A 72089-nucleotide genomic window follows, 5' to 3' on the forward strand; every position below is an offset into this window, starting at 1 on the left:
CTTGACCCTTATCACTATTCTGAGCCATATCTGAGCTTATGTTTCCATGGGTGAAAGGCAATGCCTCAGACCACCCCTTTAGTCCAGCACTCCATCTAGCTCCAGTACATATTAATGTTATTTTCGGGTCATTTAACTTACCCTCAGCAAAGGGTAGAGGGTGACACATGGCTGTAAATCATCTGACAGTGGAATGGATTGGTGCCACAACAGATTATCATGAGAATTCCTGTGTTGCTTGACCATGTACAACTGCCCCCTCCCGATTCACACACACACGTGCACACATACCCTCCATTAATATCAAAGTTAAGGTCAAGATGTGCATTTTGCTGCCCTGTGATTTTCAAACCAGTCACACAGTGGAGCATCATGATTAAGGAATATGCATGCTATTTTATACTCACCCTAATCATTTTTTAATGATACCTTTTCAGGTCTTTATAACTCTCACTCTTGACTGTCCTTAAAGTTTATTTACAAAACTTAACCTATTCATTTAAAAAATTACTTTAAAAAGGAATCATATTTCTATATTAAATTAGATGGAAAGGCTAATAGCTTTACAGAAATTTCGTTGAGAAGATATTCGGTTTTAGAGCATTTTATCTGAAAGGTGTTATTTCACAGATGGTTTATTTATATTTAAAAGTATTTCTATTGTAGATACATCATTCTGTATAAACTGGTTTGTTGCATTGCAAAATGTGTAAGTACTGAGTGAAGAAGAAAAATGTATCCAATTGACAGGAAAGAAAAACAGATTCCTGTTTTATTAACAACATTGTAACTGCAGAAGATAAGCAACAATTCACAATATTCTGTGCAAATGCCCCCTTTTTAGCTTAGGTTTTGGAAATGTGCAAAGAAACATGTTCATAAAGACAGATACATTGTTGTAACAATTGTATAGCCACAACACTGACAATCAGGGAGCAGAAATGTATAGTTAATTGTAAATATAACTGAATTAAATATGCATCTTACAAAATATGGTGTGGTACAGTTACAGTAGCCAAAGTTATTATCACATTATGAAATCTTCATCCAAATTATTTAAAGTAACTCTGTAGTAAGTCATTGAGTATACTGCTTATGTCTAAACTTAATTTTCCAATGCACAGATTGGAATCATTAATATTTCTCGTAAGACGCTCTAACAGAAATTGACATTGAATGTCCTAGTTTAGTGGATTAAGTGCGTCAGTTGTGTCTCATTTTTGTCCTGGATCTCAAACCTGAAAGAGTTGAATGCGTTGTGCTATCTCTCTGCCGTGCCTTGTCGAGAACAACAGCTGCACACCTTGTCTTGAAGGTGAACTTGGTTTGGGATCCATAAGTGTGTGAACTCTTTTAGCTTGAATCTGCCGCAAGCTGCTGTAACTGTGGCTTCAATCAATATGCCATTCCTTACCTTAACGCCAACATGACGTCGGGTCATCTTTAGTTTTCTTTCTTGTGTGGAATCTTTTGCAAACGAAGAGGAATCATGGCAAACTGCATGTGGGCATGTAGAAAGTGTGTGTTAGCCGTGTGAAATGAGGTGCCCGGATTGTAAAACTCTCCTGGTGTATTTCACTCTGTTTAGTGCTCAAAAGAGAGAGAGCGAGACTCTCTCTAAACTCTGTGCTTTGCAACAGAGCTGCAAGACTCTGACTGAAGAAATATGCAGCAAGTAGACTCATACTTAAAAAGACAGGTCCAGGTGGTGGTATTTGTATACTTTCTTTACATGGTCACAGTGTGAAAACATTTACCAGCCTGAAGAAGCCTGTTTCACAGATGTTAGCGTGAACTGTAATGATACGCACTGACATCACAAAATCTGTAGCTCACGTTTAATTATAGATTTCATCACTACTGCTTCCTTTAGTGGTTCTTTCTTTCAGTCAGCTAAGACCTCAAAGATTATCTGTATTTTAAAATGTCCTAGAACTTGATTGTGTGGTTTTGGCTCAACATGTTTCTGATTTTGTTGCTTTGTCTGTTCTGTGGTTCGTTTCTTGGATTTGGTGTCTCACGTTCTTTGTTAACAGACTGAGTTATATCAGGGTGGTTTGTAAAGCCCTTCATTTGCAGTTTTCCTAAAAGAGTTGTGTCCAATTATATGCACAATACTGATAACATCCTGCAAATAATTCTGTCCCTGTATTGGAGGTTTGCTTTAGTTTTACAGCCGTGTGTGTAAAAGCAGAAGATTTGTCAGTTGAGGTTGCCAGACACATGCATAGGGTGGTGAGCATGCAGGCAGAGGTGTAAACCCAAGTTATTGTCCACTGCTTAGGCACAAAGCAGGGTACAGGCAAAGCACTTAGATTCTATCATAGTTTCTTCACAAACACCAGCTTTAAACATCAGCGTTTGCTGATGAAGCTGTTTGTGCAGTGAAGTGTTCAGGCTCTGTGTTAGTGGGTGAGTAAACTATGCTATAGACTGGGAGCATATGAGAATGTGCATGTGGTGGTCTCCCTCTGTTTTTACAATGGTCACTAATATTTCCAATTCGCACTATGCTCTTAAAATGTATCTTTAGAATTGGATAAAGTTGTTAGAAAACGGATGGATGGACAAAAAAAAACATTTTATGCATTTTCCAGTTTTGCCAATAGCCAGATTCAAATGAAAAGACTTCTGTCCAGTTACAGACTAACACAAATTTATATTCAAATGTTCAAAAAGAGGTTAATTGCACTCTGAAATGTTAAAAGAAAGAAGAAAATGTTTTAACTGTGGTGCCTCCTTCAAATGTATAATACTAAAACATTGTTAGTTTATGATATCACAATTTCGTCAATCATAAGGTCATCTCTATGAAATACACATATACATTCAATAGCTCTGAAAGTATCTATAACTTACATACATAACTTATTGTATTTATCTCACCGCTGGCATATTTGTTTGCATTTTAGGATCATTTATACATCATACACATTATCCCCAATTACATTATATTAAACAAAGCAGATGTGTAGGACGTCTACTGTGTCATGTTTGATATAAAAAACCTACAAAACATGCTTACATCCAACAGCTCAACTAACGATTAAGTTTTTCTTTGACTATCTTAAACCGAGGAATTGAAAATAAAAGGAAAGGGTAAAATCAATCGTTTTTGTTCTGATGAGGATCCTTCTGAAATGTTGCACATTAAATTATTAAATTATTGTTATTCCTTATTATTTCCTTACCAAGTATTAATTTGATTTTTTTTTCTATTTTTTCTAACAGGGCTTCTATCACATGACATTAACTGTTCTTGTTCAGATTTATTTTTATTATTTTGATGTATTATTTTGTTATTTTAGTTGTAATATATAAGGGCTTATATAATATACATATACAGTATATTCATTAGAAAAGTTTTAAAAATATAACCAATATACTTCAAAACAAAAATCATTTTCTATTTTGTAGCAATGTAAAACTTAATGGAATTTTACTATTGTAGTAATAGGCTATATATTTTATACTTACTAATAAGCTATATATATTATACTTACTAACTTTTTATGTTAATTTTTTATTCTGTTAAAAGCAGTTGTTTTTTTCAAATACCAGAAGCATTTTATTTCTATATTCTGACAATATGAAGCAGATTATATGTTGTTACATGACTCTCATTTTAAATCACGCCCTCATTAATTAAAGATATCAAAACCCAAAACTATCCAACAGTTGCCTTAGCACGCACACTGTAGGATTTAGCTGTTCTGCAAATTATACCCTATGAAATGTGCTATAAATCATATTTATATTTAAATAAGCCTGAGAACAGGAATACTCTTGAAATAAGAGAAATGTTTTTAATGCAGATGTCACTTGTACAAACAATTTTTTGTAAGGCTCGTAACGGGAAAAATCTAAAGCCATTATTGTATCAGAACTTACAGAATAGCATTTCTATTGTTCCATCATTTGAGCCAGTGATACATAGTGCATGTATTCTGTATAGCTTTATATATACTTTATGAAGCTTTCAAGTTTCTGCAAGCCCAACCAACAGTAATGTGAAGTACACTTTATTTTTATACATTTCCATGACATTAACTTTAGTCAATATCTGTTTGTTGCAACTTTAAAATTGCTATTTGCTTTTTTGAAGTACGTTCAAATCCAGCACACAGCAAGCGAGTTGACAAGCTGGGCACCACATGCCTCTCTGCACTAATGTGTTTAAAACCATTTCTGCAGTTTGACTGGGAGAGCATGCCCGTATTTGATTTACAGAACAAACCAGTACCGCCAAATATATCCACTATGTAATTTGTACTTAACTCTGTGATATTTATGGCCATTTGCCTTATCCCATCCCACCATCAGCTGCGCTGTGGGAGGTTCATTCTCAATGCGACCTTTGTTATTTACCCCACAGAGTATGGCCATTGTCTAGCCCTAAAATGACATCAGTTGTCTTTGCATCTTGACAGTACGATATTCCAGGTAATACCTCTAAATCAATATATGCCGCATACGTGTTATTTAAATCATTGTTCAATGCATACTGTGCAAAGTGAAACATATTTAAGAAAATGCAAAGAACAAAAACTATGCATTAGACTTCAAGAAATAAAACTTTGCAAGACCCACCCCCTTCGTTAAACAATGCTGTAATTATTATTGGAGAACGATTCGTTCAAACAGTGGACATAACAGTATTTCAAGGGACTTACGAAGCCTGGGCTGGGGTCTGGGCACAGAGGGTATTAAATTGTTGCCTAGTGTTTCGCTAAGCTCTGCCTTCCCTTAAAAAAAAAAAAAATCCCTCATAATTCAAGCAACAGCTGGAAAGCCTACTCTAATGTCTGTACTTAAATGTGGGAAGGTCACAGGGCGCTGATCTAAAGAGCAGGGGAGGCTCGCTCACCCGAATGGCGATGCTCAGTAAACGAAGGAGGAGGGACCTCTGCGTGCATCTTAAAAAGTCTGACCCAGCCTTCGAGAGAAAAGGGAAGTGAGACCCCATGGAGGATTTGCAGGGGTTCTTTAGAATCAAGGAGTGAAAGGCAACGAGTCTCCTAACTGCCTACCCACTACCTTGTATTCTAACAGGATTAAAGTACATTTAGCTCCCGTATTAGCATACTTTAGCCCCATTCAGGCTTACTTGATGTTTCCGATGGCCTTTGATCAGCCTTGCATGCTGCTGGTCAGCACCATGGTCGAAGGAGTCAGAAAGCGAAACTGTGAAATGTCCCTGTTGTTGAGTCTCTCAGGAGATATCGCTGCCTGAAAAAACACCCCGCCTTAAAAGAACTCTTATTTCTCCTGCTTCAGAAGTGGGCTCAGACCAAACAAAAAAAGGGGGTCGGTGGGGGGGGGAGAATGGGGGATCACGCTATATAAGCCAATTGGCCAATAGGTACCTGAAAGTCATAAACGTACTGCGTTTTATTACCATCTCCTAAAATTGAGTAATTTCCAGAGAGTGTCTTCCTTTATTGCTTTAATTTGCATATAAATTAAAGCCATATTGTAGCTGTAAGGCAGGCTATGCAACGAACACACTGCATCCCAGGATTTCTTTGTTTTATATATACACCCTATGCACCAGTTAAATGACTAGGTGGGGAATGTGAAGTTAGTGTTGTTATTTTTAATTGCCTGATTGCTCTCCTCACGCTGGGATCCAGCCTTGAAGAGGAGCTGTCAATCTCTAACTTCCCAACTCAAGAGCCCTTACTTCTGAGATGGCTTGCATTCAATTTTAATAGTGAAGGATTTCATTTCTTTTTCTTTTTCTTTTTATTCGGATTTCAGACATAAACTGTCCTATTTAGCACATTTGTCAGAGAGGTACGATACGTGCCACTGATAACGTTTGTTGAGAACTGATTGAATGTCGAGCTAAACTGAAAATTAAGCCTTTGCATCAAAAGGAAAAACAAGCTCTGCTTGAGTCCACTTTGAAAATGAAAACATTTTATTAGTCTTGACACCATGCTCCATATTGAAAGGTTAAACTGAATACATATGGAGTAGTCTATGGTTCTGTTTAGAAAAGTATGCAACAGCAGCAGCCTCAAAAGCAACATTTTCATGAGAAGAGTGAGTCTGGATCACCTTTAGAAAAGGGCATATTGGCACCATTTATCCTAATTACCATTTGTCTGCTGTTCTGAAGAGTCTCAATCCAGCCTTTCTTTATGACTGATCAGGTCATAATCAGTACTTTGCATCTCACTATTGTTTTTGCTTGGGATGTATTTGGGATGTAAACTGACTCTTTCATTGTAATACTTTTACGATTGTGACTGTAATATTTCACAACACACAAAAAGAGTAGATGTAGAAAAATACAGTCTCGTGATGAGCGAGTGCCTCATAAAATTAAGTGAACAGCTAAAAGCAAATGGCGTCTGAAAGTCTCCATGAAAATGGAGTTTAATAAGATGCAGTGCATTTTTTGTAACTTCTTCTTGGGTTGTTGCCTAGTATGTACCAACCACTGGGCCACAATTTGGGAAATATCTAGATCAAACATCAGCAGATTATGGGAGTGAATGCAAAATTTAATGTCCCTGTCTATAGATACCTATAATTTACTATTGGATACATTTGTAGTGGGACACAGTGTTATAGAGATCTTAGAATTTATTCCATGTGTCAAAAACATTTAAGTATTAACAGATGATATTATGTTAATGCTCTAGTCAAACTTTAATGCAGAAATTGCCTAAAGAATCAGCATAAAATAAGAGGTAATTCTGTTCATTTAGAATAGAAGAACAAGCCTGGGAGAAATTTGACATCATCTTCATTTAGGACACATTTTGCTCTTACTCCCCCTAAAGCTTCTTTGTACAACCAGCATATCTGATCCAGCTGCTAAGATGAGTGTAATGCTTTATAAAACTAGACCCCCTGCACAATCATCACTGGTCAACAGGCTGCCCTTACACACTCATCAGATCACCTGATCGGTAATTAGACAGTAAGACAACTCGGGCGGCTGTTTTGGGGCAGATTAATACATTCCGTTTTCCATTGCTTGATATAGTGTTGGTTAATGGTCAAGAAAAGAATATAACGTCTACCTTCTATTAAAGAGCAACTCGCAACTCTGTTTACTCCGTGCACAATGAGTTATGATATAAAGTCGGCAAGCCTGCTTAAATTAGCAGTAAGGGCAGGGCTGCTGTGATTCTCCTGTCTCAGCCCCCAAACCAGACTTAATTGTGGAGAAAGCTCTACAACCCTTGCACGATTTGGAAGGTGGGGTTGTTTTTCAAAAACAGAACTTGGGGAGAGCGTGTTTAATTTCCTACAGTTTCAGTTTTCTTTTTTTTCCCGGTTTTCTTAAAGTGCCTCTCTCGCTATTGGCAGACGAAGCTCTTAAAACCTACAGTATGTGAGACAAGAATGGTTAGCAGACTGCAGTCTTGCCATAACCGAAAGCCTTCACTAACAGTGCGATTTTTTTTACCTTAATGAGACGAAGCATAGCGATTGGCATCTTCATTTATTTCATATGATAATGAATGGCTCTTTGGTAAAACTTTAAGTGTAAGTGTTCTGTTCCATGAGTTGAAAGACTTTGCCGGATCTTCCGAACATCTTTCAACGAGATCTAAAAAGCATATATTAAGGGTAATTTATAGATGCATTGATCATGTGATCATATGAAACAAAAAAGTTTAAATATAGGATGGAAGAGAAAAAATATCCCGAAAGAAACTTTTGATTTTAATGTATGATTAATTCCGCAACATTTCCAGAAAACTGATTCTGCCTCTTCTTCATCTATACGTAAATCTGTTGGGTGTTTAATACCTTAAAATTAATTTTAGATCATAAATTTTATATTAAATATCTTACAGTAATGCGAGTAAAATTAAATAAATAATGTAAATAGGTTAATTAAAATTAATTATTTATTTGTACTTTGTGTTTAATAAACCCATTTATTTAATTGAGCATCAGTACCCAAAGCAGTCTGAACAACTGTGGGAAATAATTAAAAACAACAAGAACGACAGCCTCTGGGCGTCAGCAATGGTTGGGGTCTCCTCTTGAGGAAACTATATTTAATTAAAATTGAGCTAATTTTTCTGAACCACTTAATAAGCATTTTCAAATACAAGTCATAATTCACGGACGTACACGGTTTGCGTTCAGGATCTGAAATTGCATTCAATATTTAACAAGATGAAGTTTTTTTTTCACTGCTTTTAAACTGGCTCAAGCGGATCACTAGGAAAGAACTTTGTGAGTAAAGTCTGTAAGGTCTGTAAATCTTTTGCTCTGTAAACACAAGTTCTTCTGCTTTTCCCTGGAAAACTGGCGAGACGGGGGAACATATTCCTCTATAATGCAGATAGTCCGCAGTCTGGAGGCGCACTTATAGGAAACATAACCCAGAAGATAAAATATAACCCAATGCTGTATATTTTTGCAGTGGACTTTTGGGGCATCGTTGTACTGTATAACCCCAGAAGCCCTGACCTTCACTGCCCAGATGAAGAACAAACTGTCGTGCTTCAGAGGGGTAGCTGGAGCAAGGAATTATGACAGATTCAGCATCTGAACATCGCTGTATTCTTCATGGATAAGGAAATTATTGTGTTTACAGATAGCATCATGATGAATTTTTAATACGCAACTAAAAATGTATATGTAGTAGTTCAGGTGGGTAGCTGCGTCAGCATGCGTAGGCTGCAAAGGAACAAGTAATAGGTTTATTCCATGCTGAAAAAAAGAAGAAAGAGAACACAACGTTTCGGCCGTGGAGCCTTCTTCAGGTGTGAAGAAGGCTCCTGAAGAAGGCTCCACGGCCGAAACGTTGTGTTCTCTTTCTTCTTTTTTTCAGCATGGAATAAACCTATTACTTGTTCCTAAAAATGTATCTGCTCAACAAGAAGAGAACAAATGTCCACTCACGTCGGCGCTACACAACAGAAACTGAAATGTGATACCGTTTTTGAAGCTAGCATTTTTCTGCCGAGAAGGAATTTCCCGATTTCGGTGTTTTCTTAACCACCACGTTTAAGTCTTAAAGATATTGTTTTTATCCTCACACGAGATTTTAACTCTTCTTGTGTTTGTATTATTACCGTTATCATAAAAGTAAAGCGGTGCATTATTAGAATTGCTTAAAACATTACTGAATGTGTATAAATATATACGTTTATTACTTTTGGAGGAAAACTTCCCTCATCTCTGAATCAGCGCGATGCACCGCGACCCCACCCTCATCTCCTCCCCCTCGTTACCAGAGCATCTGATACCCTGTCCTTCCTGCTGTAGACCCTTCATTTTTAAAAGTGATCCATGACAACAGTGGCAAACGAAGTGGTGTTCACCACTTAAGTAGTTATGGCAACACGTACCAGCGGTGGTTTCTGCGGGTTATAGTTAAAATGACAGATGATGAGCTTGTAGCGGTAATGGAAGAAGACATGGAGAAGGAATCTTGCTAGTCTAGTGTTCATCAAACTCCCCACTGGCTATTGAAAGAGCCGCAGACAGTTAAAAACACACATACAGCGAGACGGTGATCTGGATTTAACCCCTTGAACGAACAACACTGCGTGTTAAACGCAGTCAATCAGGAAAATTAAATAGTTTCTAATGTGGCCGGTAGTGCGGGCGGCTGAGACGACTTCGGTTAACCCTCTCGCGTGATTTGAAATATTTTGCGTGTGAAGAATTTAAAGATTTAATTCTTGTTGGTGGTGTTGTTGAGGATGCTGAAGTACGCGTTTTGATTCTGACAAAATCTATGGTCTCCGCTGGACAATTCACATGTCCGGGTTATAACACCATTTCTATCTAGTGAATGACCTCATTAACCCCCTACTCCGCCTACACCCCTGACACACACCTCCAGCCCTGTGCCGGCGCAGCACAAAGGAGAGAAAGATGGTTCTCTTTGTACATATCTGAATTTCTGCGAGGCCGGGATATCTCTGATTTATTTCATCACGCGTACGTCTACTGTCTGTTGACACTGTGTTCCATTGTATTGAAATTTAAAAAAAGGTTTCCTTTTTGGATTTATTACATATATAATGATACGAGGAAGCTATATTGTGAAATAATAAATAACGTGATAAATAGCCCTTACAGTGTTACTTTTGTTTACTTCTTAATCTTTTACATTTGCCTTTTACCTTGTATTTTAAAGGGACTTTGAAAACGACAGTTTCATACAAACCCTTGGGAATAAGGACGAGTCTGATGTGCCCTGCTACACATAAGAATGCCGTCTAACGCAGGAGTTTTCAAAACTGAAAACCATTTTTATGAATGCTGACATCCTGACTCAAAAACCGGCAGGACTGCTACAACAAAGTTTGCGACGAAAGGGGATGTACTGTACAGGACAGGGTGTCTTTTTATAGGCCTGCACTACTAAAATGAAAACTATTGAACATTTGCATCTAAAAGTTCATATTCATAAAGGGAAAACTTTGGTGCTGAGTGCCATAAATGTTTATTTCCAGCTATGCAGCTGCTGTCAGAACAAGTTTAAATTAATAATTCAGTTGCTTTTCAGTGAACATTTGCATATGTAAGGTGGTTAGAACAAGCGCAATTAGAGGTCTCACAAATTACAGGAATGTTACAAGTTCACGGTCAAAAGAAATATAAAATGCAAAATCTGTCCACAGCCATTTCAAATAGATTCAAAGGAGAGCAACGAGGTTGGTGCATTTGAAAGACACTGAAATTTCGGATTGAATTGGTGGTATTTGTGTATTGCGGAGCACTTGCGTTGTTTTTCATTCTTTTAAAACTAATACGTTAAGATTCTACCAGCCGAACGCCTTTGAAGATCGATTATTTTTAACACGTATGGTTTTGGTAACATTCCAAAGCCTCTTCTGTATAAAGTAACGAAGTCATATATTACACAATTATGACGAATGCCAGTTACACCTAATGTGGTTGAAAACAAAATGTGGAAATGACCATTCCTAAATAAAGGGGCTGTTAAGTTCAGTCTGCCCCAGGCGTCTATATTTTCAGATTTAATACTCTTAGTTTTCAGAAGAGTCTTGCTCTGCATAATATTTGCGTTATATTTCTGAGTGATTTATTAACAGAATTTTGTCAGCTGTAGCCTAAAGCTTTTTCACGTTTACAGTAACAGATTGACAGATGTTTACTGGTTAATTGTGAGAGCAGTATTATAACATAGCGTGTATTTTTTAAACTAGAGGCTAAGTGTTTTCCCCCATTTTCCCCAATTCAAACACATCTTGTTTCTTTTGTGTGTACCTGAAACTTTTAAAAGTTGTTCCGAGTTGTTAATCGTCGATGAATGATTGTATCCGTTAATAATTGTCTGAAAGTCGATGGTGGTATTTGTAATAAACTTGAATTTGATGATAATTTTTGTAGCCAGTGTCATATTTCTGTATAGAATTATTTTGAATGTATGATATATTGTTTTGTGATCTATTGTTGATTGTAACACAAAACTGTTTTCTCTAGATGAATCCATTCTTACGGTGTCAAGACGAATATTCCAGTTTGTGTTTGTTGGTCCACAAAGCAGTTTACTCCTCATTTTCAAAATATCTGTTTTCGGATATTTTAACCCATACACACACCACACATACACACGATTCGACATAACCCTATGAATTATTCCAAATGCACGTAAACCCGCTCTGTTGTAATGCAACAGTAAATATGACAACAATTCCATATTCAACTTAAGCCTTAATAGACTTTTATGAAGTACACAGAGAATGATCTTCCCATTTCAGAGGTTAGTCATTTCAACGTGTTTATTCTTGTACAGGTTTAAAACGTATGAGGTGATCTTAGCTTGTGCACAACTTCAAAGTGCGCAGCAACGTAGGACGTCTATACAAGTAGAGGGGTATCTTCAGTGAGCCGACTTCTAAATTTTTAAAAAACAAAATATTCAACGTCTTGTTCACCCAAAGTCTGTTTGCAGTGGTCGACAAAAATGTGTATGGGAATATCTAGTTGCGTTCTTTCTTCAAAAGGTCACTTTTATTGGAAAAACTTGGAAGCACAAGCTTCCTTAATAACGATGCCTAAACTGCGTTAGTTTTAGCAATAATATTAGTCTACCTGCCCCCCCCCCCCATCTTAATAAGAAGAAATAAGTATTTCAGATTTTGTCATTTTCGAGAAACTTTTTATTGTTGTTTTTTGTATTTACCGTAACTTATATTTACTCATTTGTTTCGCTTATATCAAGTTTCATAAAGTGCAAGGTTTAACATTTGTTCCAATACACATAAAACTGTCTGAGTGGAACATGGAAATCTTCCGCCGTCATTTACATTGTTTTACAACAATATTCATATTAATTCGGGGCTGTTAAATGTTATTTTACATTCTCGTTGTTGCTGAAAATAGTTTATTTTAGCAAAGTAACTTCAACTATCAGATAAGTTCAAATCACGTAATATGTGTATAAGTTTCGACTCTATGCAAAGGTATAATGCTTGGAATATTAGCTGTGCTTTTAATTTAAGAGGAATTGAAATATTGCAACGTTAGAAATAAGTTGTATTTTCTTTAAATTAAATTAACCCAGTGTTAATACGATTTAAACCTCGTTGCTTTTGTTTTCATATTTTAAACACTTCTGCGTCGATACTAATCTGTTATCCTTTTGAGGAAGGTTGTATGGTCATCAAAATGTTCAGCAGGTTTTAAGTCGAATTTCCTGCCACAAAAGGAATCATTTGAGATGCAGTCAGCGTGAATTTCTCAGATTTCGTTGCTAAAGAAGACGCCCTTAGAAAAGTGTGAATTACTATTAATATTTTAAAAGGCATTGTCAGCTGATCTTCTATCATTTAACAAATGTAACAAATTAATGTAGCCATCTTCAAGTACACTTCAAATTAATACACCCCAAACAACATTATTGGGCTATTGTCACTGACAGACAAGGAAACAGATGAGGAATGGGTGGTTGTATACGTCAATAAGTAGGTGTAAGTTCAAGCAATAGAAATAGTTTTGTAAGTCCCTTAATTCTGTACTTCAGTGCTTTGATGCATGAACGCCTGCATTTTGACAAAATCGTTGCAAACCTATACGCTTTGTAATACGCGTGCATTTTCAGACTACATTTTCAAAACCTTCTGCTTCAGTTTGAAACCTTTATTCGTTATTCACAGATACAAATAGATATTTCTGTTGATTGAAAAATGGCAGACCGTCTCAGCAGTGTGAACAATCTTGTGGATTTCTTATATGGTAGATGAGAACATGTTTGTTATCCGCGTATCGACAAGCCGATCACACACGTTTTTGCACGCTGTTCTGTAAATGTCTCGGCAAGAAACAGCCTTCTATTACTTTAAAAAAATGTTGCAAATGTAAGAAAAAATAATTATTGTTACTATCAAATCCCATGGGAAAAAAATTGTTGTATTATTCTTGGTGTTACTATGAAGTCCAAATCTAAGAAAAATAATTATTATTAATAGTTTTATAACCCATTAAAAATTACGATCAATCAAAACGTAATGGGTTTAAACAAAAGCTCCTATATAAATCTTCCTCTTTTGATTGAAGGATTTAGTGAAGAACATCATGAGCAAGGATTTAGTCTGTGGAAGGGAATAATTTAAACGATAATCAGACTACATCTACACACACTGCAAAAATACCTACAATCGGGTGCAATTTGCATATACTGTATCTCCGCATTCTAATGTTAACTATGGAAGCGTCAGGCGGTGTAACATAAAGGTTTTTCCAAATATATTTGTGATGTTCTCCATCCTGCTTCCTATCTCTAAATTATTGGTTCGGTAGCCTGTCTTTTGTGGCAACAGCAAGCTAATAATTCAACATAAACTCTGTCATGCAAAACCCGATCAGCAAGTTTCGCTCTAACTTCGGGCTGAATCAAGATGTCATTCCCAGATATATGGATCTTGAACATATATACGCACACTGGTTATAGATTTCAACGTCTGTTGCGTTATAGCCTATATTACAGCTATTCGAGCTTTCAAACAGACACGCTGTGGCTCATTTAGCACCAGCACGGTTTTTTTTTTTTTGTCTTCAAGCAATTTCACAACAACTCGTTTCGCCGTAGTTTTAACAATGAGATGCGGGCCCCGGGAAAGGTTAACAACTAAAGTGTTAAAAATCTTAAATCGTCAGTTTTGACGGCGATGCGTGACCTTTGACCCAGAGGGGTAGGTCTCCCTTTTAGGTCTGCTTTGATTCCGGGACAGAGGCACAAAAGAGCTCGCTGCCCCGACACAGGCCGTCGGGAAATATAGTCCAATGAGGTTTGCGTCATAGCCGTGCCAACGCGTGTCCCCGAGCAGAGAGAACGAGTCATTTAAGTCACGCAAGCCGGGGTCCGGACATAAACGTCGTGGAAGCGGCTTTCTGGCGTATTTTCTCTGGTTATTGCATTTCAGGAGCTGGGCGTTTTTAATATCCACCCGGCGTGTGAGACTCTCGGTTGAGCACAGACTCAAAGGGATTGGCGCAGGGAGTCCTATCTGGGTGTGCTCCTGGGAGAGAGGGAGGGAGGGAAGGAGGAGGTGTGAGAGGGACGGGGAGGGTAACAGTGAAGGCTCAGACTATACCCATAATTTACACCCTCGGAATTTCCTCACTTTTTTTCTTAACGTGGTTTTTTAAAAATGCCGTTTGATCTTGCTCTTGCTGACTATATTTTTGGCGTCCCTCCACGCTGTCTTCATAAATTTATCCTACAATCGTAACAAACGCTGAGGACATTAGAACATTAGAAAGTTCGCGCAGTATGGAAAAATGCCGCATGTAGTGATATTTTGATAACTCAATAAAAATAGTGATGCTAATTCAACTGTTCAATCATCAGAAATGTTTGGAGAGCTCCCAACACTGAAAGGGATAAACGGTTTACGCAATATGATCACAAAATGGGGGGGCGGGGGACGTCATGGAAAAAACAGTGATGTTTTAGCCTAGCGGCGCGGAACGCAGTTTGCATTTTGTATTTTGAAAAGGGAAATTTAATGTGGATCCACTAGGCCTACTCGGTCTAAAAAAAAGATTCAGGATTATGGCTTTGTGGGGGGGAAAAATCGATACAATTCAAAACGAAAATATACTATTATATTTTCTACCCTTATCCAAAGAACGTCAACAAGGCCTAACGTCGTGGAACATACGAGGCTACACACAATTGTGTATTAGTTTTCATGCAGAACTACATCACATAAGAATGCACATTTGGTAACCTTGCAAAGACTAGGCTGTAGACACGGGGAACGATCTCTCCTTCAGGCGCTGGTTTTACCTGTTAGAATATCGCCGATAAAAGTGCATCCCGGGGGATACTAAAGTCTTCAACAAACAATAATAAGTACAATTATTTATACGCAATGAATTAAAACATCAGAAAGCAAAAAATAGGTACTGAGGACATGAAACAGAGTCGACTTTAACGTGTACGGAGAGCACGAAACTGCCCGGAGTCTCCTCTACCGCCTGCAGTCGACCTCAACCCGCTACGAACCTGGAACTAGAAGGTTTCTCTACAGACCGCTTTCCAAACGTGGCATTTTATCGCTTTAACATATTTTATAGCATGACAAAACGTTGAATGACTAAAAAGGCATCGGAAGCACGAAACTTTATTTTGTCGTTTCATTTTGTGTCATAGAGAATCGCTAATACATTGCACGGGGCTAAGCAATTGATCTCCCTAAGCTTGCATCGTATCTACTAATGATTATTTAATGTCTTTACTTAGTGTTTAAACAGCTATTGGCTCCCTACTGCGTTTGCCGATTTTACTGTTCTTACTTTGCATCGATATGAGCATTAATCTCTGGACGCATTGCAAGACTAATAACGAATACCCTATTCCAGTAATTAATTAACAGTGTAAATAAGTAAATATCAAAATCGTATATCCAAAGACATTTCTATATAATGTGTTGAATGGATGCTGTACAGCACAGTATATAAATGTAGACTTCTGTACTGACAAAATACACTTACAAGGAACATTGTAAAAAAAAACACACAAAAATACAAACAGATAATACATAATGCAGGTCCGTTGCAAGCTTGGATATAAATTGAAATACAAGTCAGAAATACACACAGTGGTAACAAATGCCATTTAATAAACGAAAGTGTTCCATCATTTTGCCGCGACACAAACAGTGGATTCTGCTTTGTTTTTTTTCTTAAGTGATAGTCGGCCTTAGACTTACTGAGCGACCTTGAAGACACTCATTTGACCTCACAAGCTCTCCTTGTATCGATTCCTTCAACCAGAAACGCTAGACATTTGTGCTTGCAGCTAAACCACATTATCCTAGACACCACTAAATAACACCAATCCGCAGAACACGGGAGCCTACTCTTAAGGAAACTCTTCTTTGTTTACATCGTAGAGAGAGCTCCCCCATAGACCTGGAATAACTTTTGGTTCAATATACCTGAATGACAAAACAGATTGAAACGTAACATTTCCCCTTCACATTTATTACAGAGTTATATTAATTAAAATCGATGCGACGGAGGATTTAAAACGTGCATGTGATTTAAGCATTATCATAATTGTCTGCAAACCATGATATATATAGTCTGTGTACATGTATTGTACGTAATGTCTTAATTCATATACGGGGGAAAAACCTCACGTGAGCGTGATTATAGGAATCCTCTTGTAATCAATTAATCTCTCCTGAAGCCTCCCCCTGTTCACCCCTAACCCCTGCGAAAAAGGCTTGTTTAAGAAAGTGTAATAGGACGGAAAAACAACCCTCGTTCACATAGAACAGTTAAAAAAAAGTTTATTTTCCATTTTTCCTGCATTATCGAATCAAATCGATGGGCGCGTTTGGACATACTTTGACCTGGTATAAACTCCGACATTACAAGAACTGCCTTGTGCGCCCTCCCAGCTTCAAGATCTCCCGCAGACTTGAGGTGGCTCGGTTTAGTCTCAAGGTGTATTTAAAACAATAAACGTTAAGGAATAGTGATGAACTGCAGCCAAGAAAAAAAAAGGAATCGAGAGCACATTCTACACTTTATTTCAGACTACATATTTCTGAACATATTAAAATCTTTGGCTTGTAGCGACGGTTCAGGAGCGCAGTCTGTATAGAACTGTGAGTTAAGAAGAGTGACACAAAAACACGTAAGAACCCCTATTGAGTCAGACACGTACTAAAACAGTGAGCAACAACATCATAAAGAAAAAGATAAAATCTCCAGCAAGTAGGGATCGCTATAGACACATCCTTACCTGAAATCAAATATATACAACGTCTTATGGTGTTTGGCTATATATAGACTTTTTATATCGTTCGTTATTTATATAGTTTAGTCCATATACTATGAGATAGACATAGATCTGATTTAAATAGCACCTGTCCCACTCCATTCGCTGTGTTAATTTTTTTTTGTCTTCGAAAGCTTCGTTTCTGGCCCTCCAGCCAGCGCCCGGCAGTACATGGAAAAGAAAAGTGTGCTGGGATCATTCGCTGTCGTCTTTGTCTTCCTGAACTGTGGTGGTCGAGTGATTGTAAAGTCCCTGGGCCATGAGCTGCAGGGCCAGACCGTTCTTGAAGCCATTGGCTTTCTTGATCTTAGCCCTCTTGTTCTGGAACCAGATCTTGATCTGTGACTCGTTGAGGTTGAGTTCCTGGGCCAGAGACTGTCTCCTCTGCTCTGTGATGTACCGATTGGCTTGAAACTCCGCTTTAAGTCTTTGCAGCTGCTCGGCTGTAAAAGCGGTTCTAGGTCGCTTGTCTTCCTTCTCATTTTTCTTCTTTTTCAATTTTCGTGTCCTTGGGCCTAGTGTAGAAACAACAATAAAACGCATACGTAAATATCAGTAAGCCCTGGGTATCTGTTCCACAGGCTATAGATAGGAGATGACGGGATCTACGAATTCCGAGGTCGTGAATAAATCCATGTCATTTACCAACCCGATAATAATTTTGTCTGCAGTGGTAGGAAACGATATATGTTTTCTGCTAGGTGAGAGAATTTTGATGACGCGCCACGAAATCACTACATTACAATAAGTGATTAGATTATACCTTTGCGTTGCACGAGTAGTTTTTGGTTTTATGTGAAAGGGATTCCCAATGTTTTGCTCCAAGCTTCGGCAAACCTATTTCCCTAACAAAAGAATATTTATTACAGTTAGGTTGCGTGTTGAGAGTATATCCTGGCAAATTACGGCTAACAAAATATGACCGTTACAGCAGTTGCTGGGGTTAGTCTGAAATAAACTGTACACTAGTATGTACATTAAAATACATTTTGTTTCGCTCAGAACCGCTTATTTAAAAGCATAATATACAAGATAACGTTTTCATAATATACTAAATTTAAGTTTTAAAGAACGTTTCCGATCTGTTTCAACATTTTTCTGAATTTCAAAATGTGCACAGAAATATACATATACAATATGAAAAAAAAATATTTTTTAACATCCTGCGTTTTTGAAGACATTTCAAAAACATCCCAGAATTCCGGCCTAAACATACACTATTCCTGATACGGTAGGATTTTTAGAAGGATCGTTTACGAGCGATCTTCGTTGTCACTACATAGTTTAGTGCAATTTTCGGGGGGCATTTCAATATTACAATAATCATTTTGTTATTATTGATTTGGTTGTAAAGTTGTTTTTTGTCAGCGATCACTGTGTGCCGAGGTGTGAGGGTGTTCATCAAAAAGAAAAATAATTTATGACATTTAAAATATTTCAGACGTTCCTATAACGATATAATAATAGTTGGCATATTAATACTGTCTTAAATACGAAGATAAAGACCGCCATGTTTATTATGATCATACTAGGTCTGCCCGAGGAGAGAGCCACGAGTTTTGTATCTTTATGCGGGCGATCTATTAGACTATATTATGGTACTTTTGTCACGCCGAGAAAGACAAAAATGATCCATTCTCTCAACCATCCAACTACAGTGTAAGGCCCCACTAAACAAAGTATATTTCAAAACACAACCTCACATAACTAATTTTACATGCAAGGAATGCGGGCTAAAGATTTTAAGAGTAAGCCACGCCTTTTACAGTATTTGGAAAATCGTGAACACGCTGCAGTATTATTATCACATTTCCAGGAGTCCTCAGTGTTTATAAAACAGATAACAGCACAGGCCACTTTATCCCTAGTGGAAATCCAGTAGATATAGTGTTATAGGTAGGTATTTCCACGCCGAACGAAAAATGTAACACTTGCAGCGTTTTGCAGTTATTTTACACAAATAAATTGACACTTATTTTTGAGAGGCTAGAAAATTGCGCAATTTTCAGAAATGTGTACTATTTTTACTTGTTCCTTTTTCGAAAGCCGCAAGAGAACATGGTTGCTCCAGATGACTGCGGTTAGAGACCTAAGAGAAACCACTATAAAGTTTACTTCTACTTATAAAAGTACTCTTTCCAGTATTATGGATAATAATAATACGTTTTACATGCATTCTATATATTTCTATAATTCTATAACGCAAGAGGCTTTGTTCAAGTTCGTTTAATAAATGTCAACGAAACATAACAACGGATAGTGCACTCAACACAAGCAGTACAGCCCTAAATGAATGGCCCAATTTATCAGGGGAAGGTGTGAGTGTTTGCGTGTGAACTCCGGGGTCTGTAGTTAAATCTGATCGTTGTTGTAAAAGAATTAATGCAGAAGATTACCCCATCCAGGCCTAAAATCGATGCGCCCGAGAGTGAAATCAAGCCAAATGAACTGACAGAGCTTCTGTATAAGTGTACGGTGTAGTCTTGTCAATGTGTCATTTCTATTAAATTCACCGTAGGGTTCAGCAGTGCCAAGAGTAAACTAGAAATATCATAGCTCACAGGGAACGTTACACAGACCTAGTAGATCAGCAAATTCCAATATTGTATTTTAACTTCACTGAGCTTAAGAACAAGCAGTGTCGTTTCGGTGAACTGTTCGCACTGACAGCTTAATCAGTCTATCAATCAGCTCGGTCAATGCAACTTTCCATTCTCTGTGGAGAAGGACCTCCAAATTGATCACTTTCAGAAGTGGAGGTATAGCAGGCTGCTAGGATTGAGAGTACGCGCAGAACCCGTTTTAGAAAGCGGTATCCTAGCGCTGTCCTGTCCCGCGGGTGTACTGCAGTACCTCCGTGTTATGGGGAAAAAAAAAGAAAACATAATTTGCAGTGCAGGTCAAAAAAGTAAAGAAAAATATTTATATTATCACACTACAACCCTTTTTCTTCTTATTTTTTTCCTCTTGAAAAAATATCCATTGATCGATTTTGTAACGTCGTGAAACGTGAATCTTGCATAAACGTTCAAATGTAGCCGATTATCTCAAAGGCTCGTGAATGCAGTGTCGTTAAAGTTATTAATGCATTTCGTTATTATTATTTCCTTTTATGTTACTGGTGACTGTCTATCGTGTTTTATTTTTCCTGCACTCATGTTTATATATGGTTTCATAAAAGAAATTCTCATTAGCGCGCTTAGCCACACAAAGGCAGGCTACAGTAACGTGTTTGTAAAGGCAGTGCGATATACGGAATGCTCAATTAACTTCAGTGCCTAGTGTTTTTGTATCAGATGTGCCCGATTGCCTTGTTAGAATATTCATCGCCTAAAATGCATATTTTAAATTATTTTTTACACACAAAGGCTGATTTTCGTACTTGCCCAAGTTGAGAAGAGATCTTCACGTCCACCTACAATTTTACAGTTGCATGCGAAACGAAACAGCCACTGTTTTCTAAACCGGCAACAATTTACTGGTTCCAAAACACAAAATGTGCTCTTAAACTGCGGCCTTTAGGCCTCCAATTATTATTTTGTTTGAAAGGCCCTGCATTTAGCATACTGACAGACTGAGATTTAGTTATCCTAAAAGGACCAAGAGTTCTAGCATCTAAATTAATTTGCTGTGAACTGCGAGTCAACATTCAGCGGGTCTAACGGCCTTCGAAACTTTTTTTTTCCCTCGCTCGCCTCGCTATTCTGTCGCCCAGCTGAATGTGAATGTATGTATATCTAGTATTGTGACTGTGTGTACAAATATCGTGCACAGGCTGTGTTCAAGCGTGATCCATTTTCTGTTACTCTTTTTTTTTTCCCCGACGCAAGCAATATATATATATATTATTTCATAAAAAAGAAACTATTGCCTTACCAGATGATGGTCTGTCTGAATACCTTGTGCAATATACCCAGGCAGGCCATAGTAGCGGCTGAGATTCTTTAGTCGCCGCCGTTCCTCCATTATTCGCGCTCATAACCATAAGAGAGGGGTTATTCTCGCCGTATTTGGCCGTGTTAGTTCCATTTCCTTCGCCCGGCTTCGACGGGCTCTGTTTCGACGCCGGCGAGGGCGAGGAGGACGAGGAAGAGGTGCTGTCACTGCTGCAGTTTGAATCCTGGCACAGCGTGCTCGGGTGAGACGGCCTGATGACCAAAGGGTTCACGTTCTCCCTGCCGGAGGTCTGCGCTCGGTCCCTGTTCCCGAGCTCCTTCTTGCACCCAAAGTCCGGCCGCAGGATGTTGTCAATGAAAAAGTTGGTGGTTCGGTGAGCCTGCTGCGCTGCCGGGTGAGGCAGGATCGGCGGGGAGGGCAGATTCGGGGACAGCGAGACGCTCTCCCCTTCGCTAGAATCCCGGCTACTTGAATCCTTGTGCTCTTCCATATCTGGATCCAATTCGCTTCGCCTCCTCTTTCCGAACCCAACTCCACTTGTTGGCGAATATTTATTTGTATCCCGTTTCTTTAAAAAAAAAAAGCCTGGCAATATAGTCGGTCAATATTAAAAAAATACAATAAACACCTCTTTTTCTTTTTTTTTAAATGGAACCAACCTTCTCTAAATTCGCGGCATCCTACAAGTGTGTAGGATTTTAGCTCCAAGTGTCATAATCTGCCCGCCTGGCGAAGCTGACAACACATTGCGCGCCGGTTTGAAGTCCCTGCGTTTCTCTTATCTATGACAGTTCGATCTTTGCAAACTCTCCTAAAATCGCTCAGCCTCTCCACACTTTTTTTTTCCACACCAACCGGAAGCACGTGAGCCTGCACACACGTGCAATGAACCAATCGACGGGAGCGAGGCGCTCTGACACCAGCCCCGGTGCCCAATTGCCTCTTGCGATTCTTCGCAAATAAATAATAAATGGACTTTAGAAAACCAAGCAAGGGTTCACAGCGGTACTCTGTACATCCGTGCAGATGCTTATTGTATGTGCAGTGCCGACTACCGAGAATTTAAAATCAGCCCCAGTGCCGATGCTTAGTGTTCTTGTCATGCAGGTTCCTTAAGGTTTTCCAAAACTTTGTATTCTGGATTCAAAACCGCATGATTCTTATTATTTTTCATAGAAAATATGCCCAACAACACAAGCGCACGCGTCCCATAACCCATAATAACCAGGCAATTAAATGAAACACAAGACTCTTGCGGTCGTAGGTAAATTAGCATTATGCCGAAAGGTAAGTTGCAGGTAATACTAAAAGCGCACAAAAAGTTTTATTGCTGTATGTCCGGTTTTACAGCGACTTACATTGTGGAGTTGAGGTTGCAGCAGTTCTGACAATACAGGTGAAGCTAACTATATTCCTCAAATGTTTCTCGTGGAGAAAAAAAAAATCAACACGCGATAATTGCTTTTGATCACATTCTCGGTTTTTGCGTCCAGTGTTTAAAACACTTGGATTAGACCTTGTCAGGAAAACACAAAGGACAAGATTACAATTAGCTGCTTTTCGCTTTACTTAAAAAAAAAAGATTATGATAGTCAAAAGCAGTTAGAAACATTTTTACTTTATATCATTGACCACATCTTTTAATATTGGTATAGTTAACTTTTTTATTTATTAATAATTAACATAGCGGACTCCAACTATACATTCTACAGTATATGTTTCTGTCTGGAGCGACTTTCTTGAACAAGTCTGCGTTATTTCAAACTATGCTTCCAGACCCGCAATTGTAAGGGGCTTCATGTTTGTCACCTAGATAAAATTTGCTTTTAACTGAATACAACCTCTTGCAGACACCTAACGTGTGTTACCGGCCTCTACCCTTGGTGTACAAGACTTTGCAAAATAATTAAAAATACTCATAAAAAAATTAGGCAAAATTTACATTGAGAAACTTCTTTCTTTTTTATTTAAAAAAAAAAAACACAATTTGTGGCGTAAAGACTGATCGCTCGCGATGAGTTGTAGAGGCTGGAAAGCTGAATGTAAAATGTTCGCCGGCTTTTAAAACCTGCTTGACCCCGGACACGTGCGTGGCTTTTTCGACAAACTTCAAACCGAATATCCGAAACAACTCGGTGGTGTTTCGTTTTATAGAAATTGTGCGGCCGCTTTCGCTTATATTTCTTTAACGCAAGAAAGTTCCGAGGCAAACCTATGTCTATAACTTAAAAGGGCAACGAAACAAATGTAAAACTACAAACATCACCCAACAGTCTTCAGACACCCGGTACCTTCCAATCACTATGTGCACACATACAAATTCAAGAAATAAGTTTCTGCACGATATATACTCGTTTACTCGTCGTTTATGTAAAGAAACACGGGCCTAATGCATAACATCAGACGGTCCTGCATTAATAAGTTATCCCTGTAATTTTCTTTTACAAATAGCACTGTTATTTTAACAGAAATGATGAGGGAAATATTAAAGTAGTTATTTGCAACTCGTTTGAGTTTATTTATATTTAAGGTTCCAAAATTGAAATCTTTATCCCAAAAGCTAGTGTGGGTACTTAATTAAATTCTAATTAGGACACTATCAATATCCTATTTAGCCACGTAGCCATTGTGAGCTCCGGTCCCTTTCAGTCGGTAAATAGGGGCTCGCAGCCTTATCTTGCCTGCAAGAGACGCCTTGAGAAGGACTGCAAAAGATAATTTATAGGTTTTAATTACTCTTCATTCCGCCTGATCAGCTTGGCGTTCATCACAGGAGAGTGAATAAAATCTGGTCAAAAGCACTGTCACTATTCCCTGGCAAGACGCTTAATCAAAGTAAGCAGGGCCATATTACACGCTGCGAGCTTCTCAACGTAATTTCCAAGCTGCTGATAAAGCTGGTTGAATAATGCTGGAGCCTTTGGAGACACCATTTACAGAAATGACTTTATTGACGGCTTAACGTCGGTAATTCATTTTACCTTTCATGTACTGGAGCCTGGATTTGTTACAGTAATGGGATGATAAATGCACTAGCGGCCTATAGCTTGTATTATTGAATATAATACACACACCCTTTGCTAAATGTCTCGAAAATCGTTTAGAAATCGATGTAGCAACTGTTTTAATTTCATTATGGTCAGGTTGAAATTAATAATCTCAATTTTTATATCCTGTGCATGTTCATAAAGCCAACACAGGGAGCTAGACAATTCCAGACAACTGCACATTTCACACAGCAGCGGGGATTGTTTCATTTACAGAACAAAACACAAACAAAATAACGGGCTTCGTGCTATTTAATTGCAGGACTGAAATAGGTGGTGCAAAATGCAGGGCATCACTGTTCTTGTGTGTACAGTGTGTTCGTGTGTGTGGTGCCAGTCTGTGAGCATGCCTTTGTGTATGTACACAGACATACTACCGCTCAGCACTGGCCATAACCCGCAGTAAGAAGGAACATATAGCATAGGAAATGAAATCTGCGTACGCCTGTGCAGGTTACCCCGCGATTCAATTTGAAAACAAAGGCCGCCGTTATCTAAAAAAAAAATCCAAATGACGATCAAGGCTGTAGCGTGAATTTTCTTTCTTTGGCCTCCGTTTGAAGCAAACTCTCCGTTTATTTTTGAAGTTATATATAAACGTAGGCTTTGAAAAGCGCTGTTTTAAAGCATATTTTTTTTTTGAATACACGGGCTACGGGTTTATTTCTAATATTAATTTTTAAAAGAGCTTCCTCTGGAAACAACCCACGTTTGGAATTAAATGCAGCCTTTGGCTCCATGGTTATTATTATTATTTTTGTTTGTTTGTTTACAGCCTTCAAAAGAACGTATGCGTTAGCGACTTTACCTGTTCCGGGTGTTGCCTCTCGCTGAAACAGTAAATCCATGTGTATCGTGTGATAAGATCAGAGCAGAGTCCTTGCAGAAGGACATAAATGAGTTGTTTTAATACAATGGATTTCACCCTTCCTACTGGGACTGAGTGACCACAGGTTTTGTTTGAATTCAATGCGAATAGATTTCTGCTACAAGTGCACCATTATAATTATGAGCTGTAAGGTCAAACTATACATTCTGGGTCCCCAAAGCCTATAGACACAGGGAAATGTGCAGAGTATAGCACGTCATTGTACCTGACAGTCCTTTCAATAGACTAATTCAATTATCGCTAAGGGATTTTGCAGTCACTTGAAAGCTGTAACTCACAGGAGAAAGTATAAAATGTTTATTTTGTTCTATTCTGGTGTTTTAAAGCGAGAAAGTGCCCGAAAGCGGTTCGGAACGAAAACGATAAAGTATTACAATTGTGCAAAAAAAGTAGAAGTGACTTTGTGCGTGGCGTTGCGCGGGGCTCCGTTGCCCGTTACACAGAAATGACACGATCGCGAAGGAGGTTTTCAGATGTTTAAATCTTACAGTGACGGCAGCGATCAGTGGGGTCAAGAAGTACGGAAAATTCGAATTTCATTTTGCCGGCTACGTGAATTATTCCAGCAAAAATAACATTATTTCCCAAGGTATGTACTCGAACTTACCTACAACGTGTATTGTTGGCATCATTAAATGAGTGTCTGAAGTTGGTAATCTGTTTCCTATAGTTAAACGTGTTGGGTCTCACATGTACAAAGGACTGTTCGAGGGGTTAGAGTGTTAAATTATAACATATGCAGTAAGTTCACGCGTTGTGTCTTTGCATTCTTTTTACTTTCGCACCTGGGCAATATGATATATACGCACAATATTTTACAAAAAAGACAATTTTTTAAAACCTTTTTAATATTAACAGTTGAATGACACTCTATATATGTAATAGATCTATAAACTAATATCTTTCGAAATGAGGAGCAGTTTATTTTTTGTTTTTCGATTAACTGCGTTTTTTGCTCTTCATTACCCTCTTGTTAACTACACCTTTTTTGGGAGAATATTTAAATATAAAACGTTTTGTTATGTTATCCCGGTCAAAGTGACACACCTGCTTTTTGAGTTAAATTCAAAACGACATCAGGGCTTTAGATATGTGCGCTACACAGTCAACTTTTATTATCAGCTGAATTGTTCGTGTTAAACTGAAAAATGGATAGGCGACACATTAAAAATTCTTAACGAAATTAAAAATCTTAAGACTTGAAAAAAATGATTGCAAAAACTCTATATTTCACAAATCAGATTGAAACTTAAATATGCAGAATATAACTCAATAAAACAAGAATTGCGTTCTACATAAGCATTGGTTAACAAACTTCCAACATAGAAAACGAACATAAAATGGTAGAAATTCACGTGGCAGAAATATCAAAACAGCAAGACAAAATAAAAACCCATTTCCCCAGAACTCCGTTCTCAGCACAGTAACAACAGATGAAAATATTATATACACCCGCCCATCACCTTTCCCCAAGCACATGCATCTAAATGGTTTTTTTTTATATATATATAATAATATATTAGAATGAATGTATTACCCTAGCGAGTAGCGATATGGTATGAATCACATTGACACAAGATAGACAGAAACTGAGAATGTGGTCGTTTTATTATTTCAAATGTCTCTTGCGCACCAGACGTTCGTAGATAGACCTTGTTTACGATGGTAAATAATTCATTTTTTAAGAAAGTATGTCTCATATTTGAAAGTACAGTATGTAGTCCGTGCAGACTGAAAGCTGTCCAAGATCCATCTTGTTGAGGGGCATTTTAAGTGAAGCAACAAAACAATGATTTATAGAAATCTTTGGGGTTCCGGAGTTTGAAAAATTCGAATGCCCTGAGCACACAATCTGGTATTGAACAATAATCAAGAGAGAGCGTTTGCAAAGCGTTTTGAGCTACAGTATATTCATGCAAAACATAATAAACTATTATTTGTTTAATCTGACATGATTGTGGCTGTTTTCTAAGTGATACCCATGTTATAGAAGCCAAAGGTTAATAATAGTTTCTAGCATATTACAACTTAACAGACTGTGGTTTCGCATTTAAAAAACAAACGTGTGGCATTAGCCTATCACACTTTAACTTAAGAAAACGTACCCGAATTGTTCATTTCGTTAATAAACAGGAGAATGTTTAGGGAAACGGCGTGATATCATTCTGTAGTTTAATGATGCAATTTTGCTGCTTCCCAGCGGCGAGAGCTGGAACTGGGTCATCACTGCGACACAAATTCAAGTCACGCTCACTTTCGATAAAAGGGTTTCCTCTCCAAATTGTCATGCAAAAGACGCACGCATGGGGTCTTCCGGCAAGACGAGAAAGTCCAGTGGAACAGACACACTGAACCGCAGAGCAACGTATAGATCTCGTATATCTATATAATGACTTAAGTATTTTATCGGCAAAACGAGTGTGCACATATATATGTGATTTTTATATTATCACTGATGCATTTACAGTTTCCCGGAAAGTTTTAATTAAAAGCAACACAGAAGTGTACCTGTGTTACTGCACGGTCTAGTTCTCGACCCGCGAGCAAAGCTCTCCTGTTCTTGGCGTCGGTGTCTGCCCGTTGTTTTTATAAAGCTTATTCTGAGCCCATCCTTTTAGTGAGTAATGGTTTGAAGAAATAGACCCGACATTTTTCAGATTCTTATTGAAAATTAAAAGAACTGAGACGTTATTAGTACCCTTACAACATCAGTCGTAATTCTTCTATAAAGATTTTTACGTCCGAATAACGCAGTCATGATCGAAACGGTTCGCTTCTGCATTTCTCTGAATGTTACTGTTCAGTGTAACATAACAAGAAGACAGACCATTGCAGAATGACCTTGCATAATTTCCACATCAAAGAGCCCTGGAAAAGCCTCATTTACAGAACATACGCAATATCTGAAGCCTTACCCCATTTCTGTCTGAAATACGCCGTACCCAAAACATATATAGAGAGAGGTAACTTGATTTGATTAAAATGCACAAACAAGGCTTTTTTTCTAATGAACAAACTATTTGCTTCTAATTAAAAACAATAAATTTGGCTTCTTGACAACCTTTTGTTATAATTACTGTATATATACTGTATATATGTGTGTATGCATTTCAATGATTAAACTGCACATTTTAGCAAAATTAAAAATGTATTGTCTTTTTACTGGACAGACGAACTTTGAGTCTAAAAAAGGGGTGCAAGAGTATTAACTTAAATAGCATCTTGTATTTTATAAAATAGAATAAATCATTTTTATCTTAATGTCAGGATCCTCTTTAGTAGCATAAGTCTGAGTTATAATTACCTTTATATTTACTTCTCAGTACACAAGATTACATTTTTATTAATTTCTTAAATGATGTGTTTAGGAAGTTTTTTTATGAATTTTGTATTCCGTGTTACTTGTGACCCAAACGTTCTGTCTTAGAACCGAACTGAAATATATATATATATTATACAAGACAGCTTCTAGTAATTTAATTACTTTAAAGATTAATTTAAATTATTTTAAGTTAAACAAGATGCAAGATTAATCTGAAAATGATTGCATGTACATACAGACAACGCTTCTTACTTGATACACCAAAACAGCTCAGGTTTTCAGTTCATGCAGATATTGCATTTGCTTTTTAAATAATAGATCAAATACAAAACGCTCGTTAACATTAGAAGTTCTTTCATAACATCTCATTGATCAATGAGACAAAAATATAAATTACACCATAACGTGACGATTTACTACAGTATTAAGACTTATAAGAAAAAGGAAGCATGAATTTAAACACAAGCATCAGTTGGTACTTTTTAATTCGATTAATTGGGCTATTAATTCCGAGACTTGTGCAGGCTCCACTGCCTTTACTAAAAAATTGATTGCGGTGATTTTCTCTGATGCAGAGATCGGTTTCCTTATACACCGATCTGGTGTGTGTTACAGCAAAGTTTATATAAAATAAACTTCATTCTAAAATCGGATTTTCAGAAGCAAAATGAAAATGAAAAATTCTAATTAGGTTGTTAAAGAATTCTGTTCAATTTCAGTTTTATGAAATAAATCAACATCCCATATAATCCTGTAAGCTTCCTTTTCAATAGTTTTCAATAGTCTGTTTCTGAGAAGCGAAGTCTGAGAGACATCTTGTGGTCACTCAAGCAAAACTAGATTTTCCAGGGGAAAACTGTGCACCCTAACCGAAACTGCCGTATCTGTGTGCTGTACTGACTAAATGCTTAATTTTGATCGTATTGCATTTGCATTTCTTACAAGAAAGACGATGATAAATATATCATTTTATTTAACACTAGTTCATAGCGCCCAGTCACCGAATGTACCAGGCAGACCCATTAAACGTGACGCCGTTATCCGTCTCCCTTAATCGAAGTCATCCTCTGCTAAAACAAAAGATTGTGACGGTGTATCAGCGTCGGAAAGACGCGCTCTGTCCCTTATCAAAATGCATGAATTCCCAATCTTGCGCGCGGCGCTGTTACACCGGATCACATGATCCAGAACTAGACGAAATAATTTCCGCTAGATGGCAACGCAGTGCTTCGCATCGTATCTGCAGAAACTGGCCGAAGAGAGTTTTAATGTAACAAGTTAATGTTATAGTATCGCATTACTTGGTAATATTTGGCATCACGGTTTCACTGTCCTCGAATATCACGCCAAGCTCTGTACGATGGTACACACCCTTTTACTAACAGTACAATATGATTACTATATAGTCGATACGGACGCCTCTCATAATTATATGCAAATATAAACGTTAATAAGGCCTTCAGTCTTCATTTACTATACGCTTTGTGACCACAGTCAAGCCATTTTTAAAACAAGCAGACAACGTCAGCAAGTGAAAGCGATTTTTTTCAGCACTTTTTGTTTTAATGATTCTCCATGTCCAGGCATCCAAGACAAAGAAAATAAGTGCCTAACACTTATTCATCGTGCGAAATACAGGCAAAATAATTTGGGGTGGCAGTGTTCTCTTTTGAGGCTGGATGTGATGTGAACCACGGGATAGTCATGAAAGTAGATCTGAAAACGAAGTAACTTCTGTTCAATGTGTCACACCATGTGTTCCTTGTGCGTGCCAATGGGCATCTGTCCAAAAAGGTGAGTGTTTGTCATGGAAACTGTTACTCGGACCACAGTACTTGAGCAAAACATCTTGACAAAACAGGGTCTCTCATAAATAGTGTACATTGAGGTGACCTTTTTCATGTTGCTGAATAGTACAGTTTCTAATGCCGTTATTCTTCTGATAAATGGAATGAACAGAGGTCTTTATGTTAGGTGGATTCTATTCTAATACAAGGTTTGAAGGTGCCAGAGTTCAGCACCATGGACAGTCCCCTAACTTTAGTCATTGTAATTCTGTACGCTCTTCCTTTGAGTTAGTAAAAGCAAAGTTTTAAGAAAAACTCAGATTTTCATCTGTAGAACATCTGAACAGGATTTATTACCTGGTACCATGCAAGTATTTTGATGTCCCAACTCATCAGTGTGTCAAAACAATCATACCCACAGTACCCACTATTTCCACAACCAAAGAAGATTGAAGGCAAAAGTTAGCAGAAATTAATTTTGAAAAACTGAGATCAGAAAGACCAGTGCAAATACAGTAATACAACATATATTTTAAGAAAGGGTGGATTACAAGGTTGACCACATAACTGTCTACAAACAATCTATTAACATGTTATAAATATTGTTATAAACAGTTATAAAAGATTATTACATACACATAGGGCTGCGTTTTGGATAAGGATTATGTTTAGGGATATGGTTCAAGGTTAGAAATAGGGATAGGATTGATTTGGTTTAATTCAATGATCAGAATTAGAGCTGTGTTGCTAACATCCAATTAACCAACAGTTATTATCCCATTTACATCACTTTATTTACACTTCATAAATATACCTCAACTATAAAATGTTCTTACATTACTTTTTCCAACCTCAAATCTTACTGGAAAAAAATTGAATGAATACATTTTTAAGAACATGTGTTCAATGACCATTTTCTACCCTTTTCTCTAACGTTTAGGCTGAGTTATTATGTCATATCTGTAAATGGGTTAATTTGAGAGAATCTAATTCATGGACTACATTGTGAGAGGTGTAAGCTTTGGTAAAAAAGAAATCCAAACGTTAATATCTGTTGTTTGTGTTCATATACAGTATATATCTTTATATTTGTTTTCTTCCTAGAATAAAGATGTTGCAAAAACCTGTATAAATTAATACTTTCCTGCTGCTGCAAGAAATGGAACACGTGAGACTAACTGGTCATTATAAAGCCAGCATATCTTTTTCATATAGTCACTTAAGTATTCTGGTGTATTTCAGTGAAACACTGCATATGGACATCGAGATTATACTTTCAGGAGTACCAGCAGTCGGGCTCTAGTTAGTCACAAATAACATGCTAGTACTTTGAAAATGACAAACTATGTTTAAAGTCTAGATCGGTACTCCAGTAATAACTAATTTATATCCTGCATATACTGTATCACTCTTAAGGCTGGCATTAGCCAAAAAATGTGGCCCTGTGTTACCTACTGTAAGACTAGTACAGTAGTACTAGTAGCTCTTCCTATGTCATTTTTCACAATTGCACAATAAACAGCAGTCATGTGCCAAACGTATTCATACAGGCTGTGCCTGCTTGTGATATAACACTTAGGCAGATGAGTTTTAAAAAAAGTTTCAAAAGGTAGTAATGCATAATAGCAGCTATCATCTACACCGCAGTGTTCCCAGCATTCAGTGGATCAACAAAAAAACGCTTTATTGGTATCACGGCAGTATTTATAGCAGGGTGAACCACATCAAAGATCACTTAACGACTATTGAAAATGAAACTGGTCCTGGTATGTCTCTTCATTTGGTTTTAGAGACTCTCAAAAGGGTTACGTCTTAAAAGAAACCCCAAAGAGCTAAAACCAGCTCTATAATGACAAATGGTTTGGTATAAACAGCAGCTGGATAGACTTGTCCAGTAGGTGGCGTGGATTAGTCAGGAATACTATAAAGCAGTTAACAGCTGCTACACAATTTACTAAATCTGAGAAATGTATTAAAAGTTTTAATGATGACAACAAGACTGTCATTCAATTCTTTTTCATTTAACTGAACTATTATGATTAGTTACTTGCATTAAATTATCTAAATTTAATTGTGTGATTATTTCTGATTTGGTTTTAATATTTTTTATTCATCTGTCCAATTTAATTTACTTTTTCTGCCTGAATATTCACCAATATTGTTCTAGGATGTGAACCATTCATCACTGCTCATTGTGAGTCTCCTGTTCTTACACAGAATCTTTTAGATGGTTATGGCCATACAGCCCTGCTAAGATCTTTCTGAAAATACCACAGTTTTCTATTTCACATTCCATTTCAAAAGATCAACAGCTCTGTAGCAAAATGTTATAAGGCTGGTAATGGAGCATTTGTTTTAAGTGTAAGGTGCATTTTCTGCACACAAACCACTATATCCAACACTATATATATAACCACTATACGCCAGCAGCCATATCACCATGCAACTCACAACTGGCAACCCACCAAAGCTCAGCAGGTATGAACCTGGTCAGTACCTGGATGGGAGACCTCCTGGGAAAAACTGAGGTTGCTGCTGGAAGAGGTGTTAGTGGGGCCAGCAGGGGGCGCAGGGGGCGCTGATTCTCTGTGGTCCTTAAAAATCACAGGGTGTTTCTTGAAAAGAGTAGAGGTGTAACCCCATTATCCTAGCCAAAATTTCTTAAATTACATATGGGTTGCATCAATTAAAAGGCAAGAGGCAACATGTTTAGAAACCAAAGCCAATTTAAGGGTTCCAATTAATCCTATTATGAGGTTAATCAAAGATCCACTTATGTAACTGAGAACTAATTCGAAATGAAAAACAGAAAGACTCTAAAAGAACAGGACAGCATGGCCTTTATACAGCATACTGCATGCTGCCTTCGTGTCCTTTACATTTCCCTAAAGATTTCAAAACTGGAGGAGTCTTTCCTGTTCCTGTAACCAGGAAAAGTGCGCCAGACCATATTTCTTCAGAATAAAGGAAAAAGTGGCCTTCGTTTTCAAGGCTAGTAATACATGCTCCTCCCATCATGAGACATGTTCCTTAAAACATTTTGAAAAAGCAAAATTCAAAATGTAGAAAAGAAATACTTAAGTATAACACAAGTTCATACAGGCTCTAGAGACTCTGCTTATCAAGGCTGCTTTGCAACGCTTTCTTCCCTGAATCCATTGTGACTGCACAGTATAGTATGAGGGTGTTTCAATATAGTGTATAAAGTAATAAGACTTACACCACATTACAAAACAGATAGTGTTCCTCTAGAATCAGTCTAGAGAAGAGCAATGCAAATCAATAGCCAATAATAAGGGCTTACACATCCCTGTTCCACATAGTTTCCAAATCTGTGCAGGCACGTCTGTCACACGAACACTTACATCTGACGCAACAGAAAGTCAAATCGGGCTCCAGCAGGCATTTTGGAAATGTTTGCTTCACCTTGCTGTTGGCTGCATATCACCTGCTGGACAGGTGTTTCTTTGAGGGACTGGAAAGATAGCAATCACTTTGCGCCAGATGTGGGCTGTGAAGTAGGGGGAGTGTCACCCCCTTCAGCACCATGAATACTCACAAGTGCCCCTGGCAGAGTCTGGCCCAGTGTCATGCTGCACAGTAATCCAGGACAGCATCCTGAAATGACACCCCGGGGCATTTTTAATAACAATACTCTTGCAACTGACACTGCATGATGCCAACACTTCAGGACTTCAGCATTAGCATGGACAAGTGGCTCATAAAGGAAGAGGACAGTAGTGTCTCTACAATCTATGCCCGGTGCTCTACCTATTCAAACCTGCCTTCATGCTAATCTGTACTTCAGATTAAAAGAAGCATGTGCACGCACGCACACACACGTTATGTTATGAAGTCTAACCATGACAAGACTGCTTCCTGTCTTGACCTAATAGGGGACGGGGCATCGCACTTTCCCTGTAGACTTTACTTTCCTTTCACTGCATTTCACACCAGAGAAGCAACAGTATGCCTCACCATTTTAAGAATGGGGAGTGGCATAAAATTGGTTTCTTTTCTGCTATGAGCCAGACTGAATCTTAAATTCCTATCATACAGAACCCAGTGTATGTTTCTGTTACAAAACTTAAAACCAAGCATAAGAAGTATCACTTCTCCAACTTAACAATTTCCTAGTAAGCAAACAAAGAAGAAAGAAATCACTGAAATAGCATTTTTAAATAATTTCACTAGACCAGCATGTTTTATTGAACGCAGTGGATTGGGAAATACTGCCAAGTGCTACATAAATAGGAGTGCAACTCCATGCCTCCAACATCTCATCACTAAATTGGAGTTACATGTATAATCTAATGGAAACATCAGTAGACAAAGAAGACAAGGAAGTCATTATCTTAACTAAGAACAATCCTCTGTACGATTTGGACATGCAATTGAACAGATCAGGCCATTTCCAACTTGAATCAAATGGTAAGAATTTAAAGATTAGTAGGATTAGCTATGTATAAATGTGTATCTGCATGTGCTGTCTGAAAATTATATGAAAAATCAGTTTTTTTAGATAAGAAAGAATGTTTAATAATCAATAATAATAATAATAATAATAATAATAATAATAATAATAATAATAATGTTTATATATACTTAATTTTCAGTATTTAATCTTTAATCACTGTAACATTGAAGGACAAAACCTTTGTATTCACTGTAGTTTTACATGTTTTATTTATATCTTTTCAGAAGTAAAAACTGGAAATGGGAGAAAAGGAGTTCTTACACTGATTATTGTATATCTCATCTTGCTGACCATAGGAAATGGATTTTTGGCTTACAAAGGTAAGGATTCTGAGTCTTAATTTGTTATTACAGAAATATCTCTGCTGGACTTCACTTTTAACTACTGAAGTAAAAGTGAAGTCTAGCAGAGGTATTTCAGGAATAACAAATTAAGAGGTAAAGTATTGCATTTCATCCACACATCCATCCATTTTCTAACTGCTTCATGCAGTTTAGGGTCTCGGGGGAGCTGGAGTCTATCCCAGCAACCAACAGGCACAAGGCAGGATACACCCTGGACAGGACAGCAGTCCATCACAGGGCCGCAGACACACACGCCCTGGACAGGACAGCAGTCCATCACAGGGCCGCAGACACACACGCCCTGGACAGGACAGCAGTCCATCACAGGGCCGCAGACACACACGCCCTGGACAGGACAGCAGTCCATCACAGGGCCGCAGACACACACGCCCTGGACAGGACAGCAGTCCATCACAGGGCCACAGACACACAGATATACACTCACCCCAGGGCCAGTTTGTTCTAGAAGCCATTTTAACCTAACATTATGCCTTTGGACTGTAGACTGTGGAGCACCCAGAGGGAGAAAATGGGGAGAACTTACAAACCCCAAGCAGAAAGCACCCCAGGAATTGAACCCAGGGCCCCAGCACTGACACTGACAGCAGTGACACCGTGCCACCCCCCATTGCATTTCATGACAGTGAGAAACGTTTACAGCCATCAATAATTATCATCTCCCCCTCCACAAGTATTAATTAATTTATTTTTGTATTAATTTCACATGAATACATAGCATACATCATTTATTTTAATACAGTAGATGAGTAAAAAAACAGAGAGACTGTTTTGGAATAATTCAGTGTTTAAAGCCAAAACTCCTTGAACACTTCAGAAACAAACAGATGTAACGCAACGGGGGCTCAGGCGGGCGCCCTTGCCGCATTAGGTCGGCCGTAAGCGTCACACAGACTTTTAAACATCTACTTTGAAGAAAAAAAAAACGTGGACTGCACGTTGGACTGAGAGCTTCTATCTGCAATCTGCTTTCCAGTTTACAAGCTGCACAGCCGGGTGGCGGGCAAGGAGGAGAAGGGGACTCCGGGGACACAAGAAATGCTTCACGCGGACCACGGCTTTCACCTGCAACAGCTGCAAGAGGAGATCTCGTCCCTGAACAACAGCCTGGCCACTATCCACGTGAGCCCTGTCCGGATCACGCAGCTGGAAGCGGACCTGGAGATGATTAACATTAGCAGCTGTGAGCTGCGGAGGAGAGTCGACACGATATCTCTGACGCCAGGTACGACGTCGGATGGCCGTCTCGAGTAAAGCCTTGTCCTGCGTTTCACTGGGTTCGCGGATAAGCCCGCTTTTGTCCGCTCATGCGCTGCAGTAAAGAGGATGGGGACTTTGTCAGACTGTCTCAGTACAGATATTAAATATTATTTACATTCCCAAATATTTCACTTTATAGCAAAACGACATATAAAGGGAAATTAAGCGCCAAAAAAATGTCAGATATATTTTCAACACGTACAGTTCGGACACGTGTATACACATATAACTTACTTATAGCCCATAAACACAATAAATACACATCCCTAAGACAATCACGTTAGTATTCTTAATTTGTAGTGGATGGGGATTTCATGTGCGCGATGGTGCAAGTCTGTTTTTCCAGCAAGTCTTACTAACACGTTGACTCTTGCGAGTAGCGCTTGACTTTGCTCCTGCGCTTGGTTTCTCAGTCGCCTACTTGTGCTCGCTTTTTTGTCGCTTTGAAAAACGATGTAAGAGCGGGCCTGTGCGACGTACAAAGAATTAAAAAAAAAAAGACCTGTGTGCGAAAAGACGAATACTGAGAGACGTGTAACACGAATCCGATAATATTTGTTTTTTTTTTTACTTTTGATATTTCCTCTCAGTTATGAAATGCAAAAGAGACGTGTGTCCTTTTTTGGCGTGAAAACGTATTGCAAAGTTATGCTGCGTTTGCCACAAATTCATTCTTAGCGGGGGTTTTTTTTCTGAAGGGTTAAATGTGTCCATTTAGGATGTAATACGAATGAATGGCTCACGCACAGGTACAGCTGCACAACATATATGAAATGATGGTGGTGTTTTCCTCTTCTGTTTTCATATTGTGAATGGAAACTCAAGTCTCTGATGAGCGCAGTGGAAGCTCCAGAGGAGTTAGTTTAAAAAATTTCAATCTGAAGGTTTCTCCAATTTATATATGGGAGCAGTCAGGGACATTCATTGTCTTAAAGAAACATCCTAATCTGACAGGCTAAAGAAACTTTACCTTTCAAGTCTTGAACACAGATAAACGTTTGGCTTTGGATGTGCAGCTGATTGTCTCTCCTCCCTTACCTGTAATCCGTGTCACTGCTTCCAGGTTTGCCAGGACCCAGAGGTGAGAAAGGAGACCAGGGATTAGTGGGTAAGACCCCTCTTACCTTTATTATTCAAGAGCATCCTTGATGACACCAAGACTCTAAATGTATCGGTAAATGTTCCGATCACTCAGTAAATGTAGGATTTGCCACGCCTCGTAGGCATAATTTAAGCATTCTGTTTTCATGTCCTCACATAAATGAAACATCCAATCCACCTCTTCAGAGCTGTTCAGAGAGTTATTTTTATTTAATTTTTATCTGTGATTGCAAAATGGGAGATGTTCTCTGCTTTCCTGCCCTGGATACTGTGAAGCAAAGGGAGTTCTGGACTTTGAAAACGCCTTCTGTAACTTCACTTATACCGCAAATACCTCAAATGTTGCACACAAGGTCTTTTGCTTCATAAATTCCTAAAAAAAAATGCTGTCAACTTTGTAAAAAATGCTGTCAACGTTACAAGATTGCTGGAGCGCAGCAGGATATGCTGTGATGTGTGTTTGCTTTCTCAAACACCTCAATAATTATACTCATATATACTGTATAACATTTTGGTATAAAGGTTTCTCCAATTTATATATTGGAGCAATCAGGGACATTCATTGGCTTAAAGAAACATCCTAATCTGACAGGCTAAAAAAACTTTACCTTTTAAGTCTTGAACCGAGAAATTTTCAGAATCCTCAAAGGTATCACCAAAGTCAAGCTGGACTGAATCAAGAACCAGAGGATATAAACTGAAACTACAGGGAGTGCCTTTAAACTGAGCACGAGAAGGACATTTTACACAGAGGGTAGTGGGAGTAGGTAACAAGTTACCCAGTCATGGTATCAAAGCCAATATTTGGCTTGTTTCGAAACAATGTCTGGGTGAGATCCTGTGATCTGTGAAATACTATCTACCAAACAAGCTAACTGGGCATCCCCTTTCTGATGTCCTGTAGTTTTGCAGCTATAATTAAGAGATAACTTTTTTATTAAGGTATACCTGGTGCAAAAGGTGAGAGGGGCGCAGCTGGTGAGAGTGGATCTCCAGGAATTCCTGGTACGAAGGGACAGAAGGGGGACCAAGGTGAGGTTTCGCTACACCATATTTGATGTAGGGGTCTGCTGAGGCTCCAGAATAATTCTTGTCACGCCAGTGGAATCATCCACATCATGCATCTTTATCTGAAATGTCAGAATTTGAGGTGGTAATTAGCCACTAAGACTTTTGGTGAAAAGGACAAGCAGGACAAAACCAGAAAAAAAGTCCATAGTCAAGTGCAAATGCTCAGATTTAAATCATTTAGATGTATTTAGCTTTAATTCTTATGTCTTACATGTTTTTAAAATGATTGCCATCCAGAAACTATGAAACAGGGTGTAAGAAAATTCATGATTTGGGACCTCAAAGAAGTAGAGATGACACCGTTACATCCTAGAACTCGTAGTATTGGAAATGTCGTCTTGGAAACATCACACTTGAAGAATATTCTTTCACTCTGCCTTTGAAATCCCTGTTGCCTTCGGCTCTATATAGTTTGATACTGCTCCCAGAAGCAATTGTTTGTATATCTTGCCATGTTACAATGGCCATGACAAGATGACTAACATATATTTAAGTCTTAAATACAAGTATGTTCCTGAAACGTGAACAATTCTTCATGTACACATTTGAAAATATTCCCTATGGCTATTATCCACACATTAAGTAAAAGGAACAAAAATCCATCTAAGCAGATGCGAAGCTGGTTGCGTGGTCAATAAAACAATCTCATCTGTGATAGCTTGTCATTCTGCGCTCCCAGCTGGTGTGCCTCCTTCAGATTCAGGGAATAAAGAGCCTTCACCGCATAACTCAGCATTTTGTCAATGTCCTGACATTTCCAATATGAAATCTTCATCAGGGATCGACTTGCCAATGTTAACAAATGACTACATGTGGGTCATCCATGTCTTTTCAAATAGATCGTTTCATTATTCAATAGAATGTCCTATCTATAGTTTGAAAAAATAGTCTGAAAACGTCTCCGCCTTACAAATGAAGTATAAGCATTGCAGCAGGGTTCTAGGAGATTCCTAGGATGTGTTTATCTGACCTGGTAAGTAATTATAGACTTTAGTGCATTAACCAGCATGTTAAGCCAATAAATAAGATAAGGTTATTTTTCTCTGTGACAAATCCCGGAAGAATGAGATTCCTTTTGATTTATCTCTTCTGTGGATTTCCACTTATTTACTGTATCACATATGAGAAGAAATTGAAGTGAGTTGTCAAAACCACTCTTTTTAGTAATTTATTAATTTTGTTTCCATCATCATCTTCATAGTAATATAATTTTATTTCTTAGTGATTTTCCAGAAACCAGAAAGAGTTCAATACAATAAAAAACAAGTAGTATGCATAGCAAAACTAAGAAATCTGAGAAAAAAGAAAAGCTTATGAAATAAACCCCATTTATAAATAAAAATAAACCAAGATTCAAACTGAATTGCACTTTAAATCCCATAGTGAACAGATCTTTAAGCAGACATTTAGCAAGTAAAAGTAAGCAGCACACATGGTAGTACAAACCAAAGGCTATGTCACCATTTGTGAAAAACCTAGTCTTCAGCGGAGTGAGAAGACTCTATCACACTGTGTGGCGCCTGGTCTTCAGCAGAGTGAGAAGACTCTGTCACACTGTGTGGAGCCTGGTCTTCAGCAGAGTGAGAAGACTGTATCACACTGTGTGGAGCCTGGTCTTCAGCAGAGTGAGAAGGCTCAACACACTGTGTGAAGCCTGGTCTTCAGCAGAGTGAGAAGACTCTGTCACACTGTGTGGAGCCTGGTCTTCAGCAGAGTGAGAAGACTCAACACACTGTGTGGAGCCTGGTCTTACAAAGAAGAAGCTGTCCTGAATTCCTGGAGTCATCCAGTACTCAAGAACCCACGATAACCCAGAGCTAGACCATTCAGTTTCCATGCAGCAGATAACTTCAAGGTTTCAAGATTTACACTGAAGAAGAGGCCAACAAGATTGCTACAGTTTTTTTTTTACTCACACTAATGTGATCCTGGATGGATGACAGTTTAGCTTTCAAAGCCTCTCACTCCACTCCTCCTCAATCACATTAGACTAATTCTCCAAAACTATGTCCACTTAAAAATAGGCATGTGTTCACTTTGATTTACTTGTCCATAACCTGCATTGGGCTTTTCTAGGTTTAGGGGGTCCATTTTGTGTCTGGTTGGAATATCCAAGGAGGTCATTGCATTGGTTAATGAAATACCTTTTCAGGTGTCCAAGGGCAGACCGGTCAGATAGGCGCCACAGGGCAGAGGGGACCAGCTGGACCTGCTGGGCTTACTGGGCCAATGGGTGCGCCCGGGGCTCCAGGACAGAACGGTAGGCTACAGCTGACTCATCCCCTGCCCCTAGCATTGTCACCAAAAACAACTAGGAAGCGTGAATGCACTCTGTAAGTGCCTAGTGTATGAATGCTCCACACAAACTGTATATCTGTGAAGAAATATATTTGATAGCTGACTTCTCTAGCAATGTATGGCAGAGATTGCCATATGGTTCACACACTCCTGTGATGTCTGCTTAGCCCTGCATTATTTCTGTTTGCCCAGGCTAATTATTTCTCTCTATTTTATCATTTGATTTACTATTTTCTTACTGGGTTGATTTTGTTGTTTTTCTGTACTAGCCTTCCTGTTTCTTGTTTTATTTTATCTCATCATTCTCATAGTTCTTTGTAATGCAGTTCTAGATGGTGCTCATCATGCAAAGACTTTAAAATGATGAGATTGCTACTTAATGCTGTCTGACGTGCCGCAGAATCAAATCTGAGGTTCATTTAGAGAACGCATGTAAGATGTCTACTAGCCTGCATTCTGAAATTTCCCCCTTTCCACGTCTTTTAGAACAAACTCACACAGCAGTTGTTTGCTAATCTTTCCCATTTTTCCGGGGGAATCACAGGGTTGAAAGGAGAAGGCGGCCCACCCGGGGAGAAGGGAGTGCAGGGTAAGCTGGAGATCCCGTCTGTCACCACGTCTGATGGGTCCAGAGGGCTCTGGTGGGAGTCAGCTTGTCTCTGTCACCTGAGCAGGGAAGCATGAAATCTTTTGTTTTCCTTTTTCAATTACAAGCAAATTACAGTAGCCGTTCCTTTAGCTCCTTCCTGAGGCTAAAATATAGTGGAATGCTTTGAGGTATTAAATAATTAAGCAAGTCCTCTGATAAAGGTTGTCCATGTCATTCAGTTATGAAATGGTTTTCAAATTGGATATTGCCCCCTGTTCAATTTTCCGAATGACTCTTAAGTCCTATCACTTTGCAAGTGCGAATAATGGGGCCGAAATAAAGATGCCCTTGATTTGCTTTTGATATGCAGGACTATGAACTGGTGTTGTGCATTTTTCATGCACAGAATATGCAGCAGGATTTCTCAGACTTCTTGGTAGCTACTGTACCTGTGCTTGTTTTGAAATGCTAAGGATGAATATTGTATTTCTGCAAATCAAGGGGATGATGACTTTTATGAAGGTTTGATACCACCTTTTAAACTCCTGATTAACAAGCGTCATAGATCTTATATACTGCTCTTTGAGTCACATAAAACATCCCCTCTGTATGTGGACAGGGCACTATATGCCCGATATTTTATGACTTCCAAAAACCGTACTAAGGCTCATATGTCTTCACACTATGTTAGATTTACTCTCTTGGTCCCCAGGGTTTTTAATAAACTCTTTCATGCTTCTCTGCTTTTCATACATGGCTGGTGCTGGTTGGGGTGGCCGTTTGCTCTTATTTGGGTTTCCAATGTCGAGGTGCCCCTGGAGCGAGAGGAGAGCCTGGAGCTCGGGGTACCCCGGGAATAAAGGGAGAGCAGGGCGCTACGGGAGAAGCTGGACAGAAGGGAGCCCCAGGTAAGACCCCAGAGAAAGCGGCGTAGTGGAGTAAAGCATCCGACTTCCTCCGCTGTGCCTGCAGTCTCTACCCTCCTGTCTCCACAGGTGCCCCAGGACTGAAGGGGTCCCCTGGAGGGAAGGGAGAAAGAGGAATAACCGGTACTGTCCGCTTATCTCATTCCTCTAACCTCACTGAGATAGATTGCCCCCAAAATACAGAGAGACGTCCTTTTGATCCTCTCCTTTCTATAAACCATCAGGAGTAGGAACACTTGAAGAACTAGAACAGGATTTTTTCCCCTTGTAGTAGATACACCCCCACTGGCCCAGTCTGTCATGCGCACAGGCGTTACGTACAAACTACAAAGACCCAAGAACCTCGTTATTAGACAGAGTTTATTTCTCATTTTTTTCACTTCTTGTTTGTTTTTCTTCTGAAATCGATTTGCTTGACAAAAGGAGTTTCTTCGTTGGAGAGCAGATCCTCACACTTCGCTTTGTGAATGTGCTGATGGCTTTGGAAAAGCCTGGGGCGCCCAACTTTGCTTTTTAGATTTGTCCCCCCAAAAAAACATGCTCACACTTCCCTCTTTAATTATTAAGATCATAAAGACATGAATGTAGCTTCCCCCTCCTGTGTGATCTTGAAATGCATCACCAGCTTTGAGACCTTTATTGACTGAGTCGGTCAGCCCTGCTCAGTCCTGCTCTTCAGCCCAGTGCAATTCCAAGCTGTGTTGAAACTGCAGGTGTGCCTGGAGCTCCTGGAGCTGCTGGGACGGCGGGGATTCCCGGGATGAAAGGGGAGAAGGGAAGCAGGGGAGAGACCGGACTACGGGGGACACCAGGTGAGAGCAGCCGTCCTCAGCACAGAGATGTGGTCAGATTTGCTTGACTCTTCGCGTCTTTCGTGGAACCAATTTATTTTTTGAATTTTCCCACATAAGGAGCCCAAGGAATGCCTGGACTCACTGGCCCAAAAGGAGACAAAGGAACAGCAGGTACTGCATTCATCACCCGCTGTATGTAATGATCCACAGAATGTTTGTCAGCGACTTCAATTAATCTTTTCCCAAACTATGTATATCCTTTGTTTCCTGTATTCTGAGATAATAACTGTCAAGAGAGCAGGCAGAACTGTGTTTGAAATACAGATGCATGACCATGAATTTGCATCCTCTCTTTTAACTGTGTTTTTTTACCCGTCTTTCAGGAGTCCCAGGAGCACAAGGAAGTCCAGGTGTCAAAGGTAGCAATGGGGCACCAGGTAATGCAGAATTTTTCTTCCCGAAAAACCTTTAGCATGTAATGGATTACCAGTGTCATCTGCTACACTGACAGCTACGGTGGGCCAGGTCCCTGCTGGGACAGATCAAGCCCTAATCACTAAGGTTAAAAACTTACTCTTTGCCATTGTTCCATCCAGTCCAGTACACATCTTACTGTTCTCTGATTAACTCAGCAAACATCTTCCAGAGAAAAAAAGACACATTTTTCATATGAAAGCTAAATTTAAAGCATACGGTCTTCCCATGGGAATCATAAAAAACAAATTTTCTCAAATTTGCTTCAGGCTTCTTATTTTATTCAATAAGATATTTAAACATAAAAGTGACATAGGGCTTTGTACACTGCATCATTAGAGTGCAAATCGTATAAATACTGAATTGTTATGAAGGAGGTTATTGTAAAACATTAGGACAGAAGGTGTTGACTCGTTCATGCCCTGTAAGTTTCCAGTGAGTCATAAAGCAAACTCAAGTTCATTTACCAGTAATGTTTCTCTTTGTGTTCATTTGATTTTGGTGTCATTGTACGCAGAAACTGCATATTAAATGCACTTTATTACAAGAAGAAGAAACTAAGTTTCCTTTTCATATCATCTCAGCAATTATAGATGTTTCGTTCTGCTGACAGAATCTGTTGAAACCAGGGTTTTCAGTCTTGGTACAAGTCTGTTAATTGCATACTGTCGTAGATATTGACGCTCACAATATTGCTACATGATATGGGGGCAGCAGGTTTTGTTACCAATTCTTTAATTTAATGCAAATATTTAATCAAACCAAGAGAGGACGTGTACTTTACAGCAATTTGGTGGTGAAATACTTTAACAGGCACTAGGCTGAAAGACAAGAGCAAAAGATGCAGAAGACAAGGGGACTTTTGGCCCATTTTACTCAATATACAGTTTAGCATCTAATATGGGAAACTTCAAGTCAAACATTACATGTACTTAAGATTTCAAGAAAAAGAAATATGCTGCATTCTATGTGGCATATAATAATGAATTCATGCTATACAGTGCAGTGATATGTGTTTGGGGATATGTAGAGTGGTGGCTATGTCTCTGGTCTCATGCCCGACAGGATGTGGGTTCGAGTCCCTGTTGCAGTGTCGTTGTACCTTGTTCAAGGTACTTTACCCCATTTGCTCCCACCCCCCAGCAGTATAAGTGGAGACATTCATGGCAGGGAGTTGGTTCCTACAGTGAACAGATTTGTCTCTAGGAAAAAGTATTACAAAAATCAACAGCAGACAGGGAACTACGTACCATAGAAGGCTCTCTCACCCACTGTGTAAAACGTGCTCTAAGGAGCGTGTCCTGTCCAGGGGAAAAGTCACGTTCTCTCCTGTCCAGTTAACACCACTGAAACTCAGATAAGCTCTGGTCTGCTCTGATGAGCTGATCTGGCTCAGCTATGATTACCTGTCTTTAGTAATAACAATGCAGTGTTGTTACTGCATTACAGAGCATACTTGTTGAACTCATAAAGCATTAGAAGAGAGGCAGACATTCAATAACAGTGGACAGCACTAAGCCATATGTCAGCTCGATACCTTGTCTTCATACAGTATCTCTTGCCTGTGTTTATTCATACCTCTTGCTGAGGAAGTCAAACATTGCACTTTCACTTGTAAACATGACGCATTTGTCTTTCTTGCTAAACTGATTAAAAAGCAGTATTCATTTACCAAAATGCTTCACAGACGGGATAAAGCATACAAAACAGAGCACGCCTGAACGAACGGCTTTTATTCTGCTCTCTGGATGCTGATGGTGAGAAAGAGTTTTAATTTTCTTTCTTTTGCAGGACTCCAGGGACTGCAAGGCAACAAGGGCGAACCTGGTGCAATGGGTTAGCAAATCCGTGAAGTCTCTGTACATACAGTATCTGTCATGGAAACATTTTAAGGATACAATCTAGTATGTGTGTATTGTTTTCATTGATTAGCTGGATCCAGCTCTCTTTTGTACCAGTAGTCGGCGTGCTGTTTCTAGGGAGTCTTTAAGGGTTTGCTACAGTATATGCTTCCATGGGTGGTGTGATGGTGGACAGACAAGGTCTGCTGCATGGATCCTGGCTCCAGATCTGGCCAGCTCTGTGTGCAGCATGTACTGTATGTTCTCCCTCACTGTGAACTCACCTTGGTTTTCACTGTGTGTCTCAGTTTCCTCCCACCTCCCCAGAGAGAGTTGCCTAGGTTGTCTCTCTTAATAATAATAATAATAATAATAATAATAATAATAATAATAATAATAATAATAATAATTGCTTACACTTATATAGCGCTTTTCTGGATACTCCACTCAAAGCGCTTTACAGGAAATGGGAAGGGAGCAGGGCATCACAGCTCATTGGCTTCCCCTTTCTGCCCAACGTTTTGACAGGAACAGTGCTTGTCATTTCAGGATCGAGAGGACTACAGGGTGAGAAAGGGAGCAAAGGATCTCCTGGACAGAAAGGAGAAAAGGGAGCAGCAGGACAAACCAGTCGTAAGCCCATTTTAAACCTGCAGTGCCCCAACAATGGCCAACAACTTGCTAAGTAACCTGAAAGACTTCTGCTTACCATTCATATTTTTTTTTGCCATTTCATATGTTACTTCTTAAATAGCATACTACTCTGTTGTTGTTTCTGCCTGGATTATTTGCAGCCCTGTGAAACACATTTCCAAACCCAGCATTTTGATAGGCTTTGTTGGAAAAACGTGTTCTGGATGTGCCCACCCTCTTACAACTCTCTTGGGGGAAACATCTGAGGCATCTGTTGCCACATAAACTCCAGACACACCCACACTGATATAACCACTTCCTTGTCCAAGTATTCTGTATTGGTCTCCGGAGCCAGAAATGACAGGACAGGACCAGGAAGCTGTAAGATTATCAGCCTGAGGTTCCAGTTGCTGCACATAGAACTGGAGAGCTTTAGGTCTGCAAACTGACAACCCACTTGTCAAAGCTGTAGGCCAAATAGGCATGAGAGAGACATCAATGTCTGTGTCCATCAATGTCGTTTGGCTTAGTAATCATGGACAACACTCACATAGTCCCCTCACCCCTTCCTTCTCTTCAGCATCAGGTAACTTGTCTAGATGTTTGTTTCAGTGTAAAAGATCTACCTTCCTGCTCCCAGAAAGGCGCAGTAAAAAGTAAGAGAGGAAAAGGAGGCTTCGGGATACTGTTCTGCTTTGCCATCAATGTAAAAGCTTCCCAATTTAGAATACTAAGAGAAATGGTTCACCATTGTCTTAATGACATCTAAAATTTGACAAGATGTACATTGAAGCTGGCATACCTTGTATTTTCTGGCATATTTTTACCCCTTTATACTCCATCTTCCTCCACTAAGTCCACAGCACTGTGTCGGGTCATGTCAGTGACACAAACCTCTGTTTCCGCCTTGAGATTCTGTCGACGCCAGGATAAACGGTGGGGGATCCCGCGGACGAGCGGAGGTTTTCTATAACGACCAGTGGGGGACGATCTGTGACGACAGCTGGGATATTACTGATGCGACCGTTTTCTGCCGCATGGTCGGCTTCGAAAGAGCCACCATGGTCTTCACTGCTGGAGGCGGTAAGGCACCAGACTCGATCTTCCCCGCCAGTTCAGAAACCCATTCAGGCCGTGGAGTTAGCTTTCCCACACGCAGAAGGAGTCAATCAAGGGGTGGGTTTGGAGTCTGGGTGGTCGCTTTCAGGAAATCAAAAGACCTAGACCTGTGTCTCGAGTACCACCTTTTTGTTTTTTCTCACCTGGCTCACTTTGTCCCAGATCACAAACGGTTCCATGTTTAATTGATTCTAGGAACCGGGAAGATCTGGCTGGATGATCTGAAGTGTACAGGAACAGAATCATCCATTTTCCGGTGCACATCCAATGGTATGGGAGTCAACAACTGCGGCCACAGTGAAGATGCTGGGGTTAATTGTGTCTGATTCCATTGAAGCAAGTCAGATAGCTCCATGTAGCCTGTCTCTCCCAGTGTTCAGCCACGAGTATTCAAATAACATTAGTTTTTTTTATTTTTCAAATGGTCAACAATAAACTAGGTCTAATATTTAAGAGAGTATATTGAAATTTGATGCTATTACTTTTCATCATTTCATCTACAAGCTTACTTTAATGAATAACAGGCATCAATTCATCGTTGTGTTAGGACAAGGCTTTTTCACTGCAAACCATTTAATTGATCTGTGATTGGAGGTCCAGGCCTCTCATCAGTTTAAGGCATGGCTGGCATTAATAACGCTTGCATGATCGGTGCCTAAAAACAATATTTTAGCTGGTTATTTTAAAAATGTACATGTTACTTTGCTAAATCATGTCTAGAGTCACTCTTAAAGATGACATTCACTGTACTCAAATCACTCATTCATCTCTCAATAAATCTCCAAGGTAAATGGTTTTTACACTGTATTCCATAGTGACAGCAGCTGTAAACTTGCTAATTTTTTACACAATCACATGTCACATACAGGTGCACAAGTATTATATTGCCAGGGCATATGTTTTAATTAGTTTTTAGTAGTTGTTTGCAGAATGTAGTAAGGAAACCATTGTCGTGTCCATAGTGGTGTTAGGAGGCTTGAAAAAAGCTGATTGCTGAGCTTAGCTGTTTTGTCTGTCCTAATTTCACCTACTTAAACCTGCTGAAGATGTATCAAAATCTTAATTGATTTTTTCTTCTCAGATGTAATATAAACATGTATATGAAGATATTTACTAATTATACTATTTTGATCTGTTGGCTGAGTGAGTGAACTGCTGGCTGTCAGCAAATTGCTGAGGCTGTTATGAAGTGTGAAAGTGAAGAATCGTAAGGGGGGGATGTTCAGTAAAATGCTCCACTGGAAGAGACATTGATTCCCAATAAATACATAACACCATTATTATTTCAAACTCCAGTGCACTCTTCCTTTTCAGAGGACTCCTGGAATAGGACTTTAATTCACCAACACCCATAACTTGTCAAAACTTGTATTCATTCATGCCGTAGATGGAAAATGTCTAGCTTTCCTGCTGCAACAACAGGTGCGAGCAAATCAAGGTTATCACAGGTTGCATCCTGGGAGGTTCACATTCATCTGCACAGCTCTAAGATGCAACTGTGAAGGAAGCAACTCACATGCCATTGCAGCTATTGAGCAATGGGTGAGTGAGCAGTTCAAAAGTCAGACAAAATGTTGGAAAAAGTGGTGAAAGAATAGAATTTAAATCAAGAGATGTTATGTTAAACTTTTATTTATGATGCATTAGTAAGACTGATTTAGTCTTTAGGTATTATGTACCTACATTAGTACAATGTTGGTCATCATGTTGCAAAAATGATAACACTAATCCAGAATGAGTCCAGAAAAGGCCAACCAGATTTCCAGTCCGAATAAAAAGCCCTACAGCGACAGAGGCTAAAAGAACTTTGTAGGCCTGAACAGGCAAGATTATGAGGAGCCGTCAAGCATCCTGAAATACACCAACACTGACAGTAGCCAGCAGCCATATCACCCTGCAACTCACAGCTGGCAGCCCACTGCAGTTCAGCAGGTGTGAGCCTGGTCAGTACCTGGAGGGGAGACCTCCTGAGAAAAACTAAGGCTGCTGCTGGAAGAGGTGTTAGTGGGACCAGTAGGATGCGCTCACCCTGCAGTCTGTGTGGGTCCTAATGCCCCAATATAGTGCCGGGGACACTATACTATAAAAAGGTACTATCCCTCAGATGAGATGTACTGTAAAACCGAGGTCCTAACTCTCTGTGGTCATTAGAAATCCCAGGGCATTTCTTGAAAAGACTAACTGTAACCCCGCGTCCATTGGCCTCCTAATAATCCCCATCTCTGAACTGGCTTCATCATCTCTCCACCACTGACAGATGGTGTGTGAGGAGAGTACTGGAGCATAACACAGGTGGGGCTGCACACTGGTGGTGGTGGAGGGGAGTCCCCATTACATGTACAGCACTTTGAGTGGAGTGTCCAGAAAAGCGCTATACAAGACTAAGCAATGAATTAATTGGATTTCTTCAGAATGAATACTGAAACATGAACCAGAGGGGATGAGTGAAAATTACAAGGAAGTGCCTTTAAAACTCTGAACAGGACTCAATTCTTTGCCCAAAGGACTATGGGAGTGTGTCGTTGAAGCAAGAAGCCTGGATGCTTTCCAAGAGATCTTTGGATCAATTAACCAACTACCATAGGGAATAGATAGGTCAAATGGCCTTCTCTAGATGGTAACCTCTGTTCTTATGATGTGTTACTATAATTCAACCTTAAGTAGAACTACATGTTTATAACCTCTGAATTCTGTTTACTTTTAAAACAAATGTGCGCTAAAGGCAAAAAAAAAAACCAACCCCTCCTAGATGTCACAATTTCTTACTCACAGGACTTCCTACTTAATTATATCTAAGCAAATGAAAGTGCTGACCCACCACTGGTTCTTTGAAGTTACTCAATAAGTTTCCACTCTTGTAACATGAGTGTTCTCCAAAACAAAACCTAAAATTAGGCACACAAAAAAAGAAGGAATTCATTTTCTTTAAAAGTCTTACTTTCCAGTGTTTTGTGTTGTTTTATTCGATGATTAAAATGACTTGCATCAGAAAGAATAAATAAACGAACATTATTACACAAGAGGTGGGAGTTTTTATGTGCTTGTACCAGAGTCTTAACCCCCATTTCAAATTCTTATTAGAAATGACCCGAAACGTACTTCTCATTTCCTGAGCTCTTCCTTGGCAAATGAGGTTAGTTCACGCAACAGGCCTGGGCCACCCGTTATGGTTTTAACTCGAGGAGAGCTGAAACGAGCTAAATGGAGCTCAGTGGCAGCTCCATCCTGATTCTAGGGAGCGAGGGAAACTCTGGTCCTACCTAGGTGGCTCCTGCATTGCTCAATAATGTTGTTAAGGTCCGAGATGTATTCAAAATCATAAAGAAGCACAACCGTAAAGATCAAGGTTGCCTGCCTAATTCTATTGCGTAACTTTGGAATTAGTGGTCAATGGTGGGTTTCCCTTTTATTCGCCATTCATTTTAAATGCATGTGCATTTTGTCTTTTGCTGCCCGTATTCTTCTTATTGTCCTTCAGGCTGCAGTTCAGATCATTATCTTCACAAAGGGCCAAGGAAGTGCTCCAGGGGTTCAGTGGGTTAAACCGAGCTTTGTGTTAACATACAAACCTTACACGTTCTAGCAGATTTCTCCTTTCACATCTGCCCCCCACACATGTTCTGAACCTCCATGAGAACAATTCGTTGGGTCACAGATGCCAGTTCAATCACGAAACCAAATTTTCTGTTGATACTCCTAAACATAATTGGATTGGAGGATTATTCTGCATGAGCACGCCAGGTCAAAGTTCAAAGTTAAGAAGATCATTTCCTGCCACGGTTGGTCACAAGTGTGTTTGGGCTCATGCTATGACAGAAAACACAATAAATCAAAATTAATGACTTTAAAAATAAAATGGGTAAAGTAATCCTGACAAACAGTGCAGAAATGGAGCCAAGGGCGTATGTATTCTTCATGAATGTCTGCTAAAAAGTGAGAAGGCTTCACTCTTGATATTTCTGAACAAAGGGCAAGAGCAACAGATCAGCATTAGTATGCGTGAAATCCTTTGTGAAATGCACCAGAGCAAAGCTTTTGTTATTCTATGTGAAAATTAATAAAGATATTTATGCTCTAGACCAAAAATGACACCTATATCAAAACCATTAATTAAAGGGATACAATCCAGATCATTTGCATATTGTGCTTGGTCTGCTTATAAGTTATATGACAAGGCAGTAGATGGAACAATGCTTCAGGATTGGTATGATTGCAGAGTCTGCACATGGTTAGCACATGAGTTAATTACCAAAAACAGCATCTTAAAACTGCTGAGAATCTTCAACATAATCTCTAGGGGATTCAACAATGAAGTAAATATTTTAATTTTTCTAAAATACCAAACACCATTTTTGCACACTTCTATGCTCTTGGGGAAATTAAAATAGAACATTTCCCTTTGCATTTAAATACATGTGAATTCACATGGTGAATCTTTATCAATAAAGACAACTTTTACAGAAGAATCTCTAGACAAAATATTGCAATGACTCAATCTGCATTTTTATTTTCTGTAGCATAGGCTTTTTAGATGCTATGATGGTATATCATATTTTTAATGATATTTCATTCTGGTAATCTTAATATCAATGTGTTTTTTCATCATCTTAAGGACGATTTTATTTTATTGCACAGTACAATATAAAAGATTGCTACATCAAATTTCCTTTTCTTTTATGAATTATGTATTATATTATTCTGAACTTGTGCATAATTCTAATCTCAATAGCTGAATTGTATGAATGTACTGTTATAGATTTGGAACGTCTGGAGTTTAAGAGTTTAATATGGCATTAAAATAACTTGAAAGCTTTGGGAGAGAAATGTAAAAGTCTGATCTCAGATCAAATACTGCCAACCAGCTCACCTCCAGAATTTACTGCTGGGGATTTTGAACTGCAGTAAAAAAAAAGGAACACCAGCAGAAGACAGATTCACTCTCTGCACCAAAAAGAGGAAACCAGAACTAAGCTCAAAATGACAAAAGTGTAACTATTGACTTGTCTTTTTGTCACAGACATACAGTAGGTTCTAAACCGAGGGCAGAGGGGGAAAGGGTACTCAGGCTTCATCTCAATGAATAGTGAAACAGAAACCACAGGACAGAAGCATTAACTACAGGAAAGTGCATTGAAAAAAAGGAAACATGTTTTGTACAAAAGGTTATCAGAGTATGGAACACGTTATCCACTCATGTTGCTGAAGATAATACAGGAACTTATTTGAAGACACAGCTGGATGAGATCTCTGACTCTGTTTTTGTGTTATTACATTGCGACTTTCCTTCCTCTTTTAATTTATAGAACCCTGATTAGGAGTACCAAAATCACACTCATGCAGCTCCTGATGAGGATAATTAATAAATCAGCACGGCTACAGATGGGGGCACAACAGAGACATAATTACATACACATAACCCAGACACATAACAAGCATTATGTTAGTCATTAATTAGTAGCTGGCTTCATGGACGATCCCACAGTAAATTCGAGATGTAAGCAATTTGTACACTGTTCATGCATCCATAAAATAATATGCAGTATGGTCTGTATTTATCCAATAGTGTAATTTTTATGAAACAACCCGATAATCAACTGCCAACACGAGTAGTGCAAAATTACACAGGATGCATTCAAAAGAAAAAGGAAAACCCCAAAATACGCACGTACTGTACAACTGGAATAATAAACTAACAAATCAATGTCACCTTTATCTTTCTGACCCACTGACTAGTGAATTGTAGGGTATGGATTAATTGTTAGAAAATATGGATATTTCACTGCAGAACGATTAACAACAGCTTAACTGCTGAACAGCAATTAGAATTCACTCTCATTTTCTTCTCTCAGGAGCCCTGGCTTTCAGAGCAGCCTGAAAATAAAACATGAAGTGCTTTTCTTTTTTCTTAATTTATAAGTCGGTCAAGCTCTAGGTCACACTAGGCCAAACCATAGCCCAAGCCTGTCATATATAATTGAATAGAGAGGCAAATAAATAATTAAAGTAGTAAGGGATTCTTTCTTTCACAAAATTAATAATAATGGATGTGTTCCAATTTATATTCGGCCACGGTTTAATTCCACAGAATGTCAAGGTGATCTGTGTGTTGCGGTCCTGGTGTGGAGCATTACGCTGTGTATCTGTAAGGGTTGCGATGTTTGTGCCTGTGAAAGGCAGCAGGTTGAATGAAATTTTAGCTAATAAATATTAATGAATATAAATACTGAATTTCACTGTCAATGTCATATGTTCGTTTGTGTAATTTCGCCAGGAAGGCCAGCTCCCACTGCAAAGGATACCGCAGGCCGAGAGGGGGCAGCAAACAGACTTGAATCCATTTAAGGGAGGAACACACTGTCCCATAATTGGATTTGACCATGTAACCAGGAATACCCCTGGTGCCACAAAAGTGCTGAAAGATCTCTAACACCCCTAGTGCAAACAACCTTATACAGCAGGTCTATCAGCCACCCTTTAAAGCATCAGCTTAAAAAAGCACTGGAATATTTCAACTGTGATCAAGTAAACAGCTGGTGTGTCCAATTAAGTCTTTTGGAGACCATTTGGAACACAAATCAGAATATCCTGCTGCCTTCAAAGACTGTTCCTCTTACTTTGTTGATCACTTGCTTAAACACATGTTCCCAATCTTTAGATGACCTACAGTAGGGCGACTGTTGTGTTGCAAACAGTGTCCGTTTGTGTCGTTTGTTGGCATTTGTCCCAGCGGAGATCTTGGTTACATACAGCAGGTGAACCATTAATTAACCAAATAATGGGATTCATCTGAGTCCTTTTCATTGCTGCTAAACGCGCTGGAGGTTGCCTTGTAATCACTGCGTTTCTTAAGCAGCTCAAAATCTCCAACTTACAAATTGCAAACATAGGTTAGTCGATCGAGGATTTAATTAAGTAGGAAGCTCAGTGGGAGTAATCGAAGCAGGTGTAGGGTCTCCAGGAACAGAATCGAGAACACCTGGTTTCTAAAAGCCAGTGGCTACTCTCCATGATTTTTTCATCCAGTTCTCCCCTTGCCCACCTTTCCTTAGTTTCTCAGACGTCAGGAATCTGACTTTAATGATGCTGGTGTCAACAGCGCTAAAGGTGTGTTTTATTAAATGTGTATCAAAAATACAAAACAATTCCATATGTTAGAGGCACTCAAAAATATTAAATTAAAAAAAGTTTATTTTATTTTAAAAATACATGCAGTCATTTAATCAATTATCTTACAAATACCCTGTTACTCTATGCATCTGTGTAATGTATTCACACATTTCCAGTAAGCAGACTTTCATCTCTCCCAAGATTGGTGTCTCTATTATCACCATCTTTGTGCAGAGCTGCCTGCATTCTTTCACGACAGAAAAATGTGGTATTTCACAAATAGTGATTGATTCATTTGATTTTTAAAAAGACCATATCTATTTTATGTTCAATTTTAATATTTGTTATTTGTCGTGATCCCATCAGCTTTAGAGCACAGGAGCACTTCCAGATCGGCTGATCTGTGAATGAAGTGTGCAGAAGAGACACCTAGTGGCGAATAATATACTGCAGCTATCGTGGTGTCATCAGAGGCACGAATACAGCAGGTGGACTTTAGGAAGTTTCTTGATATCCGATGAGCAAAATCATTGTGTTGAGCACAGTAAGCATCTGGTTTGTTTTACGTTCATGTTTCCCTCCATAACTGAAAATTTAAGTATCATTAAAATGTATACAGCACTAGGTTATTGGGATTGTTTGATTATTATTCATATTTCAGAGGTAGAGCTTCAGCAAGAGGTACAGTAGGTTCAGCGTGCTGAACTGCGGGTCCCTCTGCGTGGAGCTGCACGCTCTATCTGTGTCTCTGGGTTTTCTCCAGGTGTTCAGGTTTCTTCCCACAGCCCAAGTCAACTGGTATCCCTAAAGCACCTCTCAGTGTTCTGTGACGGACTAGTGTCCTGTCCACAGAGTGGTCCAACGTTTCCCTGTGTTTTGGGGTGTCCTCAGCCCTGTTTCTGGAGAGCACCGATCCAACCAGGTGTTTGGGGTTAAATTTCAAAGACAAGGATAAAGGCGATTGTGTTTAATTAAACAGGCCAAATGTTAAATAATTCCAAGATCTTTTGGAACAAAAATCAAAAGGAACAAAGTTTTTTTAAATTAAATGTTCAAATTGTATTATTAATTAATTGATCAATAACTTCCAAGTGTTCCTAATCTTTACAAACAGGGGACCCATATATTTGGGACAGGACCAGGGAGACATTTGTTCTAAGGAAAAACGTTAATGAAAATGAATGGAACTTAGTTGATATCTGTACTTTTTGTATTTTCTTTGATTCATATTTACTTTCAGAGGTGATATCTGTCCACTTTTTTCTGAATCCAAACTGCGATTAATATTCTATTTTAGAACCTTGTGCAGGGAAAAAGGGAATAATTATTTGTACCTCTAAATCTGCTTTCGTTGTCTATTCTATGTCATACTACTTTACAGTGTCCAGTTTCTTAATGTGCTGGAACAGGACACTAAGTACAACATCTGTAAAAAGGTAACAGAGGTTTCAAATGTGTGGAGACAAATCAAACTATTGAGCATGTTGGGTAGTTTAGTATTAATCTTATCGATTCCAGGATCTCAGCCAGCCATTTCTTGATAGAAGCTGTGGTATCGAAACATGGCTGAGAAATGTGTTCCAGACTCTTTCAAGCTAAAAATGAGGTGAAAGTGGACCAGTTAGGAGCCCAACCTGAAATGTTTTGATCCTTAGGAGAAGAGGTATCCATTGCATCAATGTATATTGCTGTATTGACAAGTGTGTAATTACTGCATAGTTCACAGTACTCAGTTGTTAAGGAAAGCAAATTACGTTTTAACTTATTGTGGGTGTTTTTACTGAACGTACTGTTATATATACAGAAGCCTTGCATCTTTGTGTAGAAGGTTTGCTCCTCATCCCTCCCTTTCTCTGTCATCACCCAGCTCCACACAGTGGAGACTTTATACTATAGCATTAGATCCTAGCTCCACTGCATCCGATTTGCATGATATACTTGCCAACTCTGAGAAGGTGTTTTTTTTTAGCTTGTTATGTTCCTGTCATACTGACTCTGCTGCTGTCTCCATGTAAGCAGCTTATGTGCATTGTTTTAATGCCACAGTATGGTGCCTCAGCACACACCTGAACGCATTTGTCTTTATTGAATGGAAGACCCACTATGCAATCAATGGAAACCAAGCAGGATGGTTCATTATGCTCAGTTATTCGATTAATTTGGTGATTGATTACACAAAACAGACGGATTATAGGATTTTAGTTGACAGGCTACTTGGGAGACTGTTTTTCTTGTGCTTCTGTTGGATCCCATAATTGCTTCCAAATGTACCTTTCATTTGTTTTCTTGTGCAACGCTATCGTTGGCCATTACATTCAAGACATAAAGATGTAATGAATAGTGGAATGGCATGTCATGTGAAAAGGCTTTTAGAAAACCCACTTATACCACGATTTCCTTTGCTTCACAAATGTGCTCTGAAAGGTCAATTATGATAGACAGTGTTCAGTGTCAGTTTGGAGCAGTCTGTTCGTATACATGTATAACAATCTTGGTCATGACAGGCAAAATTAGGCAAAATTTAACATTGTATTTCAGGGTTTTATTATTTTAGCTGCATATACTGTTCAGTGCATTACTTGCATAATGTTACAACTATTGAAGTAGGAATTGAGGTGTCTCAGGATCTAGAGACTATGATCAATATCTAGTTAGTGTCAACATTTGAAGTTCTCGGGAGCTTCAAAGCAAGAAGTAGGAAGTGAGGTGTTTGCCGAGTCGTAAAGGGTCTGACACATTCATCAAAATGAATCACTGGGTTTACCTTAATTACGTTCTGGGTAAATCATTACGAGTCACCAATAGTCCAGCAACACAGGACAAAAAGACAGTCAGAGGAAGAGAGGACACAGAGAGAGAGAAGAGAGAGGACAGACAGAAAGGTACAAATAGGTACAAACAGAAAGAAGAGCAGATGTGCCATGTGAGATGTCCTTGTTCCAATCAGTCTAAAAGACCAGACTCAATTTGAGCATTGAATCTTGTTAAGAGAGCTTGCCATTTTGTTGTTTTAGGAAACTCTAATTTCCTTTGTAAAGGATCCCTAGGTTAAAACATTCTCTCCTGGTTTGTGGATGCATTTTTAAAATAGAGAGATTGGGTCCCATTCACTTTGTCCAGATTTATACAAAGAGATTTAACTCTGGGTTGTATTCCGTTTGGTTTAGAAGGCAGGTTTATTTCTCCTGTTGGCATTTTAGGTGCTTTCTAGGATTTTGAATACTGGGTAGCAGACTGGGATTTTTCTGGTAAGTCAGGACATAGGCCTCTGAGACACCTCGTTTGTAAATAGAGTCACTTTTATGTTTTATATTGTGTGTTGTGTTGTTTAGTGTATTACTGTTATTATTAATAAATATTTGTTTATCCCAGTTTGCCTCTGATTTATTACTCCTTCACCAAAGCTGTGCCAGTGAATAAAGATCTCAGGTACCTCTAATATTTTTGTAATATATTTTACAATTTGGGGGGTAATAATTATTTATTTCACTCATTATTTTTGGTAATTCTGTCTTTTCTGCACCGCCTATTTATAACAATAACATATGCATAAGACTTTCTAACATAACCAAAACAAACTTAAATTCCACATACTGGTTGATTTAACATACCAGTGATGTTCTCCCCCGCATCCTGTTTCTAACTCTGCAGCACTGGCTTCCAGATCCCGATCTGCAGTTCGTGTTCCCCCGTGTGAGGAATGGCTCAGCTCCAGTTGGATGATGTTCATATCTGCTCAAGGCACAGAGTGAGCAGTCTAGACGACAAATCATCTATCACTTCCACCTGCAAGCCTGTAAGTATGTGTCAGGGGCAAGACAAGCACAGATGAGGCGTTTGTAAATGAAAAGGTCAGCAGTATTATGGATGCCAAAGAGTGAGGACCATCGCAACATGAAGTAACTTGAAAATCCACCTAGGAGAGGGCTCTTTCCCTTTTTCACTTCCAATAATTCCTTGCTTGTATGTAGTGTTTTAATTATGTGCAGCCCCCCCCACCGAAATGACAAATGAAAGTCGATCAGCGCCAGCCGCAGCACCACACAGCAGATCAGACAGAGGGGTGAGAAATTGGGGGATCGTCTGTCCAGTTCCAGAGCGGAAATTATCTAGGAAACCAAGGTGGGCTCTTATGAACAGAGCTAATGGATCTTTACTGACCAAGTAGCCAAGACCCAAGTTTAACATCTCACCCATAGGAGAGCACCTCCTACAGTACGGAATCCCAGCTCTAAACCCTTTTCTAAGGCCTTTGGAAATTCTTCGGAGGAGGAAAGTGACAGATGTTTGTTTTTTTTCCCCAGAAGTCTCCTATCCCAGTACCGACCAGGCTAAATGGAGCACAACACAATCAATATCCTAAAGGCAACAGCGTTGTCTGTGGTAGTGATTAGTATGAATGCTGATGAACACTATCCTTATTCGGTTCTCTGTTAAAGATATCCGTTTCTCCGTGTGTAACTTAGTAATGGCAGCATACATCATAATACGGCTTAGTCTCTTGGTTTAAATCACCCGGAAAGGGTTAAACCACCAGTAATAACTTTAAAATGTTGATGGCATATTTCTAATGAGTTTAGATTAAATTATAGAAGCCAAGACACTGAAAGAACAATGTCCTTTTTATGAATTGCTCACAGAGAAATTGTAAATTTATAACATACAGTATGTGGATATGTTGTAATTTTTAACAACCTGCAGAACATTGGATGAAAGCACAAATTATCTGAAGTGATAACACAGTAATTTGGGAGACAGACTAATACTGCTACTGCTACTTACAAGGCACTTTTCTGGACACTCCACTCCAAGGCCAGGTCACAGAGGTTAACACCCCTGGTCCTTCTGAGAAACTCCATGGGATCTTTAATGAGAGTCAGAAGCTCGGTTTTGGGTCTCATACAAAGGACGGCGCCGTTTTGGAGTATAGTGTGCCTGTAGACAGGGACTGAATGATAATAGTCATTTAGCATTCCAGTAATGCTAATCGGGCAGTTTGAAGATTGTGTCCCTTACTTTAAAGCAAGCCACATGAAACCACAATCGAATTCTAGCAATGAAGAATCACTATGGCAAAATCCATAATGACACCGTTTGATGCTTTTGAACTGACAGTTCATCTGTCAGTGGATCTCTACTCAAATACACATTAAAATATTATATTTTCAGTTACACTAGCAAAGTGCTGTTCTGTATTATGCTTAACAAATTCTTCATTGATTTATACATCTGATTGACAGTTCACTTTTATATTTTTCCTAACACTAAGCTGCTGCGATGTTGTTAAGCTGTTTTTAAAAGATCTTTTCCCATAATATTCCTCAAAACCTACTGGAATTGCCTGCTGTGATGTTATTTTCTGTTTCTGTCATTAAGGATAAACTTATTTTCATTGACAAGATATAAGATTAGAACAAGCCCCATTTAAAACATCGCTCTTCAGCCAGTTAAAATCGAATTTCAGAAAAGTATATTCTGTGATTCTAACAGTCTTCATAAAAATTTGCATCGTGAGATATTTGGTATTTCTTCACATATTATACATCACATGCATACAGTAGCATTAAGTGTTTATGCAATGTCATACATCATCTCCTTAAAGATAAATGTATAAAAATAATCTTATTGCTACCAGTATAAAAAAAGAAAAGTAATAAAATGTTTCATGCATAATAGTATTTTGGGGGAATAATTATCGACAACCACTGAATAATTAATTGTCTACGTTTCAATACACAGCAAGTCATAATATTGCTCTTTGAAAGAATCATGAAAAGCAATAAGTGATTTTTTTTCTAAACATCCGTGTACAGTATCTACAATACAGTACCCGTCAAAATCCCTTTGCTGTATTAAATCGAGAGGTATCACAGATTTCTGCGCTGTCAATGTTTGTTTTAAAGGACAAACCCTAAATAAAGTCCACATTAAAATATCGGTTTGTTAACTCAGAGTTAGACCCTCAATCAGACTTCACGCAAATAAATGTACAGTATATCTCAAAAGGAAATGGCCCTCAAGACACAGGCTGGCTCACTGGAGCTGTTCTCAAGATGGTAAGAGGTGCTGAGAGCTTTCTTCCTTCAGTGGATTGTGCCACAGTATCGTGAAAGTATCCTAACTGAAGGTCTGCTAATTTAAAATTATATGGGACATCGTTTTATTTGCTAGACATTTCAACGGTGCCCCTGGATAGTCACCGAATTCCAGCCTTGACAAGGGTGTTCTCCTGTTGACTGGTGTGGAGTTGTTTGAGCAGCACTGGGCTGGCAGTGTGGTCTTGAGGTACCACTGCTTTTCTTGTCCACATCGGTAAATATTTGCACAGAACTTCAACGGATTCTGTGAAACAATCAGCACTGTTATATCTGTATTCATGTGGATAGATTTGCTTTTGCACGTGCCGTTCATCCCAATAAACACTCTTCCCTTTGGAATTGGGGAATTTCTTTTCCCTTTGGTTGCACAAAGGATAGAAGGAGGATACAGCACAGCAGGTTTATTACAGCCCAAGATGTATTCAGACAGCATGAGGGTGTCTGTTAGCGCTGGAAGTGACGATGCCGATTTCCCGGGGAAACTGAGCAGGAGGATGGACTGATAGGCCACCAAAGGGCCGAGGTCAGCCCACCTCTCCCTGTTTCTCGAGCCCCTCTCAGCTCCTGGCCTCACAGCAGTGCTTTGCAGGCCGTAAATTAACAAACACAAAGCCAGCTTAATTAAAAAAAGCATCCAACATCACCAGCACTGAGAATGCCCTATTTAATTTTTAATACCAAACAGACTTAACTACCCATGTGAAAATGTGCATTTTCTACTCCCTTTACCAATTAACTAATTACTCCATTCCCCTCTTGTGTGCTGTATAGAAGCCTCTCACATCTTCTGGCTGTTACTGTGGTCCTCTCTTAAGCTGGCCTCCCGCAAACCGCTGCTGAAATCGCATAAGTGCAAAGTAACAACATTTCATTATGTAATCTGCATGCAAAACCTGGTGGCTACATAATAGATCCTCCTTCAGCGATATCAGTGACATGCCTTGAAGCAAGATGAGGGCACCATCTAAAATCACCCCATTTATTTCTGTGAACAGCATGAGATATGGGAATTCTACAATGAAACTACTCACCAAGAGTTTTTACCTGATGGTGCTGCCATTTAAAAATGTATTTGCTCTGCTTTAGGTTTATCTAAAGCAGAGCAATGGCCAGTCTAGACTTAGTGTTCTGAATTGTTCCGTGGCTTACTAGCAAATAATCACAAGACTGATTGTAATTTCTCCTTAATATATTCATCAGCATTGATTTGCAATTCCCTTTTTATACATTTGGAATTCCCAAGACATTTTTTTTATTTTATACCAACCAAAACTGGCTCAGTTGGATGTTTTAAGAGTCAGCTCTCCCGCAACAAATTTTCTACATTCTCAGGAGACAATGAGACACAAGGGCAGGTAGGTCAAGATGCCCTCTTGTAGAGCAATTTATCATTTATCATTTGACATGCTGCAAGTTCTACAGCAGCAGAGTTAGGGCTAACGAGCAGAAGTGACTGGACTCTCACCCAAGACACTAAAGCCTGCACGTTCTGGGCTGGTAACAGGAGTTATTATTTGCTGAAAAGTTGAGACAACCCAGACCTACAAATACCAAGCCAGCCTCAGTTGTGCTCTGCCAGTTGTTTGCCACCACATAGCAAATCTCAAAGTTTGCAAGTGACAGTCATCTTGTCAGTTTCCCAACTAGTATTATAGTAAAGCTGAAACACACTTGAACAGTAGACACATTTCTGTTGGCTATGTAAGCATGTTTTAGTCCCTTAGAACGTAATCTCTTTCAAAAGCAATTATGATTTCTTAATTCACCCTTTTAGTTACAGCTCTAATATTAATATCACATTTCAGGTTAATCCAAACAGAAAGCACAAGCAAGAAATATTTATCTGTCTTACAGAGACATTCATTTATGTATTCACCTATCTTTTCATTTTTTATTTGGTTGGATTGCTTTCTTTTTCTGTATCACATTTCTTATTAAACAAATTTGTAAATGCAAACCAGATCTGTTTCTGTCTCCACAAATGCAGTATTGTCATCACAATTTAATTTGCCCTTACTAATCAAATATAGTTGCACTTTACAGCCTGACTCATTAGTATACTGAAGCTCTTACCCCTCATCTAAAATGCTGTGTGGAGCTACTAACCTTTGAGAATTGTCTTCTGGGATTTTCTTCTCATTTATATACAGTGCATGTCAATTTCAATGTTAAAGGGCAACTAAACATAATTTCTGTAGAAGTACGTTAAAGAGGGATATGTCATTATGGTAATTCTCTAAGCATTGCAGATCAGCGATTAACATATATTTGTTTCCAGATTCGACACAAAAAAGTTTTTTTTTTTCATTTCTGACACCTTCCTGGCCCAAAGATCAATAATGATATTGCAAATATATGAAATATGTGAAAACCCAATGGTCCAGGCTTGTAGTATGCCTAATGTTATTCATCTTATTGTCCGCTTAGAGAAATCTGAGGAATGTGAGTAAAGGAAAGCTGGTGACTTTAAATAAAAAGGGATACTTCACCAAAACTCAACTCAAGAGCTGAAGGTGTCACTGCAATTTCACACTGATGTTTATCTCGTAGGAGCAAAAACATCAAAAATTGAATAATTCTGGTCATTTCCACAAAGCTGTGTTTTCTCTGAGCCGTGAACAAACACAGAAAGCCAGATAGCTGTGGCATTTCAGCTGGTATCCACTGTATATGCTGTCCCTTTGTGTGGAGGTGTCTGCAACACTTGTACAGGCAGGGGAATATACGTGATAAAAGGGAAGGTCATGCTGTCTGATGCCATGTACCCCGGTGCTGTGCAATCCAGATAAGGTCCCATCCATTTTCCAACACATCTGTGCATATCTTCATCATCTCCTCTCCCACCCCCAAGAGCTTTACTGTCTCCAGAATATCACCCAGTTCAGACACATGCACATCTTAAACAATTTTATTCTAATAACCTAATTCATTATTGGCACATTGAATTTCCTGCGCCTGACTTACTGGTTCTGCAAAGTTCAGCTGGAACAATTAAAACGGTCAGACTGATGGCCATGGCAGTCCTACGGCAAACAGCTTTTCTTGAAACCTCTGGAAGGAGCCGGGTAGGTGCAAATACTACGCAGAAATTATGTAGAGTAGACAAAAGAAAACATTTTCCGAGGCCCCGTGCAATTGCGACTTCAAACAAGCGCCTTGGTGTGCAAATGCAACTTATATTCCCCCAAAAGTGAAGCCATCCTGCCATAAGATATCTTAAAACAAATAAAATTACATGCACAATGATCACAGTCACAGTCTCATTGGAAATAGGTTAAATTCTTTTTTGACAGCTTTTTATGTGATGGCTCATGCGTTGAAGTGCTAGCCCTCTGCAGAAAAGTGGCCGTTCTTCGAATGATCAAGCGACCGAAGCCCCTGCCCTGTTGTGGTCAACGCGAGTTTGAGTTCTGCTCTCGGGGCAGGAGATGCCATGGACGTTGCTACTTTTGTGTTTTGGTACTAGGAAGTCAAAATGAAAAAGGGTGCCGGGAGCATGTCGCCTTGAAGAGAAAACCTTTGCTGGCGTAAAAATGCAAAATGTCAAAAACTGGTAAAGATGTTACGGAAAGCTGCAATGATTATGTGTCAAAGCCATTGGCGGGAGACGTGAAATGTCGTGACAGCCCAAGTGCACCGAAACGAAGGGGAGTGGAGTGATGGAAAAGTCCTGCGATGAAAGTTAAGGTTCTGAGCTTTGACTGATACCCCCAGGGAATCGGCGTGATGGATTATGATCTCCAGTAAGAGGCTCATTATATACAAGGTCCATGAATAGAGAAGTAACATATTTCAGACACCTCAGCGCAACATACAGCCGTTTCCTGGGTCTTGATCCATTATATCTTCATTTTAAATCAATCCACATGACCTAGATCTGGAAGCATAATTCAGATAAAAGATTTCAGTTTCAGCACTGACTGTGGCTAAACCATTCCCTTTTGCAAGACAAAACGTAGCAATACATTTGATAAGTGTTTTCTAATAAATGTGCTCCAGCATACTAATATGAGTATAACCTGATTAATGAGCCCTGGGATTCAAAAGGTTCCTTTGAATGTTGGAAGAAAAAAACGACGTCACACCAAGGCACTTAAAATATATTTTTTTAGATGTTTTAGAGTATAAAAACTTTTTAGACTCTTTTTTCTTAAAAAAAAAACTTTATCACATTCAAAAAGAAATCAAAACTTTGACTCTACGGCAAAATTAGGAATTGCAAACCCTGTGCTTGTCTGGTCTGTCTGTTCATCAAAGAGAAGAAGCCCCTTTCATTCAGACATAAAGCTGCTGCCAGGAATTGGATTCTGAACGTTCAGCAGGGCACTGGGCTCCATTCAGTGATGAACTAAATTTAGTTATTCACAGGAAGACAATATCTGTCTCTTTCTGGGTATCAATATCGGCGAGGGTGCATATTAACCACTTCCCAGTTTGTTATACACACCTTTGAACCATTAGCAGGGTTAGACTGGGCAAAACATTCAATTCAATATCAAGCATGCGTAGGTCAATGAAGCAAGGACAAACTCAAAAAGAAGAAAACTGAGACCTGGCTACATGTCTGTAGCACCATGGGCAGGGATTAAGTTGAAGAATTCTACGTCTGACAAAGTTGTGCAAACGCAGCTTGAGATAATGCTCAGAACACACCAACAAATATGGAAATACAATGCAATATTAGCTAATGAGAAGGAGGCAATCCAGCCAATCTAGCAATAAGACAAATGAACAAAAAGGCTCTGGGTTCTTTCTGATTGCCAAGTGAGAGAAACCATCGTCAAGGACATTCGAGTCACCAATCCACGATCGAGGAAACAGGTTGAAGCATTTCCTTTGGTACTAATAATAATTAATAATATATATAAAGATAATATGCTAATAATGAGTAACCAGCATGGACTATCTGTAAATGATCTACTCCATTTTGAGAATTGCATTTCATGGTAAAATTGTCTGCATAATTAATGATGACGCTTATGCATGTCACCGTATGGAACTTTTTATTTCCCTGACGAGAGCCCTGCCCGAGCTGCCCAGCACTGCGGCAGAGAGGTGGCTGTGCCAGGGAAAATCCTTGTTACAGGCCAGTGGAGAAGTGTGCTTCTTGAGTACAGTACACTACAGTACTCGTTCGTGTTCCTGACAAGCTTTTCCAAAGCAACATACATTTACACCCACTAACAGAGCAGGAGATTTGACTGGGCATAGTTCAGGTGATACCTGGCTCAAGAGCACAACAGGATCTTTTTGGGGGGATTTGAACCCACAACCTCCTGGCTACACTGCCCCACACTGCCACCTATGAGAAGGATCCAGTTGTCAAGGAGACAGCTTCGCTCCATGTCTTGAAAACAGGCACCGTGGTTTGATGGGAAGATAAAGGTCTGGCAGCCAATTAGTTTGAAAGCAGGACTTCCTAAGGTTTCAACAAAAACAAAGAAAAAGCTCAAATGTTTAATGTTCCTTTTAAATTTCGGATAGAAAACCACCAGCGCACTTCGATTCCTTTCTGCACGTTGAAGCTCATTATTTTCCTTCTGCAGTGGGAAGGAGTTAATTAAGTTTGTCAAAGGGTCGGATTTGCATTTTATTTGTAATTAGCAGTATGTATCGATGTCTTTGGGGGGTCCGATGCTTTAAAATTCCTCAAATGGTTGTTTGAGTGCGTCAGGACTTTCTGATACCGCACAGCACTGGTTACCCACACGACGATGTGTTTGAAGGCGGTGAGATCACGACAATTGTTAGAGGATAATAAATTCTGAAAAGTCCCCGGTGAAATCAACAGAAATGACTCCATGCTTTGTTGTACCATTAGAAACCAGAAAGAGATTAAGACAGATAGTGAAAGCTCTGGTGGCAGCTCCAGCAATAGTTGATAAAACTTACATGAGCTGACTTTGAAAAGCTGTAAATGTCAAAAGCAGGAGAAGTAAAGATATTAAAGTGACACACTGCTAGCTTGACTGTATATATATATATCTGGAGCATAACCAGAGTAAATTCAAGATGTTCTGCATAAATACATTTCCTTGCTTTCAATAAAGTATTACTATCGTAACAGACACTGAGCCCTGTGGGATAAAAGGAGCTGAATTGGTACTGTAAATAGTTCCCATATGTGTTTTTTCTCAGTTCCTGTACCACCCCCTTTGTATGTGTGTGTGTGAGACTCCTTCGAGGTGTGACTCCTGGGGTGTGCCCGGCGGAGCTGTGGAGGTGGGGGTCACACTGCACCCACAGAGGAGAGCAGATGTGAAGGGTGCCCAGCTGCACTGATGGACATTAGCTAATTGGGGTCTGCCCCAAACTTGGGAAGACCTCTGTCCCCCACAATATATTTAAATATCCACTTACCTGGTCTTTACTACCACTGCTTTTGGCTCTTTACTCATCTGTATAACTATAAAGGCAGAAACCAGGGGGAAATATCAAGGTTCTAGATATAGTGGAGAAGCAATATAAAAGGCAAACAAATACTTTTTGGTGTGCTATAGTTTAAAGCACAGAATATAAAGGTGTTATAATTGTACAATGCATTAATAAGACCTCATAGAGTATAGAATACTGTAAACAGTTTTGGTCAGCCTATCCAAAAAATAAGAGCTAATACTGCTCTAGAATCAGTGCAGAAAAGACCAACCAGATACATCCCCAGCCTTCAAGGAATGCCTTACACAAACTTTTCCAAACAGAGAAGATTACAAGGGGACCTGACTGAAGTGTTCAAAAACCTCAAAGCCAACCCAGTGGGCTTCTGTAGAATAAACGTTAGAATCAACACAAACTAGAGGACACAAGAGGGAATTCTGTGGAAGTGATTTAAAACCAAGAGCAGGAGGCACATCTTTCTACTAAGGGTTGTGGCAACATAGAATAAGCTACCCAGCATTGTTGTCGAAGTCATTATCCTGGTATCCTGGCCTCTTTCAGGAAATGGCTGGATGAGATCCTCAGATCAATTATCTGCAAACGACCAAACAGGCTCAATAAGCTGAATGAGCTCCTCTCCTTTGTAACCCTTTTTGTGTTCCATGTTCTTATGAAACAAGAGGTTCTTCTACTAGGTTAAACCATACCTGACTCAATAGCTCACTATATTCCCTACACCTTAATCAATGAGGACAGAGAATAATTAAGTACTGATGGTATCTGTCTGTTGCAGGCAAGGCTGAAGTCACAATAATAGAAACGAATGTCTGCCTTGCATTGACTCCACACATCGTACCCTGGAAAGAAAGTGAGCTTCTTGATCACTGAGGACTTACGCAGATGTAACAAATGTACTTAGGTAATCTCCTTGGACCTATAGGTCAATAAATCAATCAATCAGCACAATCAGTACAGCAGCATGCATAGCGTTTTCACAGTCAAAATGTACATTAACTGCATTTTGCCATTGTATTTTCATGCATGACAATTATCTGGCTCATGAAAGAAATATTCTGGCAACAGAAAGGTATTTGTTTTGCTGAGCAGTGTACACTGCAATGAAACTGCACACCTTTTGCTGTGCTGTAGTGACAGAGCATATTTCAATGCCATCTTAACTCGGCTGTAGTAAATGTAGTGGATCAAGAATACAAATCTATTATAATTGCGTCCTGGCAGAGTGTTTTCCATAACTATTTTGAAAAGGATCTCCTCTGAGGCACTTGTGTAATAAAAATAGTTTCGGTCAGCAAACGCTGTCTCTCGAGATGCTCTGAACAGCTGTGAGGAACCATAATTAGGTGTATTAGTGCGTTGTCAAAATTTATCACGAGTGGTTTGCTACCAGTCGATAATAAATTGACTGTTTGGGAGAAAAGCTATAAAACTCTGCATTCCTCACAACCTTAGAGGCTGTACTCAGGTTTAGGAGAAAGTGATACTAAAACTCTCTGTGCCAAGCCTCTTGAGACTGCAGCACATACCTCTCAAGTCTGCCGCGTTAACATCTTATATTTTATTTATTTCAAAGAACAGATAAAATGTCCCATTTTTTATCTAAATTGCAAAGTGGCAATAAGACTCAAAACCCAATAATCCGATGCAGCGAAATGATTATCTTTCATTCGGCTCCTATTATCTTTAATTCCTACCAGTAAGTGGAAACTTAATGCCCTAACATAAATCGCTGGTCGTTCATTTCCATTGCCCATTGGTATTACTTAAAAGCAGCCGTCACGCCAGGAGAAGGAAAGACACAAAAAAAAAGAGTGAAGTCGACGCCCATGAGCATCCCTGCAGCATGACTCCTCACCCAGGAGTGTGACTGGGAGGCGGCACCATGAACGCAGAGGGGAAACAGAGTGAAATGTCAATGGGGTGTTGAACCCAGCTGCTTCTGCTCCTCACCCAGCTTCTGATCAGGAAACTTAATTATTTTCAAGGTTGCAATTAGTGTGCCACTAACACAATTCCAGGAATCAGAGGGTTTTTAAGAAAGCTGCTTTATTTTAGCCCACTCGCCTTCTTGAAGGCTCCATTTAAGGTGAGGTGCTGTTTATTATCGCTCTGATATGGGGCCTTAAAGGAGCTGTATGAGTATGCGTAAACACACCTGCCATCTATGAAGTTACTCACCCATTGCTAGTCTGTTGGTCTTTGTGAGGGTCGTGGCTAGGTCTTTCATTATGGCTTCCATTAAGAAGTCTGGAAGAGACAGGCAGCTTTGATCTAGATTTAATAATAAGAACACTGGCAAATTCTGTCAGGCCTTCTCAGAGGAATATCTTGATGTAATCTTTGCATAATGTTATTTTTTTTCTGAAAGAAAATATTTACTTAATAATAATAATAATTGCTTACACTTATATAGCGCTTTTCTGGACACTCCACTCAAAGCGCTTTACAGGTAATGGGGTCTCCCCTCCACCACCACCAATGTGCAGCATCCACCTGGATTTTTCACCACTTAAGACCAAAGGTGGTGAAAAACTGAGCACTCAGTCCTAGAGGTCAGTGTGACATCACTATCCTGTACTGGGAGAGATTCCAGGTAGAGATGTCATTTAACATTCCATGTGGGTTGTTACTATAGCCATTTGTTGTGTACCAATATCATCAGAAAACTGCCATTCCAAGTTCTGAGGGCAAGTACTCTACCATCTCTTTGTTGTTCCATGTCCTCTGAAAAATGCAGTGTGATTTTTTAACCAAAACCTATCAAAATACACTGAATACTAACATTTAAGAGCTCCGTTGTTAAATTGGTCATTAAATTCAGTAAGGAGTGAAACAAAATAATGATCATATACTGGCCTGTAAACAAATAGTAACCTCTAAATACGCCTGAATCTTTACATTCTATGCCGTAGCAAATCACAAGCCTGATTCTGGTGGTGTGAACTGCAACAGCAAATAGTGAAAATTAATTTGCTTGAACTCTTCGAGTTTTCGTGTACAGTGGCTCCTGACCGGAAGGTCCCAGATTCAGTCCCAGGTAGGGATTGCTCTGATTCCTTCCAGACGGCTCCCAGATCCACTCAACATGCTTTCCAAATGAGTAGCGGGGGTTAATCCATCTGGGGTAACAGCCCAGCCGGAGTGTGATGCCGCCAACATCACCTCCACCTCCAGTGTCGAATGGCTCTTAGCCCCCAGTCCCCAGTGGGCCTTTATGGCCTAAAAGGGACCTACCTACCTTCGAGTTCTGTACTTCATTCTTTATTCCTTCACTTCCATCCTTATTGTCATTAAAAGATTACAGCGGAAGTTTCATACTTTCTGGTCAGCTGAACTGCTGAGTCGTTTTTTTTAGGCAGAATGAAGCAATTGTTAAGCTTTCGGTTTCCCCATCTTAAAACAGCTCTGGCAGCAAGTTTTGATGGAAGTGATTTTATTTTAAGTTTCGCAATTTAATCTTTATTTGATCAATTGTGCTATCGTGCTCTTCCATGCTTTGACATCATGTTGTTAAGTCAAATTTAACATTCTGTACCACAGAAATCCTTAACGTTATTCATTTTAACAATATTTGGTACGGATTCATTTCATTTACAATGTATATTTTTATGCAGAATCTTGATAATGGACTCCACAGCTGTGTTAGACCTAAGGACTCAGATCTGAAAGGCTGAGGCTCAAATCCCAAGTGAGACACTACTGTTGTACCCTTGACCATGGTCACTGTAGTTGTTCCAGTGAAATACCCAGTTGTATAAATAGCTGCAAATGTAAGTTGCTCTGGGTAAAAGAGACAACTAAATAGAATGAAAATAGTTATTAGTAATATTGAAATTAATATATTTCCTAATATATATTTTTTGTTTGTGATATGTAGGTTACTCAAAGTCAATGTGTTACAGTATGTTACTTCTATCATTTAATGTCAAATGTTATTCGTCATATACCTTATTTCCAGCTAGCTATTATTTGTATCTATAACAGGTTTTGTATCAGTAGCAAGTAGTAGGAAAATGACAGTGTAAGAAGTAACACTTCTGTTTTCCCCAATGAACTGGCCTGCCTCCCAGCTGAGTGACCACTCCTCGTCCACACCGCGACACTGCGTCTGCTTCCAAGACCAGCTGGTGATTTATCGGATCATGTGAACTACCACAGGGCTGCGTTTCCTCGACATTCTTTCATACGAACGCAAAGATATTCAACTTCTTTAAAAAAAAACAGAAGAAAATGATATAAACCCGGACTTTAATTAGCTACACTGATAATTGCTCCTCACTGCATGGCAAAAAATGTTGATGAAATATTAACAGAAAGGATAACAAAACCAAACATAAAGCTTCAGTCGTATTTAACACTTGTTTCAAAGAAGACAGTACAGAAACGTTTATTTCAATGACTTTACTCATTTCTTCCGGCTGGCACCTTATTCTTGTGCGTTTTCTTAATTACCGAGAGAAGTGTTTTAGTGGCGGTTCTGCAGTGAAGGGGCTGGCAGTGCATCAGCAGAAGGCTGCCAGGCTTCATTTGTCTCCACGAGCGTTTTTTCGGAAGTTCTGCCTTTCGATTTTATTAATCATGGCTCATCTCGAAACCCGAGGTCCTCTGTGGCAAAAAGACAAAAGTCTGAAGTCATCTGAACCGGGGGGCTTCAAGTAGTGGGAAGGAGGATGACCTGCGTGAGGACGTGAGCAGTTTTATTCATTTCGTGGCTAATTGTACCTGGATGGGTCAGCCTAATTCAATATGCATGTATGTGTTTCAGAGGAACTGTCACTTTGCAACTACTTGGCTTTCACCCCCATTAAAATATGCTGCATGAATAGAAGAACTGATTTAATCACTCAGAACTGATGTGGAGGAAGTGGAGAGGAATACAGTGGCGGGATGTGGCTTTATTGTATGATTAGATTAGAATAGCACTCTTACACAACCTGTCATCCCGACATGGCTTATTTTAATGGCCTCTTCTTAAACACTGGAGCTTGTTCAAAGGCAACAGCAGGGGGAAGCATCTGAATTAGACTTGTCTTTGATTTTAGGGTTTGAGGTACTTGGAAATGATTTTAAACCTGATTTTAAACCTGATTGTGCACCTGTGCTGCGTATATTTGGTTAGTCTTTATCCCGAGAGCACAGGCAATCTAAAACGGGACCCTTTTAAACCTGGCTCTGTTACGAAAGAGCTGGGAAAATGACGCTAAGATGTGATGTACCTGTAAACCAGTGTTATCACGGTCAAGTGAACCACAGCAGCATAAATTAGTCATAGCTTTTCTGTTAGCATCAGTGTTGATAGTTTAAAAACATGAACTGCAAGCACTTAATTTTAATATATCTCAAAGCATTT

The 72089-nt window shown here is 39.1% G+C and overlaps 2 protein-coding genes and 1 long non-coding RNA gene across 3 annotated transcripts in view; 2 read left to right on the forward strand and 1 right to left on the reverse strand.

The window, feature by feature from the left end:
• Window positions 1-11337, forward strand: part of LOC138242002 (uncharacterized) — a 23322-nt gene extending 11985 nt beyond the window's left edge. Inside the window, exon 3 of the long non-coding RNA XR_011191279.1 lies at window positions 10127-11337. This is a non-coding gene — a long non-coding RNA (uncharacterized lncRNA). The remainder of the gene's footprint in view (window positions 1-10126) is intronic.
• Window positions 11338-15586: 4249 nt separating this feature from the next.
• en1a (engrailed homeobox 1a) lies at window positions 15587-21947 on the reverse strand. Its single transcript, XM_006636261.3, has 2 exons — window positions 21131-21947; window positions 15587-17769 (listed from the first exon to the last, which is right to left on the reverse strand). The coding sequence occupies exons 1-2, from the start codon at window positions 21639-21641 to the stop codon at window positions 17450-17452; spliced, it is 831 nt and encodes a 276-aa protein (XP_006636324.1). The 5' UTR covers window positions 21642-21947; the 3' UTR covers window positions 15587-17449.
• A 12341-nt stretch (window positions 21948-34288) lies between these two features.
• Window positions 34289-48431, forward strand: marco (macrophage receptor with collagenous structure). Its single transcript, XM_069196564.1, has 16 exons — window positions 34289-34627; window positions 34898-34993; window positions 36012-36260; window positions 37359-37403; window positions 38339-38428; window positions 40620-40727; window positions 41310-41354; window positions 42164-42262; window positions 42350-42403; window positions 42994-43092; window positions 43192-43245; window positions 43458-43511; window positions 45340-45384; window positions 45939-46022; window positions 46935-47105; window positions 47337-48431. Exons 1-16 carry the CDS (start codon window positions 34498-34500, stop codon window positions 47465-47467), a joined length of 1554 nt encoding a protein of 517 aa, XP_069052665.1. The 5' UTR covers window positions 34289-34497; the 3' UTR covers window positions 47468-48431.
• The last annotated feature ends 23658 nt before the right edge of the window (window positions 48432-72089 follow it).

This window comes from Lepisosteus oculatus, chromosome 12 (genome assembly GCF_040954835.1).
Source record: "Lepisosteus oculatus isolate fLepOcu1 chromosome 12, fLepOcu1.hap2, whole genome shotgun sequence".
Taxonomy (NCBI): domain Eukaryota; kingdom Metazoa; phylum Chordata; class Actinopteri; order Semionotiformes; family Lepisosteidae; genus Lepisosteus; species Lepisosteus oculatus.

Bases quoted from the DNA above. Each gene is read 5' to 3' on its own strand.
- marco (XM_069196564.1), top strand. From the start codon at position 34,498: ATGTATAATCTAATGGAAACATCAGTAGACAAAGAAGACAAGGAAGTC. The intron at 34,994-36,011 runs GTAAGGATTCTG...TCTGCTTTCCAG, and splicing joins TGGATTTTTGGCTTACAAAG to TTTACAAGCTGCACAGCCGG. The intron at 38,429-40,619 runs GTGAGGTTTCGC...ATACCTTTTCAG, and splicing joins GGGACAGAAGGGGGACCAAG to GTGTCCAAGGGCAGACCGGT.
- en1a (XM_006636261.3), bottom strand. From the start codon at position 21,641: ATGGAAGAGCACAAGGATTCAAGTAGCCGGGATTCTAGCGAAGGGGAG. The intron at 17,770-21,130 runs GTAAGGCAATAG...TTTCTACACTAG, and splicing joins TTCAGACAGACCATCATCTG to GCCCAAGGACACGAAAATTG.